A 66,992-nucleotide genomic window follows, 5' to 3' on the forward strand; every position below is an offset into this window, starting at 1 on the left:
CATAGATGCCTGCAAGCAAACCGTTTATGGAGACATTTTGGAAACAGTAACTTAAAGGCACATTTACCCAATTGTTTTCTCTTTGGTGAATGTGCCTTTCTCCAAACTTTTATTAGGTTTACTCTGTAGTCATTGTGGAAAAAGACAGAATTTTTTAAAAGCTGACATTGTAGCAGTGCATACCAATAGGGAAGCAGTCACTGTTTCTCAGTTCTGTTCATGGTCCCCTCCGCACAGCAGTGTGTGACGTATGGGGAGTGGGGTACATTAAGAGCTACAGCTGATGAACTATTGCCTGTGCCCAAAAATGCCAGCACAGCTTGGCCATGGAAATGGTGCTGAGTGACCACCGAACAAAATGATGGGGGCGGTGGAATGGCACAATGGTCACCAATGAGGACGCTGTGAAAGGGTGGTAAATTCTGGCTGCTCCTCTCTCTCTCTTCTCCTCTCTCTTCATCTCTCTCTCTCCTCTCTCTTCCTCTCTCTCTCCTCTCTCTCTCTTCCTCTCTCTCTCTCCTCTCTCTCTTTCTCTAACAGCAGAGGAGAGGCGAGGCCATGCTGAATTTTATTCAAGTGTCATAAATAAATTGGAAAAGAAAAAAAGGAGTAGAAAGATAATGGGGAAAATATGCCAAAATCACGAATGGAAGGCGTTCAAAAGAAAAGGTCTATTCTTTGACAAGTGAGGAAGTTTTAACTTCTCTCCACGTCGAGCACTGCTTACTAAGCATTGGCTAACAGAAACGGATGCAGCATTGGTCAAGATGATGTCAGTTGTGAGAGACCGTCTGCACGGACGAGCGCATCAGATACAAGTTATCTCGGAGAGAGACCCAATGATTCCAGCCAGGACAGCATGCAAGCTCAGGCCTAACAGAAAGACCCCCACGTGCAGAGTGGCCATTCCAGGCAGACCTCTGATCTCAGCCTTGAGTGCGCTCAATCCCATTTAGCCATCAGTAGTCTGAGGGGTTTTTTTGTTGTTGCTGTTGTTGGTTTTTAAAGGAAAAGTCTAGTATTTTCATGGACACAGAAGTAAATTTTTGGTGTTCTCAGTATAGAATTTTACTTCTACTTTTAATCCTTTTAAATTCAGTACAACTATGATATTAGGTATTGAGTGAGCTAATTCCTTGTCTAATGAGCGATGTGGCTCCAAACTGAAGTATCATGAGAGGGAGATGGGAACAGATAAAACACATGGGAGCCAATTGAGAGTATTAACTGTCCAAAGCACAGTTGCAGTGGACTCAAAGTCCTTAGCTTTGGGAAGATAGAGAGTATCGGGAATCTAAGTATTAAAGATGACTAACCAGGGCTGGAGAGATGGCTCAGTGGTTAAGAGCACCGTCTGCCCTTTCAAAGGTTCTGAGTTCAAATCCCAGCAACCACATGGTGGCTCACAACCATCTGCAATGAGATCTGATGCCCTCTTCTTGGGTGTCTGAAGACAGCTACAGCGTACTCACATACATAAAATAAATAAATCTCTTTTTTTTAAAGATGACTAAGCGTAGTTTGATTTCCCAAAGAATATAGTCATTATGGCTAACTGCTCCATTAATATCTCCTGCATCTTTTAGGGATAACAGAATCATAACCCCGGCTGATGGGCCTCACTCATTAACCAGCTAACTGGTAAAGACACTGGGGCACTCACAAGTAGCAACAGAGTGGTAAGTGAATGAGTTTTAAAAGCCTCAGAAGAGTAGAAAATTAACTGCAAAATAGATGAGACAATGCTTAAGCAATTAACGACCTTTAAATCATCAACAAAATGCACTACAATGTTTTGTTTTTTTTTTTATTTAGTTTACAGAAGAAATCTATTAAGGACAGGCTGCAGAAAGAAAAGGTTTAGTGCTATTTACATTCATTTTAAAACTCTGTTCTATACAAATTTAATTCTGATCAGTATGAACAATATTTTCGTAGATCTACTGCATATAAAGCCTCTTCCTTCCTCAAAGCATTAACAATGAATAAAGTAACCTGATTGCATTGAAACAAGGATGACCTTAGAGACCATTTACATCTGATGCTGCAGAGGGCCAGGAGCCCTCGTTAAATACAGAACACAACGGAGTCTGCAACTTCATCTTTCAAAAGGCTGGATAAAGTTATTGATATGGAATACTGGTTTATAATGCTACACGCCAATCTATATTTGTGTTCTACAGTTAGATATTTTATTATGTCTTTTTTATTAAATATAATCTACACATATTTGTAATTTCATCCAGGAAGATTTCTTCCCAGTGAAAAAAAAATATAAAATCTTTTTTTTTTTACAGGTTTAGATGAAATTAGCTCATGCTTTAGTGCTGTGCAAATTGTTTATTTATAGCATATCAATCTTTAAATTATTGGTAAAAATAAGAGTGGTGCTATTGATCATGTATGCCTTAAAACTCAGCTTGTGATTTTAATACAATTGCAAGCACTGATTCCGAATGCAAACTACAGAAAGTAACAAAATTAGCATCTGGAGACTTTAAAAGATCCCTCTGCTCTAGTGAATGAGTGCAACCCGGCACGGTTCGATGAGTGATGGCGCAGGCTTCCGATCTTCTGATATCTGCCACTCAGGCTTCCCACCAGTTCTGCACAGTGACGGCCCCTCCACATTAAGGCTTGGGTCATCCTGCCGCCCCTCGGTGTGGGCCGGCAGCAGGGGCACCCTCTACAGAGCGCTGGGAGCAGCAGGCATGGCTTCTCACTTGCTGCAGTGACAACAGTCTTGCCCAGTTTGATATCCTGTGAGGACAGCCACTGCGGCCGACTTTGGTAGAAGTCACCCAGCACGTAAGATTCCTTCCTGTCCCCCTGGCTGACCAGCCTCGTATTTACTCCACCGATGATTGGTGTCCTCCAGGGTGGACTACACACAGGAGAACTGGGCGCCACAGACACGTGCAGATTATGTGATGAGGAAAATAATAATTATTTTTAGTGCAAATTGTACTTGCAGCACTTGCCTTCAGACTTCTGCGGAGGGAGGAGTCTCTGCGGCAGCAGGGCCACCGGTGTCTGCAGAGAGACTTGCTGCGTCCCCTGGGGACCACTGTGCACTTCAGACTGCTCAACACACACACAGATATAAGGAATAAAGGACCACACTGAAAGTGTTCTTGGTTCTTTTTACTTTGTGAGAGGAGATGACAGAGTTCATGAGTGATTCAGTCCCACGGATGTGCTGGCGACTGTCCTACAGGTGTTGGAAGCTGCTGAGTCTCCTCTGTCCCCGCAGTGCCAACAAACTGCCACATCTGTGCTGGCGACGCTACAGGATCACACAGCAGTTGCTCTCACCAGTTTTCTCCCGATTTCTCTGACCTGGGGAAACAGGGCCAGCCTGGGTTAGCCAAGCTGTGCCTGGGCAAAAGGCAGGCATAGTCAAACTGCCTGAGTTTTGCTCAAAGCTTGTTTTAAGGAATCATTTAATTTTTGGCATTTTTCAAAAACGGTCTGATTACTTGCTCTCCAGGCTTAATTCATAAACTCTGAAATTCCCTGTTCATCCAAATGTCCAAGTGGAAGCAGGCATGAGTGCCTATCTCGATGGCTCAAGTGAGGTGTCCTCCGGGGGCTTACCTTGTGAGTTGGGCTCTGGCAGGGTCTCTCTGGCCACCAAATGCATCACTGTTGTTTTGCCAAAAGGAAGTTTTAATGCTATAGAAAAAGAAGAGACGATCTGTTATACACACATCGTTCCGTAAGCTCACTAGCCAGGCTGAAGTGCCTCTGAATGGATCCCGACTGTGGCTCCTGCACGGAGAGACACTCCCTCACCTGAGGGAAGGGTACGGCTACAAGTGACTCTCTGGCTCTGCCATTGGCTGCACTTAGAAATCTGTCTTGTCTGAGAGAACGCAGTGTTACCTCGCTATGACCGCACTGGCCCCAAACCTGCTCTGCTGCCCAGCTTTTCAGGCCATGCTCTATGCAACCTACAGATGCTGGTTGTCAGTGGCGCCACGACTAACCCACAGGTACACTGAGTGCCAGGCAGCACCAGATGCTGCCAACTAGCAGGTGAGGCTGGCATGTCTCGTCTGCACCCAACTCAGCGCACGGCGGCAGCAGAAGGTGGAGGAGAAGCCGGAGACTGGGATATTCCTGCAGCATCCAGAAGACAGGATTTCAACTTTTCCTGTCCACATGACCACCACCTGGGTTTGAGCTCAGAAGCCACCCTGGTGGGAGAAGAGCTGTGCAGAACCCTGCATTTTAGAGGAGTATCAAGTGGGAGCTGGCCCGGTAACTCAGAGGCGAAGTGCACAGCAAGTGCAGGACTCGGGATGCACATCTAGCCATACAAAGGTAAACATGGGCCCTGAGAGTGAAGGGGTGCCCCAGGCGAAGCCGCACTCTCTGGACCACACCTGGAGCACTCCCTGGGCCTCCTTTAGCAGAATGAAATTCCACGAGATTAACACGGTTGTATGTCAAAAGGGGGGACCCAGGAATGTCCAAGGAGACCTAATGACCAAAATTTTAAACCTGAAACTGACCGAACAATAATGGCAGGTGGAATAAATGGGCCTGCAGTCCTGACTTCTCAAGAGGCTGAGGCAGGAGGATTGTTGGAGTTGAATGGTGTTAAGCCAAGTGGCACAACCCACAGTGAGACCAGGTATTAAGGTGGGTGGGGAGAAGAGCAAAGGATGAATAGGCCCAGGCTGCCTACTGTGTCTGCCCAGTGGTTGAAGGCTATCCACAGCCTGTACCTCACTACCTTCCCCTCCGCCACTGCTTGAACATTGCCTTCCACAAGGACATCATTTGTTTCCATGCTGGGCCATTCTTTTATAAGCTGGTGAGATGACTCAGCAGGCAAAGGCTACCTCAGGAAGAAGCCTGATGCCTGAGTTTGATCCTGAACCCCAGGGAAAGCTGGAGAAGAACTGACTACAAAGCTGCCCTCTGTCCTCCATACCTGGGCCTTGTTCCTCGTAGTAATAAAATAGAAATATTAAAATATTGTTGTCAAATATTTTTATTCTATTAAAAACAAAACAAACAACAACAACAAAACAAAACAACAAAACAAAACCCACTGTCTGCCTTTATTTGTAGCTGCAGGCCGTAAATCTACTTGATAGGCTACTGAGCGAGCCCATAGCTCTTCCACAGCCACCATGCACATACTGGAAGGCAGCTGCCATTGCTGTATGCTGCCTCCGAAACACTCCTAACCAAAAAGGAAACCTGCAGTCCAGAAGGCAGACAGCGGAATGTTAGCAGGGTAGCCTAACCTAGCATCCAGCAGCACTGGCCAAGCAAGGGCCACTGGCCCCCACACTACCTGTCTGAGTCATGAGAGCTGGAAGTCCTTTAATTTACTTCCAAAAGAGACTGGCAGCTACACAATTGTCTAGAGATGAGTCATTTTACTGATTATTCTAAAATTTTAATGAGAATGAAGCATCTTGATCTTAACAAAGATTCTGTGACCTTTAACCTGACACTGAAACCGAGGGGCTGGTGGGAATTGCTCAACAGACCGGTGTTCCAAGGGGCAGCAGACTCACTCTCAGAGTCAAGAGAGGAAACCCAGCCAACACTTATTAGCTTGGTTTCTTCTTTTCTTTATTAATTTTAATTCAAGATCTTGTTTGAACCATTAAAAAAAATGGCCCCATGATTAATATATGCACAAACCAGCCAGGGGCTAACAGTCAACTCTCCTCACAGTGACAGAGGGTTGGTCTAATTAGGCAAAACTACAAACAAATTCTACCTTTAAGTGGCAATTATTTCTTGTATTTCTACAAACTACAGCAGTTTTCAGAGCAAACATAACACTGAAACAAACCAGCTCCATGTGAGCCCAGGCTCTGCAGCAGCCCACTAGGACCACACTGCTGGTCACTGAGGTCACCAGCTCTAACCCACAAGTCTTTCCATAGTGGACTCTGTTGTCCCATGCAAGCCCAGAGCAACCTGAAGGAGGATCTGGTCACATTCAATCCGCCTACTCAAGTTTATTGGTGCTGACACATGAACTGCTCAGTGACTACACAGTAACCGACCTACCTACCCAGGGAAGAACAGACTGCAGACCTCACCATTAGACGACCAGACTGAAGCACGATGGCGTGTCCACAGCAGTATTTACTTGGTCCCCACACAATGAGCACTTACTGAGTCCACTGAAAAAGCCCTCTTTTTACAAATGAAAACCTGCAGTCATAAACGTGCCAAGTCTGTGGGATGGATTTTGATGTAAAAGTAGCACACCCACCATACCACCCAGCAGCGCAGGGAACCCATCTGTAACCTGGCAGGCGGAGCCGTCTCCAGGGAGAAGCACACCCAGAGCTGGGGACCTCAGGGTCTCAAGTCACCTTTTTTTAGAAACCACTGTCATTTAAAATAAACAGAGGAATAATGCTGGCAAAGGACATTAATTACCTCCTAGGGTGACGTTTCCATGTAGAAATCTGCCTTGATAAATGAGTCGAAGAATGTTTGGGCTGCTGACCTGCTCTTCTTCCCAGTCTGAAAAAAGGAGAACTGGTTAGGCTCGGGCCCACACAACAGCACTTCTGTACACTCTGTAGAGGCTACCAGGAAGGGTGTGGCCCAGAGTCCCCACCCAAGCACTGCAGCCCTGGCTCCTTCCACCTTCCTCAAGTAGCAACAAAGAGCTGCAGAAGACTGTTTGTCCCTCAAGAGATCAGAGAGTGCCAAGCTGCAGGCTGAAGTTAAGGAAAACACCGAGCCAGAAGTCTAGCCTTGGTAAAGGGAATCTACCATTTGAAAATCAATTTCCATTATCAGTAATTAATGGACACTATAATGTTCCAGTGCTTGTACTGTTCAAATGTGTGCTCAAGGGTAGCAACAAGTTCCTCAAAGACTTCCTTAGGTGCCTGGGCTACATTGCTGTGCTGTTTTTCAGAGGCCAACTGGCAAACATTTCATGGCATTTGAGGCACACGGCTACCAGCTGGAGTATGGGCAGCACAGCAGCTCCTGCAGAAGCCCCGTCTGAGAACAGAGACTGCTGTTTGGACAGAGGGCGCTTTCCTTGGTAGCTCCCATCAGCTTCTTGCTGCAACAACGGAAGCTCTGGGTTCAGTGTGATCTGAAGACTTCCTGCTCACCATTCTAGTAGCTCCTACTCTCAGTAGGAGACGACAGACAAAGTAGTCCAGAAGACTGAGTGATGGAAGAGAAGAGAAGAAAGCCTGTCCTTGGTTGGTTCTGTTTCGTTGAGTGTTCAAAACAATGTATGTGCATGCACCTGATTTATCCGGTCTCAGGAACTCAAGTGAGAGAGGAACTCCCCAGGCCTGTCCCTTCCCGGGGAGTCTTACTGTACTCTTTCCTAGATAAAGATCAGGGGAGCTACTCTGCTTCAGCAAAAATTACTTTGCATGCACTGCCCTTAAAACCATCATTTATATAATTTATAGAATATGTCTGGCCAAACATTCCTTTGCTATAAACACAAGTGACAGTAACTTTAATCCATATAGAAGAGAGGTTAGGACTCTAAGGGGGATTTAAGGCCTGATAAAGCATAGTGAAGCCATGCCTTTCCATTATCTTTCACGGCCTCATGAGATGTGCCCTTCTCCTCTCTAGGCCCCAGAGGGACATGTACAGAACACGGCTTAGGAGGACTCTGGTGTCACTGATGTGATTAGCAGACCAGACAGCCAAGGAGTCCACCTGCCAGCCTGCTCCTTCCTCAGGGCAGGGCACCCAAAGACTTTTCTTCTACTGCTCCAGAATTTACTATTTTTTTCTTACAAGATCCAACAAATACATTTACTGGCTTTTAGTGCAAGATATTATAGTGGTTTAGACCTAGAATATTAATTTAAGTACTTTGTATAAAAGGAGCCCTTTTATGCACTCTAGTATATGCTGAGTAGATCTGGCAAACTCAGGAAAGAGGGACTTAAAGAAGGACTTTTCAAAGCGAGTAACATCTAGCTGATGTGATCAATTTCCAGAACAGGCGGGAGCCTCTTCACCTGCAGTATGTACCATTGGTGCCTCTCCCGTTATCATTACCTGGATTGTTTTAAGGAACTAAAGTAACTTTAAAAGTTCAAATTGCGCCGGGTGGTGGTGGCGCATGCCTTTAATCCCAGCACTTGGGAGGCAGAGGCAGGTGGATTTCTGAGTTCGAGGCCAGCCTGGTCTACAAAGTGAGTTCCAGGACAGTCAGGGCTATACAGAGAAACCCTGTCTCAGGAAAAAGAAAAAAAAAGTTCAAATTGCTTTTGCTAAACATATTATATAGATCTGGCATGGTGGCACATGCTTATAATCTCAGGTTGAGAGAGGAATTCTCCTAATTTGATTTGCCTGATTTGAGAGCAGCCCAAGTAATTTAGTAAGACATTGTCAAAAAATAAATAAAAAACTGGAGCTAGGGACACAGCTTCGTAATGGAGAGCTTTCCTGGCATGCACAAGGCCCTGGCTTCAACCCTCTGCATTGGAAAAAGTTAAAGAGATGGGCTACAGCAGTGTTACCCAGGGGCACATGCCATGGAAACTGTTAGGGGCACACTCTGGAAGCTCAAAGGGAAAACTCAGGACTCCCTCAAGAATCTCACTAGATAGGGAGGCAGCAGAGAAGGGAGGAGCTACCGCATACACTCCCCCAGAGAGCTCACAGTGGTGCAGTAAAAACAGAACTCATGAAGACTTTACTCTTCCTGGCCCTTCTTCGCAGAATGCATGCAGTAAGAACTAACTGCAGGTCAAGTCTGTCTCAAGCTTCATTTCCAATCAGCTATGCACAGAGGAGCCCACAGCGCCTGCTGCCTCTGAGAAGGTTGGCTCTTTCCTTCTGGGTTCACTGACATGGGAGTGGATGTGCACTGAGTACACTCTACCTGCACTAAGGCAAACATGGCCTCTGGATCTCCTGCTCCTTCGATGCTCTGTGGTGAGAAAGGCAAAATCTAGGCAGTGACACAGCAAGCCCAAGTCAAGCACGGGTCTCATGCCCTCTGTACTTTCTCAAAATGTGTGAAACAAGTCAGGGACAAAGAGTCAAGCAGCCGGTACTCACCCATGGGCCAGTTGTCATACACGTGCTTTGCGATGTCAGAGGCAGAGTCGTTTGGGGAGAAGAGGAACTCTTTCGTCTTCCCACTCACCAAGATGAGGCGCAAATTAATCTGGAAGTAGACATGGACACTCTGAATAAATCTCAGCCTGAAAACAGTATGACTGCACAGACTCCACTTACGCCACACTCTGAGTTGCCGCCAGTGCCATTTGGGGTTTTCAGCTAAAATTTTAATTGTTATCTAAGTCATCAGGCAGAGTGAGTATTTATATTGTTTTCTTATTCAGCCTCCAGCTGAAATGCCCCCGCCCGGCCCCACCCACTGCCTTTCCCAGAAACTCCAGCTGGTCCCCTTCCTCTCCATAGTCCCACCCCTTCTACTTTCATGCCTCAGTACTTAACTAAATTCCTTCAGAGTAATTTTTTAATAATGGGAATTGGTATACAACTTTATTTCCTGCTATCTACAATGAGCATGTGCTGCAGATGACTTGTGAGTAGAACATCCAAGTCACAGGGCTGGGGAGACAGCTTCCTGATACAAGTGCTTCTACCGATGCATGAGGACCTGGGTTCAGAGCCTGGGCTGCTGGCCAGCCAGCCTAACCTAACTGAGTCAGAGCTCAGTGAGAGGCTGTGTCAAATTAATAAGGACACTTGACACTGACCTCTGGCCTTGGTATGCACACAGGAGCATGTAGACATACACACATGCACACACACACCCCCAACACACAGAGAGAGATAGAGAGAAAGAGAGAGCCAGTCACTATGCTTTTGAATGTATAACAATGTCAGCAACTAAACTGCAAATTATGGTTACTATTATAGAATATGCTTTAATTCAAAACTCAGTAAGAATGTCAGCCGTGTGGATCCTGTTGCTAAACAGTAAAGCATGCAAGAAGAATCCAACAATCTTGTTCTGCATCCCCCAGATTTTGTATTGCAAGTCAATATATATTCCAACTAAACATATATTCTCAAACATTCACCTTAAATTTTTCATATTCATAATTAACTTTTTATTGCTATTATTAAATTCACGGTATCTACTCATTTCCCTATAAGACAGATATAGGTATGCTTTTCTTTATCTTCAGGTCTCCATTTTAAAGACTTTAGTGGGGCTGGAGAGATGGCTCAGCAGTTAAGAGCACATAACAACGGTTCTTGCAGAGGACCCAGTTTAAATCCTAGTACCTATGCTGGGGGACTCAAAATTGCCCGTAACTCTACTTCTGGGGGCAGGGGCTTGGATGGGTTTTTCTGGACTCTAAGGTACTTGGCGCATTCATATTCATTTATTCATTCCTCCCCCTCTTCCCCTTTCCCCCCACTCACATACTCTCGCTCTTTTAAAAGACCTTACTAAAAAAACGTAGGTCTGGCTGGGCAGTGGTGGTGCACGCCTTTAATCCCAGCACTTGGGAGGCAGAGACAGGCGGATTTCTGAGTTTGAGGCCAGCCTGGTCTACAGAGATCCAGGACAGCCAGGGCTACACAGAGAAATCCTGTTGCAAAAAAACAGAAAAACCAAAAACCAAAAATGAAAACAAAACTTGGGTCTCGTCCCAAGCTGACATTGGATAATCTAGCCTAGTTTTTCACATAGGACCAGAGAATGTTACTGTATCTGGGTGAACTGTGACAAGACCCAGGTTACCTTCTTTTCTCTCGATTTACTAATACGAGAAATTTTTTAAAAATTAAAGCAACCAAAAAACCTTTAGACACCAGAGTCTATAATAAGCACATCTGTACTACTACAGATGTTTTTATGTTTCTCTCTTTATAATAGCCATAGCAACACCCCTTTTGGTTCTATGTCCGTGTTGAAAGTATGCTGAAAACTGTAAAATATCTACCCTTGAGAATGATCACCAACAATCCACAATCAATTGGATTCTTATCAGACACAACAGACTTGGGCTCTGAATTAGAACTTGTACTCTAACTGCATGCATAACTCAACAGAGGAGAAAAGGGAACACTCTCCACTGCAGGTGAAAAGCTTTCAATGTATTCAGTAAGAATTCAGTGCTGCTTTATAAAATGAGATTACATTTAAAAGGGGGGAAAGAAGCTTACTTGCTATAGGAAGAGAGATGGGTCACGGTATTGTGAAGAAGTTCATGTTGAGAATCCTCTTCCCAAACCTAAACCTTTCCCAGTGCATTTCAGGTTGTGGATTGTCAACAAGCCAAATGTAAGTACTGCCTCAAAATGTGAAATACTCTGGCCTCGACCATCCGAGTAAGGGTCCAAGCAGTGCTATGCAGAAACTGTGTTTCCCTGGAGCAGGCTCAGCCAGCAGTCTACAAGGCGTACGCAAACTGCTAGCTCAACCCCAGCACTCTTTCCTGCAACACTGCAAAGATGTTCCTAAGAAGACATTCCTCTTCAGAACTGGAAAAGTGAAAAGCTGTCACCAGCCACAGACACACACTCTGGAGAGGGTGTTAAAATTCGAGAGGGGACACATATTGGAAATCTATGCTTTCCTCTTAATTTTGCTGGGAACTCAAACAGCAATTTAAGTTTTTTTTTGAAGAAAGAGCTATGCATATGGATATAGATATGTAGCATTTTAACACCAGGCTACAAGATATTCCTGGTGTCCTCTGAAGATTCTCCATTGAATATAAATTAAACCTTCTGAGTAAAAAAAAACTATTTCTTTTATTTCTTCTTACAATACCCACATGCATACCCTACTCTACAAATGTCACTAGGCTCCTCCTCTGAGTTCTCAGCACTTCGTTTTTAACACTTTCACCATGGTTAACCAATAAGTTGGTAATACACTTTTTTCACAGTTAAAACAATCAGTGGTCTTTATCTGTTCAGAACACTAGAAACATCTGCCCTTTATGTATGTTTAGTGCTATCTTAAAAGGGTTACTTTTAATGTTTAAATGGGTGGACACACATTTTGACACAGCCCTACTAACCCCCTACCTCTCTACGTCTTCATTATATCCTTAGTATCTATCCTGCCTCAATCCAGAAAACACCTAAAAACTGTAGAGTCTGAAGGTGGCTCCAGACTATAAGGATGGATTTTCAATCTTCTAAATCCTCTGTATGGAGGAGAACACGTGTCAGCTCTAAGGCCAGGGTTTATAGCTCTTCCTGTTAAAAGTTGTTAGGACTGATGGAGGCTGCCTCGAGGAAGTTAGCAACAAAAATCCTAACAGCAAATGTATGCATTGAGTTGATAAAGTAACTCACTGCCTGAAGCACCTGCTGTGCCTGGCACATGGTGGATGTCTAGCCAGTTGGTTGGTCAGTATCTGAGCTCTGGTTTTAAGAATCCTCATGGAGATGCAAACTGGAAAGTTCATCAGAGGCAAGGTGTGAAGTCATGCCCCAGAATTACTGATACGACACTGGCCTGTGCAGCAGGTAGCACAGCAGGAAATGATGACTTCTGGGCAGTGCTTTGGATGCGAGCATAGTCATCAGAGTTCCCAACATACCATGGTTACTACATGCTGTCACTGAGTGGACATTCTGCAAAGTAAAGCCACTTCTACAGCTACTGTGCAGCCATTTGGCCTAGCTTTCAAATGACTATAGAGCCTCATATGCAGCCAAATCGTAAGGGGTTAACACCAATGAAGGAAAATATTGAATTCCAATCACTCAGACAAAAACCTAGCTACACGAGCTGGCCAGTAGTTAATCGTCCCTGTATTGTAGTAAGAATCTAGTCAGAAACAAACAACCCACACAGGGTCCTCCACACAGCAGTGAGGTAAAGACTCTTTTCTAAAGCTTAACCATGATACCCTTTGTGCACTCATGGAAGAGGGACATGGTATGAATGGAGCAGAATGTACCAGAATTCCCAGGAGGTGGCAGATGAACTACATGCTGAGGCAAGGCAAAGCAAGGCAAGATGACTGTGACCACTGGTTCACGGTCATAGAACTAAATACACATCTATGTGTGACCCTGCGGCATAAGCAGGTCTGGACAGCACGATCTTCCCAACATCTAATTCCAGTCGTGATGCTGTTGTTATGTAAGATGCCAACATTAGGGAAACCTGAGATTTCGGTAATTTCTTAAGTGTGTATATGAACTTTAAACTATTTCAAAATAAAAAGGTTCTTCTTCAGCTAGGCATGATGGTGGGGCCTAAAGCTAGTTCTACCTACCATTGGGAGCGTGAGGCAGGAGCATGGGGACCAGCCTGGGTGATATGGGAAACACTTTGTCTCAAAAAAAAAAAACAACCAACCAACCAAAGAAAAAACCACCAAACAAAGTACCCAGCTTCTTAAAAACATACATGGAATTTAACATGGATCTATTTTGACTATTTTTCTCATTTCCATTTGATGATAACAATATTTTAAAAATATATATATTATATTAAAATAAATACTTAATTTAGAAAAAAAAAAAGATACAAGCCCATACCAGTCCTTTGTGCTAGGACAGCACAGGAAATTGAAAATGGATATGTGGCTTTCCTTTTTCTAGAATGGAAGGCTAATAAATGGAAGGTTTTGAGTTTTGTTAATAGTACTATAAAAGAAACAAAGAATGAGAATATAAGATTGATTTTATAGTGCGAAAATATGAGAACCAGTAGCTTAACAAACTCATTTATTTATCCATTCACTCAAATATCTGAAAGATACTATGCATTGTGTCTGCATTATGAAAAACATAGTATTATAAATCATTTAAAAACTTATTATTTTATTCTACTTTTAACTAGATGCACTTGAGTGTCTGTGTGATATGTACAGATTAGTCTTGGAGCCCATGGAGCCCAGTGACATCAGGTATCCTGGAGCTGGAGTTACAGGTAGTTGTGACTCACATGACGCACATGACGTGTGTGCTAGGTAGGGACCCAGCTGAGGCCCTCTTCACAAATGGTACAAGTGCTTAAATACTGGGCCAGCTCTCCAGTCCCTGTCTTGGAGACATGAAACATGTAAACAAGCGACTGTGGGAAGCAAGGCTGTCCAGGATATAAAATTAGAAATGCTCAATAAATATCTGCTGAACGAGTTTTAATAAAATCCAAAGAGCACAGTACAGAGAATGGAGATTAAAAGCCCACAGTGTGCACCTTACTGAGACAGCCAGAATTTCACATTGTTTAGCTACTCTACCTTGCCCACTGCCAACGTAGTGAGAGACCACAACCCCACTACACAGTTGTAGGAGTGGGCTGGAGGTGTGCCTCCCAGTGCTCAGTCCCCATGTCCCTGCCTTTTATTTTCCAGAATCATTTTGTCTGTTCAAAGCACTGGCATCTTCACTCAGTTCCTTGAAACCACCAAGGTCCCACTTTGCTTCAAAGCCTGCTCCTTTACCTGGAATGCTTGGCATTCCACCCCACGCGTGCACCTACATCTCAGTGGGCAGCTCTGCCTGACTCCACTGGCTATGACCACCCTGTCCCTGTATGCTTGACAGGGGAGGCCTAACCCAGCCTCTAAGCCTCATCACTGCAGATGAAATATCAAGACTACACTCTGGAAGAGAATTGGAAAAGAATCTCAAGGAAGAACTGGAGAAGCCAAGAAAGTGTTTATGTTCCCCATTGAAAGGAGCAGTAAATATGTGTGCATTTTATTTACTAACAACAACTATAAAAAACGTTTAACCTCCACAAAAATACCTGAGCTCCTGCCTATGAGCTCGCTCACCTTCAGTGGACTAAGGACCTGAGTGATGACTAAGCAGGCTGACACTCTACATTCTGTACGTGATACAGATTCTCATCATACACTGCATAGCTAACCCTGCTTGTCGGAAAATCATTCAGTCATTCCAGAAACACCTGTGTTCTCCTAAGTGGAGATAAAAGATCAGAAAGGCCTCTAACAAAACCCTCTAGACCAGTGGTTCCCAACCTGTGGGGCTATAACCCCTTTGGGAAATCATATATCAGATATCTTGCATATCAGCTACTTACATTTCAATTCATAACAGCAGCAAAATTACAGTTGTGAAGTAGTAATGAAATAATTTCATGGTTGGCGGTCATCACAGCATTAGGACGGTTGAGAACCGCTGCTCTAGAAGGTTTTACATTTCTCCATTTACTTGGAATGTGTATTTCCAAAACCACATTCCAAACAGTATTTTATATTTTCTGAGTTGTTCAACTAATTATTGATTTAAAAGATCCCAATCACTATACAAACAAGAAACTATGAAGCTCTGAAGATGAATGGATGGTAATGATGGCTAGCTTATGTGCTTTCGCATATAGATTTTTCTATCACCAGAATAAAGAAAACAGGGATTTTATAAGTACAGTTTAGAATCAATATATGCAGTACAAAATATAGTTTCTAATGCATCACATAGTAAGTGCTAATCAGTTAACATAAATTATTGATATAATACTATAATCAGCCTAGTAAGTCACTAAACATTACTACAAAATACTCTCCATTTAAGTACTTTACAATGCATTTTTATTTTGAAATAAGTTTGCGTAACTTTGGCAAAATTAAAATTCTGTGAGAAGATTGATACTGTATATGCTGGGGGAGGGGAAGGGCTGGTGGTCAGAGGACAACCTGGCTACTTCTCAGGTGCCATCTGCCTCCTTTTTTAGGTAGGATCTCACTGGCCTGGTGCAGGTGTGTGCCAACAGCCCGACTTTTCCACTTATGACTCCTCTGACAAGTATTTTACTGACTATCTTTTCCTATCCACTATGCTTGGAAATTCTTACAAATTTCTATAAAAATGTAAAATGTAAAGTTTCAATTATAAACTTAAAAAACATGTCTCTGAAATCAAGTTTTGCTTCTGCATTGCGTTAGGCCTGACTATAGGCTACTCATTTAAGATCTGCATACAGGACACCAGCTAGCTGCTTCAGATGGACTTACTATGCAAGGCTCTTACGTACTGCCAACTGAGGAACAGATGTGGCTGACACTAACGTACCTGCCCTGGGAGGGACACTGGCTTTCCATCTAGGGAGGATTCTTACATCGCAGCCTCACTAAGGAAGGGCTGTTCATCCAGGACAGCTGGCCCTGACAGGCAGGCACTACAGGTCCTAAGTAAACACAGGAGATGGGGAGCCGGCTACAGCACAGCAGAAGCCGCCCCTGGGGAAGAGTGGCTTTCTCCAGTTATACACTCTCATGCACTTCAGAAAAGTGACAGCTCTCTTTCTGCTGCCCACCTCCTCTTAGAAACACAGCAGTCCAATTTGTTGGCATAAGTCAGCCTGAAATCCCAGGAAAGGAAATCAGAGGCTTCAACCAGCACAGGTTTTCCTTATGCATTCTCCAAATGATTCCAGCAGGCTGCATTCTAACACCTTCACGTCGTCCAGCTCCAATCACCTAGGTACACAGATAAATCCAGGAATGACACCTGACAGAGCTTTCGGGTGTCACACTTGAATTTGTCTTGGCCTTGTTCCTTTCCTGGGATCTTCTGTACTATCCCGTTTGAGGTGTTTGCCCTTCTGTGAATGTCCCTTCCCACTTACATCATTGCCAAGTTCTCGGTACTGCATCAAATCCCAGGCCTTTCATGACCCCCTCAATTATTTAGCATGGATGGAGTCTCAGAATTTCTCAAGCTCAGACAGAAAGGGACAGACTACTGCAGTCCCAAGAGGCCAGCAAAGCAGAATACAGACACCGGGTTTTTCTCCTAGACCAGGGCTTGCTCCTTCTCAACTAAGGCAAAGCCCCTCTTCCCCACTCCCCTAGGGCTTTCTAAATGCCATACCCAGTCCCTTCAGTTCCAACAGAAGGGCTTGCTTTCCTTTTCTCTCTCTCTCAGGATAGAAAACAAGTTCTGACACAAAATACTCTTTAATCTGCAATATGCAAACTAAAAACTATTCCTGCTTTTCTGAACCTTAAAAATAATCATTAACAATGTATTTGATATCAATAAATGGTTAAATTATTAAATTCTGTCTTATGTGTTTTACTACAATTTAAAAATTAACTATAAAGCTCTGATCAAGTTTCTGTACTGCCTCTCAGAATCTTTCATAGGTCAAAATCTCCCAGGAGGGAGGTCCTTAGGGCACTGAAGACTGATATTTTCAAAGATACATGAAGGTGTAGTAAAGCACTAGGCTGGATGAGAAAGAAAGAAAGAAAGAAAGAAAGAAAGAAAGAAAGAAAGAAAGAAAGAAAGAAAGAAAGAAAGGAAGGAAGGAAGGAAGACAAGACCCACAAAAACAATCAGAACTCCACACAGTACCTTGGCACCTCAGGAGGCAGTGGGGCACAAATAGGCCATTAAAATGGAAATTTACTGATTTTCAAATTTGTTGCCTATGACATTAATATGAAAAATAATTTTTGCTTTTTTACATAAGCAATTGGCTTATAGTACAGCACTGCACCTTTAAAACATACTCAAATAAGCAGACCACAGCAGCCACTGTAACCCCAGGAGGCTGAAGAAGTCAGAGTGGCTGTAGAGTGAAACCTTTCTAAAACCATTGAGTTAAAAATCACTGTACTTAAACCAACCTAGACCTGTGATTAGAGGATGCCAAGGCAAGTTTCATATAATCATTATTCAATATATGTGTCCTATGTATATTATTTTATGGTACATAAAAATCATTATTTTATTTCTAAATTATACACCCCCTTTACTTCACACCAACCCTGTATTATTGGTAGTGGAAGGACTTCAACAGTGATCCAGACCTGCCCTCTGGGAACCACTGGTTCTCCTTTTCGTCGGTGAAGGCACAGGTTAAAAACAAAAATACCTTCTTTCTTAGCAGTGGCTATAGCATTAAGTCTGAACTGTTTCCTCATATTTTCCTAACAGTGCACAGGAAAGGTAAGTCACCTATTTGAAACAGTCACCCATGATACAATAATTAGTCCAAAGACAATCCCATGTGATGGCAGTCCCACCGATTACAATGGAGTTGAAGGTCTCATCACTCATGCAGCGAGGTACTGCCACCAGAAAGTCAGAGCATATGCAGCAGCATGCAAATTCCTCCTGACTTGGTGACACCGCCATAAACAAGCCACTGCGTGTCAGTAACACACAAGTGTAGCATATACAATTATTAACTGCGTATAATGCTTGATAATGACCTTCAACTACTATGTACTGGCTTGTGTGTTCAATAAACAGTAACTTTTATCACAGTTTCAGACAGTCCTAATGCTTCTACAAAGAACATTCTGCAGTGTGGACACGATAAGTGGGAGAGTACTTGCCTGGGAAGTGGGCCCTCAGCTTAATCGCCAGCACTTGTACACACCGTGCCCCTACTCTGAGCAGCATCTGCCTTAAATACCTAAAATACCTCAATTTAGACAGGAGGCTAATAATATGATCCTATATAGATAGCACTAATTACTATGACAAGAAATGGTTTGCCTACATTTGCTTTCCAATCAACTGATGATTCATGAGGGGTCATCTCATAGCTAGATTTAGTCAAGAAACAACATAAAGAGGCACCTCATCTCCAAATCTTTCTGTAGTCACACAAAATTATATGTGATCATTACACTTGGTGCCCAGAAATTAGTTTTTAAGATTGTATGTTGGTTAGTTTTATGTCAACATGATAGAAGCTAGTCATTGGAGAGGAGGGAGCTTTAATCGAGAAAATATCTCTAAAGATCAGGCTGTAGGCAAGACGTTTTCTTTCTTTCTTTCTTCCAATATTTACTTATTTTATGTATGTGAGTGCTCTTGTCTTCGCTCACACCAGGAGAGGGCATCAGATCCCATTACAGATGGTTGTGAGCCACCATGAGGGTGTTGAACTCAGGACCTCTGGAAGAACAGTCTTAACTCTTAACTGCTAAACTATCTCTCCAGACCTGCAAGGCATTTCATTCATTAGTAATTCACAGGGGAGGACCCAGCCCATTATGGGTGAGGCCACCCTGGGCAGGTGGTTCTGGTTCCATAAGAAAACGGGCTGAGGAAGCCAGGAGGAGCAAGCCAATAAGCCACACACACCTATCCATGGCTTCTGCATCAGCTCTAGCCTCCAGGTTCCTGCCCTGATATGGAAGCATATGCCAAATAAACCCTTTCTCTTCAATTTGTTTTTGTCATGGTACTTTATCACAGCAGCAGTAACCCCGACTAAGGCAATTTTCAAACAAATTCACACTGGAGAATTTTTAAACCTGTGGTAATATATAGAATAGACTGGGCTGATAGACCAACAGTGGACAGAATCTGAGAGAGAACAGGTAACCAGAGAGGAGAAAATAGGGCAGGCTAAGTGACGGCTCTAAGCTTTGGTGCTGAGATGTAAGAGGAAGCCAGGAGAATTGCACAGAAATGAGGACCAGAAAAGGGATACTGTCTAGAAAAAGATACGTTTAGCTTTTAGCACATCAGTTTTGAAAAAAATCAGTCTTAAAAATGTATTTCTGGTAGCACCAAATACAATTATCACATATACCACTGATTTCAGAGATGAGGTGCCTTTGACTATATTATTTCATGACTATTATATTAGATCAAAAACAGGGGAAGCTATACATTTGAAAATAATCCATACAGTCACTGCCTAATAAAAAAAAAAAGGCGTTTTTGTTTTTGTTTTTTGAGACAGGGTTTCTCTGTGTAGCTCTGGCTGTCTTGGAACTCAAGAGACCCACCTGCCTCTACCTCCTGAGCGCCTGAATTAAAGGCGTGCACTACCACAGCTTCTGACTGGAAGGACAAATCAATAATAGAGCAGGGTGTGCCAGATTATAGCCAGGATTTCTGCAATAGTTCAGTGACATGTGTAACTAGAAAGTTGTCTGTCAAGAAACCATGTTTCTACTGCTTTTACTGTTAAGCATAAATAAGTAATAACAAACTCACTATTCCACACACTCTGACACAGACCATAGTGATAATAATAGAAGACAGTTGCTCTGAGAAGTTAAGAAGGTTTAAAAATCATTCTTTACAATATGTCTGTCAACTCATTACTCCAGAGTGCTAGCAAGCACTTCTGTTTATGAAGAAGTGGTTCTGTCTGGCTATGAAGAAAGCGATTGTTCCATGCTGCCTGCACTCTGCAGGCCTATTCAGCTTGCACAGACAATTTGCATCAACCTGTGACTAGTGATACTGTCACTTAGTGGTGCCCAGATAGCTATGATCTCATGGGCTCTTAATATTGAGGTTCTCATTTATCAATTAATGTCTCTGGAACACTCATGAACTCTGAATTTAATACAATGGCATTTTATTTATTGTCATTAATTAAAATTTAAAATCCAAATATACTCAGGGTTGGTATAACAAATTATTCAGCAGGAGGGCTCATAAGGACACAAACAAGGACAGAAACAATTGAGTAATGGACGCATCAATGTCACTATGTAATGTTAAATACAATCTTTGGGAAAACACAGCACAAAACTGTATCTATGTGAGCTTTCTGAGCTAACCATGCTCCCCAGCGCCAACACTGATGCACTGAGCAGAGGTGGCTGCTTCAGACTATCAATTAAAGATCTCTGAATCATAAGTTATACTTCCTACAGACAAATCCAGCAGCATCAAAAACATTCATCCTAAGGCAAAGCTGAATGGAGGCAGCAGATGGTTTCCGAGAAGGGAAGTCTAGAGAACACAGGAAGAGTCCATTAGACTCTGTAAAAGTCACATTTTCTATAATGAAGGCTAAAGTGAATGATGAAGACGGCTCTCCAAGTGAAAAGGAACAGGGTCTCTGATTGGAGACCACAGGGGGTGTGGTGGTGGGGGGGATGATGTGTCAACCTCTTGCTGACTAACCCCTTAAGTTGCAGACATGGAGGCCAGCACTTCAAGCTTAACTGCTCCCTGTAAGAGAACTGTGGGGCAGTGGTTTGCCCTCTGACTAAGCAGGAACAAACAGCAGCCCAGTTGAAGTATGTCCCCAAACCCCACCCTGACCCAGGAAGTACAAACTATGCATACATTCTGAGGTCAGAGTGAGCCTCAAACTAAGGATGCCGCCCACCTCCTTCTGCCTTGTCTTCAGAGTAATAGGATCTTTCTGAGGGTGCAATAACACACATGGATCACACTGCTATCTTCAAATCTCATCTCTACATGAATAATTTATCTCACACTGCTCCAAGGTCTCCAGAAAGCATGACGTATCAGTACTGATACTGAAATGATCAGTACATTTTGTAAATGATACCAAGTAGGAAAGGTGTTTGCTTATAAAAAGGAATAGCTTTAACATTTTTATTTCAAAGGAAATTGGTTATTACCTAGCTCTTAGGATACTCAAACAAAGATCAAAGAAGAGAAGAATTAAAAGATGTTGCAACATGGAGGTGTGCAGTAGAACTGGCCCAGGGGAGGTCACAAGAGAAATAGAGTTGATTAGCTAGTCATGAACAGTCCTCCATGAACAGGACCAACTATAGACCAAAACAGTCAGAAAGAAATTACATCTGTATTAAACACTCAAGACATCTTCCTTGACATTCCTCCCAAAGCAACAGGGTACTTGGCACTGGCTGTTCTAAGTATCCACAGGTGGTCCCAGTGCATGGAGAAGGTGCTAGGTTACACACAGGTACCACTCCATTTCAGAGGATTCCTTAGCTTTTCCAGTGTCCCACAGGGGTCCGGAAACTTCCCCACTACAAAGTGAAGGACAGCTGTAATTGTTCTTTAAACTACAATTATAAACTGAGATTCTATTACCTTTCAGATATTTTAATGATCTGAAAGGTAATTACCTGATGATTTTTTTCCATTGTAATAAACTAAATTTATGAGCATGGCAGATCTTAAATTCTAGTAAGCACTGAAAAAAACATTGAAAAGATCAATAGTTGTACCAGCTAGTTTTATATCAACTTGACACAAACTTGAGTCAGAGAGGGGGGAGTCTCAATTGAGAAAATGTCTCTTTAAGATCAGGCTGTAGTTATAGGACATTTTCTTAATTAGTTATCAATGGGAGATACCACCAGAATGGCTACAATCACAAGTAAGAGTTGGTACAGATGTGGAAATCATAACTCTCAAGTGTGGCTGAACGCCAGGGGGTGGCCACTCTGCAAACACCTGCACAGCCATCCTGCTTTAGGTGACTTAGCACCTCCAGTCTCTGTGCTGTCCACTCTCCCGACTGCGGTAACAGAGCAGAGACGACTTTTACTTGTTTGGGATTTCTTATCTAATGATTCAGGGTAAAATGACAAGACAGGTTAGATTTCTTGAAATGTAAAACTAAAAACAATTAATGGGGGAGGGAGATATGCATAGGTTTAAGAGTATGTGTTGTAACTGCAAGTGACAGTGACAGACAAGACTCCATCTTGTACTTGGAACAAAGGTGGAAACTTCCTGTAAAGAAAACAACTTAAAAAACTGGTGTTAAGTGTCTGATAACTTTCCATGGGGTAAAGACATTTTTCTGGGAAGAATATACTCCTATCATCATAATCTAGGGCTTTTCCTATGGAATACTTAGATTACTACAGTGTCCCCAGGATCCAGGATAAGGATAAGGATGGATTCCTGCCTGCTCAAAACCAGCTGGTGTTGTACAGCTGTGACGCCGACGACTCCCTCCCTAAGAGAGCCGGGCTCCTCAGCACCTGCCATGAACCTGAACATCTTCCCCGATACAGACAAGGTGTGATTATCAGCTGCCAGGAACCTGTCAGAATAAAGCCTCGTCTTTTTAACCTCCTACAGGGTACTGCTCTGAATTTAACTGGTGTCCTCCAGATTTCACATTCTAGATTTAGAGAAATCACAGAAAGACATTAGAGAAAACCCTTATGTGAGGGAACATGATGCACTGTAGAAAGAGAACACAGCTTGGTGTCGTGGTGTCTTCAAACAGTGACATAGCAATTACAATTTCCTTACAATTAGTAAAAATATTTTCTGAAGATACACCCTATCAAATAAGCTGTAAAGAAAAAAATTGAAATGTATTTTTCCTGTTCTTCATATTTTATTTCCTGGCTTTGCCTCAACACCAAACTCCCATTTCTTCAGTCAAAGGGGAAGAAGAAATAAAATCCTGTGCAGGCACGCTCTACAACTGAAGAGAGACATGATGTTCAGTGAGGTAAAGGCATGTGTGGGATCAGAGAATCTGAGCATTAAAGAAGTGCATTGTCTCTGTTGGCTGCTGTCAGTACGACAGGGTTAGCTGAGCCTCCCAGTGCACTTCTTCCCACTGGGCAGACAGAGGAAAAAGAACAATTTTAATGGAAGACGACTGGTTATCAATCTCTCAAATGCTGTAATCCTCTTTTAGAGTTCCTCACATTGTGGTAACCAATCATAACATTACTTTGTTGCTCCTTCATAACTATAATTTTGCTACCATTATGGACCATAATTTAAATATCTGATATGCCGAATATTTGATATGCAAAACCCACGAAAAGGGCTAGCAACCCACAGGTTGAGAACCACTGAGCAAAGCAATGTACTGTCACAGTCTCGACACTGACACTATATGCTAGCCATGTGCATTGGAAACACTTTACATAACTCACTACTGTAAAGATTAAAAAGCAATAAAAACTTACTGTAAACTCTACATCGTCCACGTGCTGTGAATCTAGATTTGTATGTGAAAGAGTAATTAGTGTCAATGAAAATGGCTTCTCCCTTTATGTCCTCTTATGACAGACCCTCAAGGTCTAGCACAGATTTAAACCTGTAAATCCTTTGTGCAAATTTAGTATGCTGTACATAACCCTCACCACTACACTGCAAACTCCTGGAGAGCAGGATCATAATGCCCAAGCAGTTTACAGGTCTTTGCTCTCTTCCACTCTTCTCCCTACCATTTTCCACAGTATCTGTGGTAGCACAAGCAATAAATATCCTCATGAAAACTCATCCAAGTACTGCAGCAGCTGATCATTCTCCCTAACGTGCGTCAATAAAACCACCCGGGGCCATTTAGAGGAAGGGAAATGCCATGATTACCATGGCAGAGCAGGCCTCCCAGAGTCTCAGTGGCTGTGTTCCCATGGTAAACACATAAGGTTCTCTTCAGGATCTACCAGCACTCTACATTTCCACGGTCTCAACGCTAGTCCCTTAGACCATGTCAGTGTGAAGACGCTTCCATGAAGCATATACGGTTAGAAAAGCCTCACCTGCCCAACACGGCCTTCACACAAAGGGTATTACTTATCAACAGATTATGAGTATTATTTGCAGATTATTTTAACCTCTTATGGGGCACTACTCTAAATTCAATGTTATTCCCCAGATTTCATATATAGGATTCAAGGAATTAAAAAAAAAACATATTAGAGAGAACCCTGGGATTCGGGAGCACATTATAGAAAGAGTACAGTTCAGTGTTTCTTTAAACAGTGACATGCCAATTACAAATTACTGACAAATAATTAGTGACAATGTTTTCGGAAGGCACACCTTATCAAATTAGCTGTAAAGAAAACCCCGAATTTTAGGATCTATTTAGGAACTTACCAGATTTCAAACATTCAGTACACTGCTTCAGAAATTATGCTAGTAATGTCTGAAGTATTTTAATTGGTGCTGTTAACAGCAGGAATGATAACACTGCTAGTATACAAGGTAAAGATTGCTACCCTTGTTTTTGGCTAGCAAATTCCAGCTCCACTATCCACTGCAGCTCTAGGTCTATAGGGCTAAAGATAAGCCTAAACTTCTGATCCTCCTGCCCCCATGTCCTAAGTCCTCAATGACAGGTGTCTAGCACTATTACCCAGTGTGTAGGTGCTGGGACTCAAAGTCAGGGCTTCACTCAGCTAGGCAAACACTGCCAACTAACCGCATAAGCAGCCCTACAGCCCTCTTTCTTTATCCACATCCTTAAGCAAAGACCAGTGTCTCAACCTCAGTCTAAAGCTGTTTACTGGGAAACCCTTCACTGTGGGGTTGTTTCAAGCACTGTAGGATATACACCACTTTCAGCTGGATGATGCTCCACCCCAACCTCTCAGAGCCCCGGTAATAAAGATCTCTTTCCAGATACTGCCAAGTCTCTAGGAGCAAAACTGCTTGGTGACAGGCTCAGGCACGGTGCTGGCCATCAGGAACACATCTGTCGATGATCTGGAGCAACAGAACACGTTCAACGTTTTAAAATTACTCAGAGGGGGAAGTATTTCAAACTGATGATAAATGGCTAAGTACAAAGTCTCAATAGTATCTAAACACAATAAACTATATTATCAAGTTTTCTTGCATGTATATACAGATTATAAGATCACGATTCTATAACACCACAAAAACTTTTATTTGCCCTAGTGTAGTCCTTTGGGGGTAGAAGTACACAACTGCAGGAGAGGGAAGTGTCACATCATAATTTTAGAAGTGTTTTCAAGCCTGGCTTAGGGCTACTTGCCTTTCTTGCCCTCATCATCTCCTTTCTCCAGAGCACCTACATAAAAATTACCATATTTGCCCTTTACTCTTAAGCCTAGAGTGCTATGACATTTTAACACTATTTTCAAACTTTATTTTTAATTTTTTTGTGTGTGCTTTCACGGTAAGTCTAATTTGAAAGGCTATTGCTTACTTAAATTGTAGATACAGGGAAAACAAAACCAAAACAAATGAACCCCAAATGGCAGACAGCACTCTAGGCAGGGTTCTCCAGAGAAAAAAAAATCTAGAGGAAGCCAAGAATCAGCCATCAAAAAAGCACTCTAATCAGCTGGCCACACTGAGGGCTACAGCAACAACAGCCACAGGAGAAGCCAGGACAGACCTTCTCCCATAGAGCTGGGTGCTTGGTACTGACAAGAGAAGCAAGATGCCATTTCAGACTTCTGCTGCTGTGTCAATAGGACAACCTGGAAACTCAGACCAATTGACCCAAGACTGTGCAAGGAACCTGACAAACAATACGGTGAGACTGTGGAAGAGAAACCCAAATCAGATCTACACAGCATCTCAGCAAAAGTTAAAAATTAAAACAAAACCCAAAAACCCCAACAGTGCAAAAGAGCATATAAATGAGTTAATTCATGTATTAAATTATGAGATTAAAAAAAAGACATATGGTGTCAACTTGACAGAGCACTGTACTGCAATAAAAATAAAACATATGAAGTCAAGCCATCCTTCTGATGGGTGCCAATCTGTCACACTGTTTGGAGCTCCACCATGTAAATGACACACAAGTACACAAGGTTAAGTGAGTACCCGGACATGCGAGCCCCACAGTAAAAGGGGCTTACACACTGTCAGCGTTCCTTTCTGGTTCCTTTTCCTGGGTGGCAGTGGCTGACTGCTGGTTCTAGAGACTGAGTGATGAGAACGGTCAGCAGACAAACGACCGAATGCAGCCAGAAAATCCACTCACTGTGCAGTCAACACAGAGGCCTAACTAATGGGTGGCCATGCGCTGTAGGTGAAGAAGCAAGCTTTTAAAATTCTGGACATAAGAATTAGCAATCAGAGGTGGGCAGTGCTGGCATACACCTTTAGTTCCATCTCTCAGGAAGCAGAGGCAGGAGGATCTCTGAGTTCAAGGCCAGCCTGTTTGGTCTACAGAGCAAGTTCTAGGACAGCAAGGGCTACACAAAGAAACCCTGTCTTGAAAAACAAAACAAAACCAAGCAAAGAAACAAAAAATTAGTGATCAGATTACTTTATGAGTTACTCCAACGGAGGGGAGAATTTTTTTTTTTTTTTTTTTTTTTTTTTTTTTTTACTGTTCATGAGATAAAACTATTATCAAATTGACCTGATACTAAGGAAAAACAATGTTAAAATGGTCAAAATTTTAAATTATAATTTGAATTTCAGAGGCCAGGGTTGTATCCTTAAGAGTGCTTGTCAGTACATGCAAGGCAATGAACTCAGTATCAAAAAAGATGATTAAATAAAAATTGAATTGTTTTGCTTTTAATTTTTTAGTTTTGTTTTTTGTTTTTTTGTTTTTTGTTTTTTCTTGTTTTGTTTTTTCGAGACAGGGTTTCTCTGTGTAGCCCTGGCTGTCCTGGAACTTACTCTGTAGACAAGACTGGCCTCGAACTCAGAAATCTGCCTGCTTCTGCCTCCCAAGGGCTGGGATGAAAGGCGTGCGCCACCACCGCCAAGCTAATGTTTTTAACCCTAACTAATAATAACTATAGATACTGAATACTAGAACTTCCTAAAGAAATAGCTAACCTTTAAGTAAAGTGTATTTTACATACATGGAAGAGAAAGAAGAAAGGCACCTTGAGATTTACCCAAGGTGAAATTAAGTATCTTAAACTATGATTAACATTATGTGAAACAACTGAAACCTATACACGAGGAAATATATAATAGAAAGGAGATTGGCTTAATTTTGTTTAAAAATATATTAATGCAATAAATAGAAGATAGGAAAGGAGGAAAATATTCATAGAGGTAAAATGGGCAGAAAGAAGGCATTCATTAATCTCCCTTAGCACTGAGCAGAAAGCTGCCGCATGAGGACTGCAGGCTAGCCTTCCTCGGGGCACAGTCAGGCCCAAGAAGGTAGAGAGGAAACAAACAGGCTGGTGCTTAAAGTCAGTTTCCCATCCCCATCACTTGGGTTCCCAGGGAGGCTGTGTTTCTGCAGACTGGCCAGATGCAGGGCAATCTTGGCTGTCCCTATTCTAAGAGCTCACAGGTGATCAGTGCTTGTCCACCCCTGTGCTAGGCACTAGCCAGCCAGGTGACTTGCATGTAGTTCTTTCCCTAATAAGGTTAAGCAATTGTGCTTTAAAGAGTACTTCTATCCTAGAAAATGCTCATTTCTTAATAGTTACCTTAAAATACAAAGCAGAAAATTGGTGATCGGATTTGTGAGCTCAAATTTCTGCTTTATCCTTTTATACATTTTCCCCAAATTTGTGCAAGGATCCTGATGTCCTTTTATGTCCACAGCTTATGACACAATTAAGTCAGCCCATATCATAATGATCTACTGTACCCAACATATGGCCTCACACACTCATGCTCAATAAATACAACACACATCTTGTATTGCCATACACAACCTTGCATTCTAGGGCATCAGAAAATTAAACAGAAAGGCACCATCTGATTTAGAAGCATGGGTCCATTTAAGGTAGATGAACTAGTAGTATAAAGAAAACAAACTCTACAAAGGAGCTCCTCAACGGTTACAGGTACTAAGTTCTTGGAAGCTGAATCCTTGGGCCTGCTTTCTCATTGAGGAGCACAGCTACTGACATGGATCTTCTCAAAAGAACAGCTTCCAACAGAATCACTCCTACGTGGTGCAACTAGAACTCCACTGCTCTCATCCTTTTATGTCTTCCCATATTTTTTGCTATATAGAATGGTTGAAGTAAGCGAACATCCAAGATGATGAAACGGAGCTAGAGAGATGATGGCTCTGTGATTAAGAGTGCTGGCTGCATAACCACGAGGACCTGAGTTCAGATCCTGACACACATCACAAGCCAAGCCTGGTCCCTTGGCATGTTTACCTCCCCAGTGACACTGTGCTGTGAGGAGCAGTAGGAGGATCACTGGGGCTTTTTGGCTATCGGGATAGCCAAAAACAAGGAGACTGCCTCAAAGAAGCAGGGCAGAGTGTCAGGCGTATTTGAACACACACACACTCACACATACACTAAATTATAAAGTCTACCATCTTTGTAAACCACTAAAGATTTCTAGAAAATTAGGGGCATTGGAAACACTGTTCCAGAATAAATTGGTGTGAACTCAAAGTACAGAACCACATTCTATGTCAGCAAATTATATACATGGCATCCAAAGGGAGAAGCTGTTATAGAGGAAAAAGAGGATTCCACTAGTGACAGTTGTCATATATAAAGAATGACTAAGTCACTAACCCTTACAGCATTCTTTTTCAAAAGAGGCTCATCAGAAAATACTTAATGCCAGGCTGGAAAACAGAGTTCAGCACTCTGCCAATTCCTACTGACTTACTTCTAGAATAGTTTCCAGAAAAACAACACAATAAAACAAACCACTGCATTAAGGATTGGATCTTGAAGCCTTTCTGGTCAGTGTAAATAAGCTGTCACAACGGCCACGACCATAGTGTATGCTGTGTGGCAAGGCCAAGGGTAAATGCAATGCCAATTTACAAGCAATCATTAATGACCTACTCTGTGCTATTAAAATCATCTCCCAAAGTCATTATGGTTTTGGAAAGATTACATTTTATTTACGTTTTTGCATGTGTCAGGGCACAGATAGAAGTTAGGGGAATAACTTTTACAAGTTGGCCTTCTCTCCCTGGCATGCATTCAAATCACAGCACCAAAATAAATACCTTACTTATTTAAAAAATCTAATTACCTGAAAAACAAAACGCAGTATAACATTCAAAAACAGTATCACATTTTCTTCAAAATAATATAAGTATTTCCCCCACAGTACTAATCATCCATTTGGGACTTCTTTGGAGCACCTAACATAGACTCACTGGGAACACTGAATGCTTAGAAGCCTGTTAACATGGCATTCATTGTGGCTGTGCGGCAGGAAAGGAAAGACTCAAGCCAGGCGACCGTGCACCAGTCCTCCAATGGCAATTATAGCCTCTGGAGGAGGAACCGTGGAGAGGGGCTGGGCAGCCTTTGCTCAGTCAGGCATCTCTGAGATCAGAAGTGAAAAGCAGATGCAAACGCACAGAACCATATTGCAGGCTGTGAAGCCCATGTACAAAGACTTCAAGCTAGAAAAGGAAGGTACTTGGTACATTTGGGAAAGCAAAGACAAATAGTAGCAATGTAAATTATGGGAATTCACAGATTTTTTTTTTTTTTTTAAACAGAGAAGCAAATTACTGTTGGTAAGAACCAAATTCTGAATAAACACTAAAAACCAACTATAAGCCAAAGGCAAACATATTTAGATAAAATATAAAAAGTTGGGCTGATGATATGGCTCAGCGGGTAAGAACACTGACTGCTCTTCCAAAGGTCCTGAGTTCAAATCCCAGCAACCACATGGTGGCTCAAAACCATCCATAAAGAGATCTGACGCCCTCTTCTGTAGTGTCTGAAGACAGCTACAGTATACTTACATATAATAAATAAATCTAAAAAATACATATAAAAAGTTATAGTCAGTAATTTAAGTTGCTATTTTTAATTCAGTCTGCTTAATTCAGTTTCAATGAGAATAAAGGAGCCTTCAGTCAACACACAATGCTCCTGTGCTGGGGGAGGTGAACTGGAGCCACCTTCTGAAACCCGAGGAAAGCATGCATAAGAAAAGACGTCACAGAATTAGTGACATTTCTCTGATTATCTAATGAAATGAGGTTCGCAATTATAAAAGCAGCCATGTGTTCAAGATTGACTTCTATTTTGAGTAACTAGGCCTGCTCTAAGAGAAAATCGTATCTTTGAGGTCCCATTTATGATGTTTCTAAAAGTAGGATGTGTAATTTTGCTACACGTTTTGTGACCTATTTCCTCAAATATTATAAGCAATGAAGTTTTTCAGCAGTTACATACTTTGGTGCTTACCTAAATGCCTGTTAGCTTACAGATTTTATCAAGAAAAACAACTACATTTTACCAGACAGCAAACTTTATCTAGAAAAGAAATTCATGGCAGCAATATAAAAGTGCTAAAGACAAAACACACACTCCTGTTGTTTGGGTACACAGCAAGTGCACAATGAAAGATGATAATTTCATTTCTACGGCGCCAGACCAAATACTACACATGGGGAGAGGAGAGGAGACCAATAGCCAGTCAAACTCGGGCGAGCACATCCTCTCTGAGGCAGTACAATGGGTTCAAGAACGATACACTTGCATTCTACCCTTGTGTCATCAGGACCAGCAGCAATGGCTTGAAGTTGGTGACAGAGCTTGAGTGGGCTGCTGTCTACAAATACAGCTTTATGAGAGACAGTGTAGTACTACTGGGTGACACTGGTCATGTATACTAGCGATCAGCCAAAGTCCCAAGACTGAGTAATACAGTTTTTACCAGAATACATTTTATTATCTAATTTTAATGTCTACTGCAGAAAAGTCACAAAATAAAAAGGAAGCAACGCTGCCGCGCCTTGGGAGCTGTCCTGCCTGCTGTAGAGAGCCAGCCCACACTGGCACATAGAAAAGGCTCAGGAAGGCATCTGCCTCTGCATAGAAATGTTATTAAAAGAAAATCAATTTCTTCCTCTTCCATTAAATACATGCTGAATAAATATTTAAAGAATATTATTATTAGTTCCCAGATGACATGGTGTGGCCTGTCCTGGAGAACAGGAGCAATTGCAATGTCACTGCAGTGTAACTAAGAACCCAACAGCTTTATCAACTGTGTCACACTGCACAAGGCCCTCAGGAAAAGGGCTCCTCAAGAGAGTGTCTGAAGAGGAGCTGCTGCGAAGGAAGGCGAAGAGGGAAATGTTCCTGATGAATCTACTGTAGACTTCCAAGAGCCTAGAGACTGAATGCTATAAAATGAAAAACACAAGCTCTTGAAATAGCCATGAACTATACCAATTTACTATAGGGTGAAGATGGTAACATGAAAAATACCCAAGTTCATGCATTCTGACATTGAATTTGTTAGTGTCCTGAAAAAAAAAAAAGTAAATTTGAGAGTGCCAGAAGCCAAAGAATATACACAATACACAACTGAAAACAAAACCCCTGACTTTATTTTTAACCCCTAGGCTGCTGTGTTTTCTCAGCCTGCAAGACCTCTACACCCACAAGCAGGTTTCAGATGGGTTTCTCAGACGACTAAACAACTCTTGGCTCAGCAGGTCCACAGGGAGAACTATGAAGGACGTCTCCAAGTCCCGTCTCTGCCACGAAGGGACTGAATTTACTGCATTTTGGAGGCCGCATGAAGCTCAATATCTCTTAGAATGTGGATGACTCGGCACCATCCCATAGGTAGCAGTTTTTGTGCAGAACCATCACAAACATCATGTATTACACACTATGACTCCAGTCCTTACCAGACAGACACTCAGGGTATTTCTACTACACTTTCAGTATGCTGTGCTGGGAACTCTGCCAGCTTTTTGGATTTTTTTCCCCCTCCTGTCAGCAGGGTTGACTTAGAATGAATGATACATAAATGAAATATGAATGAAAGCATTTGAACTGTGGGGCGTTCTGTAGACACTGCAACAGTGTTTGTATCAGCAACAATTTTAGTGTTATTACTATGCTACTTTATGTGTAGTCCCTGTTTCCTCTCAAAGCTATTTTGCCTTGATGATGCTGTCTAGGTTAGAAAGATATACACAGCCTGTGGGGTACTTATTTGGGAAGTAACCATTCTCACAGAAGCTGTCTTTCGAGACTATAACTGCAAAGGTCTTGTGATGGGCTGGGTTTTAAATTATTGTGTAAAATACTAGCAAATATGTCAAAAAAAAAAAAAAGCACACTCCATACTGACCTCTGAAAACCTCTAGGAGTATACTTTATAACTGTGTGGTTTTGCTGTTAGAGAGCAGAGATTGCTGTAAAATGGAATCATCTATCTTGTCTGCTAAGATGCAGAACTCAAGTTTTATTGGCTGCATGCTGTGGTTCCCCCAAAACAAAAGTTCCACCAATGCTGCAGTTATTTTTAAAAGTAATCTGTATTCCAATTCTTACAGCAGAGCATGGTTATAGATGCTTTTTTAAAAGTCACATCACCAGAAAATCAATACTAGAATCAAGCTTTTTTTTTTTTTTGTTTTTTGTTTTTTCAAGACAGGGTTTCTCTGTGTAGCCCTGGCTGGCCTCAAACTCAGAAATCCGCCTGCCTCTGCCTCCCAAGTGCTGGGATTAAAGGCATGTGTCACCACGCCCAGCTTAGAATCAAGTTTGGTAAATGGAATAATATTTAAAAACAAATCCACATGTACTTGTACGCACAAATGTATGAATTTTTATGTATTCAATCCCTTCTCCAATTCCAAACCAAATCAGGTTGAGCTGGGTAGACAGCAACCAGACAAAGAAAGGTATTTTCTCTGCCTCTCAAAGAGCCACAATTCTATCTGATGCAAGAATATGACAGACCTGGCAACCAGTGAGAGATAGATGGCATAACTACTTGTTCTACCATGAACTGGTAACAAAGTCTTCTTTAATGATTTGATCCAGCTGCCAGTCTGGCAGATCAATGTGGCTTACTGAGAAACTGTACCTTAGGTCCTCACTGCAGGTCCCTAGTACACCATTTATTATGTGCAAATGCACTGCCCAGAAGCTGCACTTCACCATCATCTAGCTCCAGCAAGAAAGGAAAATAAGAAAACTACCCCAGATCACCACTCACAAGATTTCTTATTCACGATCGAGACATCCAAATTTAAACTAAGGAGGAAAGGATACTATCACACACATCCTTTCAGTCAGGAAGAGAAAGCTGATATCTGTAAAGCCTTCAAACCACAGGAATTCAGAGACACTTCACATCAATTATTTAAGAAACAGCTAATCTCTTATAAAGCAAAGGAAAAGGAGGTTCAGGTCACTTGACCAGAGTATAAACACTGTTTGCTTCCTTCCTTTCCCTGCCAATAAAAAAGGAAGAGAGAAGCCTAATGAGTCCTCACAGAAAGCCGCAATCATTTTAAGGCTATTTCTCTGACCAAGAGCTATTTCTAAACAATGATGCACTTTTTGTAACTGTTAATTTTACCATATTTTAAAAGTGTTTATTTCATACAACATGTATGTTACAAATGTGTTTTGTGGTCAACACTAACAGCTAGTATGTTAATAGTTTGCATATTCACACAGCAAGACTTACATAAAACCCAAGAACTCAAAAATTCTCCTGAAATGCTCTTCCCCCTTTCTCAATGTTCACAAAACAAAAGCCATTTAAAACATTCTTGCTGGGCATTGGTGGCCCACGCCTTTAATCCCAGCACTTGGGAGGCAGAGGCAGGCAGATTTCTGAGTCCAAGGCCAGCCTGCTCTACAGAGAGTTCCAGGACAGCCAGGGCTACACAGAGAAACCTTGTCTCGAAAAAACCAAAAAAAAAAAAAAACCAAAACAAAACATTCTTAAGTGTTCCATTCGTAAAAGTCTTTGTTTCAAAATGATACAAGAAAGTGTAATAGTGACACTATAAGCTTTGTGTTTGAAATCTTGATAATATTAATACTGATGAATTTTAAGGCATGATTAGAGAATTATGGATGCTTTGAAAATAAGTATATAACATACGTTATATATAATAATTAAGTTATATAATCACATATTGTCATTTTTCTTTTTATGTTCATTTTTCAAAACTATTCTACCATCAAAACGGCCACCATTTTTTGTAAGGAAAGAAAAGGTTAGAAAAGAACCATATTGGCAAATTAGAAACAATTCAGAGAGAATCGAAGGATGTGGCCTTTAACTCAGAATTAATAATCAACCTCCTTAATGTCAAGTAATGGACAGCAAGAGCTGAGACCTGTCACAGGGGTAACTCAAGGACAATAAGCACTTTTGCGATCCCCAATCCAAAACTTTTCTATAGGAAGCTACAAGGATAAATCCCTTGAGAGCCCTTCAAAGTTTTGTCTACACTGTTTGGCTAAAGGCTAACAAGGTCTCTTAACTCACAGCACTAACACAGGCTACTTTCTTGCTTTGGGGGAAAGCTTTTCTAATGAAGGTCCCAGCGACAGCCTGGCCAAATGCTAAAGGCCCTGAGCTGAGCCTGTAGCTGCTGAGCCTGTAGCTGCTGCACCTGTGTTAGATGAGTGCTGCCTCTGCTTCTGCTGTCTTGCTCTCCTTCTTCCAGACAGGGCGTCACTATGTCCTGCAGCCCTCAGCCCTCCCTGCTCAGATGTCAGACTGAGGTCACAGTGTACAACAAACACCCCAACCAGCCTCTATGTTCCTCCTACTAAATAGTGCAGTACACCTTTGTTGAGTCCTAACAGGCACTGGAAACCATACTTGGGTTTAAATCCTGGCTTCATCAGGTAGCAGCAAATTGCTTTAAAGTCCCATTTTGGCTTCCTTACCTGTAAACAGGGCAACACCTACCTCAGAGAATTACAGGAAACTTTTATGAAATTACCGTGTATAAAGCACTTAGACTAGTGCTCAGCAAACCCATCAATAAGCCCTGCTCACTGAACTGTATTTAACTGCTGAAAGTTACACAAGGCAAGAAGACTTAGGTACGAAAAGGATCTGTATTGAAAGGAAACGTTTACCATTTCCTTAACCTATTAACAAGACATGTATTTGATTACACCAGCTACATCAGAGAGAAAGAGTCTCTCTTACTCCATTAAACTGACCAAACTGACCATAGAGAACAATGGAACATCTAACTGTGACACAGAAAAGAAACACACACGCACGCACGCACACACACACACACACACACAGATAGCTATACTATTTCATAATAATCACAGTTGTTGGGAGTAAATTATCAAATTGTAGCCATTCTACCATAGTTCATTGGTAAATCTAACTAATCTTTCTAGGTCAGATGGCTCACTGGCTGCTCTTGCAAAGAACCCAAGTTCAGTTCCCAGCACCCATAAAATAGCTTTCTATGGCCTGTAATTTCAGTTCTAGGGGACCCAATGCCCTCTTCTGGTCTCCATAGGCATCTGTACTAATCATACCTAATTCAGATACATACATATAATTAAAAATAATATTTAAAACATTTAAAAAATAATTACTAAAGTAAAATTACAAAATGTTTGTAATCAATTTAACAACCATATCAGATATTGTAGAATCCCCTAAAATAAAAACTTTAAAAGCAAAAAATAGCCAAGCATGGTAGCTTATTCTTGTAACTCCAGCACCTGGGGGCAAAGAGAAAAACTCAAGAGACCTAAAGATTTTCATATCATGAATGAATGTACACTGCCTGCAAAGAGCTAGAACACTAAACTGTATCTCCTAGTCTTCAAAATCCATCACTAGTCATGTATACACACACACACACACACACACACACACACACACACACACACACACACACAGAGTTTAAATGGAAGAGAAGGAAAGCATTAACAGCATTCCAATCTAAGAAACAGAATTTCATAAACAATACTCTCCTTAAAATGTTTTGTTTTATAATCATTCTATTGTCTTTCTAATTAGTTACAAATTAGAATAAGACAGTAAGACAATTAGTTTAGAAATTTAAATGCACACAGATAAAAGGACAGACTGTATGTAGCTAAAACTGGGGGGGAATGGTACAAGGCTTTGGGAAAGCTGGAAAAATGGCTCGAGGGTATAGTGCTTGCCATGCAAACTTGAGTTCAGCTCCTCCACACTTGTATAAAAGCTGTGCACAGTAGAATAAACTAACTCCATCACTGGGAGGAACAGATGGGTAGCTCCCTAGAGCTCACTGGCCAACCAGTGTAACCAATGGATGAGCCTCAAGTTCAGTGAAAGGCCCTGTCTGATCTCGAAAGTAACATAGACAGACTTAGGAAGACCTCCACACCTTTGGCCTCCACATGTGCATGCTTGCACACCTGTAAACATAAACACATACAAACACTAAAGTCACAGAGGTCCATTCACTTCCTTGAAAAGGCAGTATATTACTACCCTGTCTGACAAAGTAGCCACCAGCTACATGTATCTATTTCTACTTCAGTTAAATATGGTCCTCTGGCATACTAGAAGTTCTCAACAGTGACAGGTGACTAGTGGCTAGCTTACTGCACAGAGCTACAGGGCTAGTCAACATTTTTGAGTATTCTCTGTGCTAGGTACTGGTAATCAAGGCACAGGCAAGGATATAGAAAAATAAGCTGTCTCTGTCCTTAAAGAGTAACTTTGTTCAGTGAGGAAACAGAATGGTTACAATCGCAGTATTTATGCGAGCAAAAGATTCAGTGGTGCCTATTCTGGATTGTAGACCAATGAGCAACATTCCTATCCTTTATCAACCTGCGGACAACTTTGTTCATGCAGCCTTGCACAGCAAGTAATGCTGTAACTGTTCCCTACACATCCCTGAACAATCAGAACCAAAGATGCCAACATATGGACAGAATGTTAGTACTGTCCCTCTGGTGCTTAATACCAAAGGGAAAAGCCATTCTGCCACACTGGTGTTTTTCTTGTCTCTCCAAAGAGACACCTTTGAAAGACTGTCTCTGTTGGCATACTAAGTGCTGTACCAAGTGATGCCTGATGACACTAGACAGCACCGAGACACTAACACTGCATAGGAGAAGAAGCACATTTTAGGCTGAAAGGGAAGACCAGACAGCAAGGAAGAAAGAGAAGTAAGACAGGAAAAGGGCAAGATTTGTGGACAAGCAGGGCTACTGTAGGATATGAGACAGGACAGTAACCCAAACTACGAAGCCTGAATGCTTCCCTGGCTGGGAGCCTAGTCCCATTAGCCAGTGAATGAAGACCTGGTCACTGTCAAGCAAAACAGCCAGATAATGAGAGGTTTTCAAAAAAGCAAATCTGGAGAAAGGATGCAAGGCAGTAACAGAAGTCTCATGGAGGGCTGAAGGTGGGAAGGACAACGTAAGGGAACCGATTTAAGAGACTTGCAGGAAAATAATTGGCTCCAACTATCGACAGACTCTAACCAGCACAGTGGCATCTAAAAATGTTTGCTGCCCAAATTAATGAGGAAGAAAATGAGATCACTTTAAATTAGTAGTAAACAAAGCCAGAAGCACAACTTTCCACTGGGGAGGGGGGGGACACACCACTATAACACACTATGACCATCTCTGTCTCGGTAATCTGGCTCTTTGAAGACAGAGAAGGCACGGGCAAGGGCATGGGAAGATGCCATCCTCCTTGGACAATTGCTAATGACTAGAAAAGGTGCCAGCCAGTGAAAGCTTAATCCATCTTACGGGCACACAAAGACAGACCCTGGGATTCGGCACTACCAAACTACCCAGGACCTAAGGAACCCAGGTAAAAGGAACCCTCAAAGTAGCAAGCCCGACACACCCACTCAACCTCTGTCCTCAAGACGTGTGCTGAATCACAGCACAGTGAGAATCAGGAAAGCCCAAAGAGGCCAAACACAAAGCTAAAAAGGGTTCTCACCTGGCCTCACTATTCTTGAAATCTAGAACTTACCCACAAGAAGCATCTTGGTAAACACATCAAACTTCAACTCAGACCTTGAGAGGGCCACACACCAGATGGGAAGCTATCAAAATACACTGAATCTTGCCACATGTTGTATCTCAATCGCAGATGAGTCCATGTGAGAAAGTGCCTTTAACGGCTAAGTTCCTACTTGGAGAAACTGTCCTTCAGCTCTACAACTTTTTTCATCATAATCCAAGGAAAAACAATCAGATAATAAAAAACAAGAAAATAAAAACATCTCGTCACAATGAGTAATGCACCCAAGAAAACACACAGTGAGACACTGAACATATACGCACTTTAGGACTTCAAAGATAAAACTCAGTAACTGGATATTGGAAAGAAAAGATAAATGAATCAGAAGACAGGTTAGCAGAAAATATCTAAACTGACACAGGGGTGGGAGACCAATGGGAACCATGAAATGTCCCAACATCAGTATAAGGCAAATCTAAAAGGAAACGAAGACAACTGAACGCATGTAGTATATGTGTATTTACACAGGGATGCTTGTGAAGCCCGCGCTCAGCTGAGGAGGGAGGATCATGAGGTTAAGAGTAGCTAAAGCCACAAAGAAGACTGTCTCAAAAACAGAGTGAGAGCACACACTAGGAAAAATTTCAAGTGACAAAAGGTGGCGAGACAAAGGCAAATTCAAGGAAGGCATCTACAAACTACAAAATAACTACCAGGAAAGGCTCTACACAAATCATAAAGCCTAAAAAACAAAGACAAATTATAATCCTAAAGGCAGCAAAGAGAGACACTGGTCATAAAAAGGTCGACAGGCACAAAGGCTGACTGTAGGTTCAGGGAGGGAGGCTGCCTGCACTGAGAACTAACTACCCTGAGGGTGCTCACGCTACAGAGCCTAAATTTAAAGAAGGAACATGCACATGTTTTCACGACACAGAGAATTCATTACACTAAAAACAACACTGAGAGGAGTTTGTTAAGTGAAAGGGAAATCACCCAGATTCAAACATTGTGGGGATATAGATCCCAGAGTGTAACTGTTAGGATAATCTAAGTACTGACTTCCTTTGTTTGTTTGTTTTTGGTTTGTTTGTTTGTTTTGTTTTTGAGACAGGATTTCTCTGTGTAGCTCTGGCTGTCCTGGAACTTACTCTGTAGACCAGGCTGGCCTCGAACTCAGAAATTCGCCTACCTCTGCCTCCCAAGTGCTAGGATTAAAGGCACGTGGCACCAATGCCCGGCAGTACTGACTTTCTAAACAACAGCATTACTGCTATTACCACTGTTACTATTATTATCAACAACAATGATATCTTTGGTTTAAAATATACCAAAGAGCTAAAGAGGAATAGATAGGACTAAGACATAGTAAATCCCTTCCTTTTTCCTGAGAGTGAAGACAGTAACTTTACCCTAGGCCCAAGCAAAGCAAAGAGAAAGGTCATCTCTGGGGTAAGCAGTAAAGACCAGTAGGAAGACTGATAACAAACCCACTAAGGAGTGGAGTAAATATGCTTTCTAACAGGAAGCAAGAAACAGGAAGGACTGATGGTGGGGTGGAAAAGAGACCTAGAGAAGGCATGTATCATCAGTTATCATGCTGTAAGAGCAGAGCCCACTGGATGATACTCAGACTCATTTCAGGGCCAAAGAAACATCATAGCTCCCACAGGACGTGGAACACTCAGGAATGCATTCTCAGGCAACGACCCAGTCTCACATGCACAAGGCAGACTTCAGAGAAGGAGAGATCACACAGTCAGCACAAACTTGGAAATTGTACTTCTTTCAACTGAATGTTAGGGGGGAAGGTCAACAGCAAGCTACAGGAACAGCTCAGTGCTGAGTTCCTAGCATGCCTGAGTTCCAACTCCAGAATCACAAAAGCACACAGCAAGTCAATACAGATAGACCAGACTGATCGTGACTAGTAAGTTTGACTTAGTTGATAGAGATGGTACATCACACCCAGGTTTCAAAAACTATACAGTAGGTAGGTCTCAACAAACAAACCATCCATGACGTCATGGCCCCAAGACATCCAGGCCCCAGGTAATAGCAGCATGAAACACACTGTCAATAACAGAACACAGGTAGAAAATCCCCACTGCTTAAATGGTGTAGAACCCATTTCTAAGTAACCCATGGGTCAACAGAAACAGCACAGTGGAAATCTTAAAGCACTGTGAATTATTTTCGAATTTTAAAAATGTTTTGAATTAAGTGATAATAAAAAGAACATAAATTAGACTTGCATGGCCTAGTTAAATTTTTATGTAGAGGGAGTTTTCCTCCACAAATGAACAAGTGTACTAAAGTGGGAGGCTGGCAGTAGACGGAAGATTTAAGAACAGCAAGTAAACCCTGTTAAAGTAGAAGGGAAGATAAAACAGAAACTCAAAGGAGATGAATCTGAAACTGGATGCCTGCAATCACCAAGATAAGGAGACACAGGTTACTAATAAGCAGGTAAGTTTTAAAAGCAGGGGCCACTAACATGACCAGATGATAAAATTAAAGTCGAGGTGAATTCAGGTAACCTGTCAAAACCCTGAAAAAGCAAAACCTGACATAGTAAGAATGCAGATAATCCTGCAGGTGCCGAGGAAATGTCACCAATAATCTGAGAAAAATAAATAAATAAATGAATAAATAAATAAAACCCAGCTAGCTGGTCCTGTGGTGCTGCTAGTGAATTCCTTGGAACATTTATGGATGAAATGAAATCAATTCTTAACAAAAAATTCTGCAATGTTTTCCAGATCATTTTATGAGGTCAATGTACTCTTGACACCTAGATCTGCCAAAGATTTTTACAAGAAATTAAAATTGTTAATCAGCCTTTTCCATGAACAAAATCACAAGCATCTGATGTGAGGGATAAGCTAGCATACTAAAAAATGTGGGCCTGGAGAGATGGCTCAGAGCACTTTGCTGCTCTTGCAGAGACCCGGGTTCAATTCCCACCACCTACATTACCATTCATAACTATCAGTAAATCAGTTCCAGGTGATCCAACGTCTTCTTGTGACCTCCTCAGATATCAAGCAGGCACATGGTTGGTGCACACACACATACAGACAAAACACACATATAAGAAGTAAATCTGTAAATAAAGTATTTTTTTAAAAAAAGAAAATGCAGCTATTTGTGGTAGCACATGCTTCTAATCCCAGCACTAAGGAGGCTGAGCCAGGAGGATGGAGATCCAGGATAGCCTGGGCTATCCAGATACAAGGGAGACCTGGACCCGATCTCAAAACAAAAGCCAAAGGGAAGGGAAAAGACAGGAGAGAGGGCGTAGTAAAATAGCCACATTCAACTGGTAAGTCAAGGGTTTTGCTTTGTTTTTTAATTATGAAATTGGTACCTTCCCATCTATGACTTCAATAACTGACCTATTTTTTGGCACAACAACTACATTCCTAAGAACTTTATTTTAAGGAGTACTCACAAGGCATGTTTGAGAATAGCCATGAAACTACTGTTTCCCACAGCTTTTAAATACCTGCTGTGGTCTGAGTGTATCCTGAAGAGTCAGGTGTTGGGAACTCAATCCCCAATGTGGCACTGGTGAGGTGGGGACTTAAGGAAGCTAAGGCTTAGGCCTCTCCCCACACCTCCCAGTCTCCTGTGCTTTCTAGACTTACAGCAGCAAGGAATGAAACAGAATGATGTCTGCAAATGTGCAAATAGTTAAGTAACTGACATCCACTAGAATCAGTTTAATGATTCTATTACAATGTGGTTTTATCCTTATTTGTATAGATGATGTGACTGCATAAAAAAAATCAAGTATTTCTAAAGCAAAATTTTACTTTTCTATTAAAGAAAATTAAACATATTGCAAGAATATTTTGTCTAAACATAGTAACGTGTTGTTGAGATATAATGTTGACCTTCAACAGTTTTCTCTACTACAAAGAACATTTTCTCCTCAAAAGCTAGTCATTACAAAAAGTAGATCCAGTCATGGAATACCGCCCAGAGGAGAGAGACCACTAAAACTGCTAGCAGGTTTGACTAGGCTGATAGTCTACATGGTAGATAAGCAGCTTCAGCATGGGGATAGAAGCAGAAGGCTTGGCAGGAGCACTCAGCATCCAGGGCAACCTATGTGCTACATAAGCAAGTACAGGGAAGGTCTACAGTGTAACAAATGTGAACTGAAGAAGACTCAAGGAGGGGCTGGAGAGATGGCTCAGTGGTTAAGAGCATTGACTGCTCTTCCACAGGTCCTGAGTTCAAATTCCAGCAACCACATGGTGGCTCACAACCATCCGTAATGAGATCTGACACCCTCTTCTGGTGTGTCTGAAGACAGCTACACTGTACTTAGATACAATAATAAAGAAATCTTGGGCCTGAGAGAGCGGGGCAACCAGAGCGAGCAGAGGTCCTGAATTCAATTCCCAGCAACCACAAGATGGTTCACCACCATCTGTACAGCTACAGTGTACTCATAAACATTAAATAAATAAATCTTAAAAAAAATGACGACTCAAGGTGCCCATATACGTAATGGAAGCCCCCAGCCCAGCAGTTAGTGATGCAGCAGGCTTCTCTAAAACCATGCCAACCTCAAAGTCAAACAGGCCACAAAGCTGCGTAACGTGGGTCTCATCTCAACTCTGATCAGCAGTGACTCAAGGAAAGGTCGGGGAAGGACGCTGAAGCACCAGTAGGAAAATGTGCCCAAGGACCTCAGCAGCGTCTGTCTGCTTGGGTGGGGAGCACAGAATGCCCATCACAAAGCTGCTGGATCCAGATCCCCTTCATGACTCTGCGCTCCAAGCTGTGAGACCGCAAGTTTCTCATTCTCTCTGAACCTGGGTGTACAGAGTTCTAAGCAACCAAAGATAGACCAAGGCCATAAACTAAAGACAACATTACAGGGCATTTGACTTTCTGAAGACAGACTCCTGAACAACCTGCTGAGACATCCTTTGCTCTTCCTTAATGGGAATTATACTACAGAAAGCTTGATTTTTACATCCCCAGCAAACTTCAGTCAGCAACGATACGCAGAGAAGGGCAGGCGAGCATTTTGACTCCAAACCCCAGCTAGAACACCCAGGAAGCTTGGTTACTCACTACACTGGCTTCTGTACTATGCCATTCCTGCAGACTTGCAACATGTGTACATCCATCCGTAAGTCACACTACTCACTTCACAGAACTAAACAAATAGAGTAAAATGCTTGAGTTACTTTATTTATGAACTATGAATCTATTTTAATCTTGCAATCACTAAAAATATTAGCATATTAATAAGAGTGTTGTTTCTGAACATACCTTTCTAGTTCTTAAAATAAGCTTACCAGCAGGGAAGGTTAAGTTTATTTTGACATTGATCTTTCTTTCATTATTGTTATTTTATTTGTTCTGTTTTTTGAAACAAGGTCTCATAGACAGGCTAGGTTAAAACCTATGGTGATCATCCTGCTTCAGCTTCCCTCTGGCTAGCATTATTGATGGGGTTTTAAGAGCTTTCCTAAGGCAAAATGAAAAGCCTAGCTCACAAAGAGGCCCAGATTCAGAGTAGGATATATCTATCTATCACCTACTAGCTTACCAGGTCATGATACTTTGCATTCCACTACCAACTAATGTTTATGTTAGAAGTCAGCTATCTAATGAAACTGTGAATTTATAAAATTGTGAATTAAATGAAATTTAACTTTTCTGAAAGTCATTTTTTTAATTTTTGCAAACTAATTTTGTCTTTTGCTTCTGATGAGTCAAATTCACTGGTTTGTTTTTTTTTTTTTTTTTTTTTTTCAGAGAAGCCCTTTCAACAGATAGGCAATATTTAAACGTGCTCTTGGAATGGTCTCTGCACAGCACTGGATTCTTCTGAGCAGCAGGTACTTTCTCACTTGGGATTTAAAGTCTTTGAGAATAAAGCTCTGCCCATCATCTCAATACTAAGTCAACAGCAGTTCTATTAACTGGATGGCACAACAGATCAGCCACAAAACCTCTGAGCATTTGTGCTCAAGGTTCTGCTACCTCATCCCAGAATTCTAACGCCTTCCTCAGCAAACTCCATTCACAGATAATCTAGACAGCAGAAAGGGGGTGAAGTGGGCGGAGTAGGAAAGCTCACCCATCCTGTGGGGCCAGAAAATACACAGACACAAGCAAGTTCTAATATTTCTATTCTCAGACTCTGACTGACTTGCCTCACTTCATTTTATAAACCAGTCATCCAAAAAGGGCAGAAACCTCAGGGCCTGGCATTTACATACAGAAATGTGCAATTACAGTCTTTTCAGTAAACTCAGAATGGAGTCGAAGGCATTCAAAATGTTGGCCCTAAGCCATCAAAACTCAGCTAGAGAGGCTGGTGGACCACATTATAATCACAGTACTCGGACTGAGGCAGGAGGATTATTAGTGTGAAGCTAGCCTGGGCAACATAGCCAGTACTTAAAAAGACAGAAACAAGGAAAGTTAAACTAAGCACACTACACCCTATTTTAACAAAGTAGCAACTCAAAACAATCACACTGGGTTGTTTCAAAACACAACCTTCAAGAACTAGGAAAGAGTTCAAAATAACCCAGGGTTTCTGCCCAGGCTATAATGAAGAAAGGAACTTAAAAGTCAAAGAGTTTTCCATGTCATGAAGACTAGCAGAGTCAGCACCATTTAAGACTAATAGAAGGGCATTCCAGCTTTAATATTTAACAGCACATTTTCCATACTCAAATAGTGAAAGCAGGCAGCATAAACCTCCTGCCTACTAGCATGTGTGGGACACTTTTCCTTTCCTCTAAATAACACACATAGTACCACTTCATGAGTCAAAATGTCTCTCAGCAGTTATAAAACACCAATTCTGATTTTAAAACCATGGAGGACATAGCAGATCTAGGACACTTGTCCTCACATCTCACAAGTGTAAGACCATCACCCAAGCACTGAAGAAAAGGATTCAGAGAAAGGCAAGTCGACTTGGGCCTAAAACAAACTAAAATCCATTTCAGCTCAAACTCTGGCCATCATGCACAGTCAAATTAAACCACCCAGAGACTCACTCAACAGAGAGATGGTGCTGACTGCGCTATTATCAGGTCACACAGCCAGGCACGCAGGACTTCAGCTCCTGAGCTTGAAGGACTCTCCCGACTTCAACAGGGAAAAAAACAGTGTGTGGGGCAGGAGGAAGAAAACGATAAAGGAATTGTAAGCAAGGAAGGGGTCCCCATTTCGTCTCAGGACACTTTCCCCATAGTGACAGTTCTGTTTTCTGGATCCTGTTCTGACAAGGCTCCTCCTCACACGTCATTTTATGTTAACTTAGGAAACCGATCAAAGTTCACACGGAAAGGAAATTTATTTTAGTTATTTCCTGCCCACTAGAGGGCTCCAAAAATATTTCTTTCATGACTAGAAGAAATAAACCAAGCATTACAATTGAAGCATTCTATGAACCATATGAAATGTACTGACAAAAACCAATTGCCAGCATACCATTTGCCCCCAGACTACACACTGTTGATCAGCACCTGCTTCTTCAACCGAACAAGCGAGCATCAGCTGCTTCAGAGAACAGCACACCTCACTGTCTCATACAGCCTCTCTGCACATAGTCTCTAGCTTTCTGTTTTTGAGACAGGGTCTCACTGTACAGCTCTGGCTAGCCTAAAACTTACTTTGTAGACCAGGTCAGCCCTGAACTCACAAGATCCGCCTGCCTCTGCCTCCAGAGCACTGGGATTAAAGGTGTGCACCACCACCACACCCCTCACAGGTAGTTAGCAGACCCGTTTTTTGGTGTAATGGATGTCCTAAAGCTGTAAAGTGCAATTCTCGTCCAAAGTCCTAAGTTGTTTCCCAAACGAAGAAACACTGGCGTGAACACATCCCACGTGCTGAGGCCATTTCCAATGCACAGTGAGGTCATCGTCCTCATCACCATCTTTGCCTGTCTTCCCCGCCCCCCAAGTCCTATCACCCACATGTCACTACACAGACACAAACAATGGCTATGGCCCAAGGAAGACTACAAATTGTGAACTCAGTTTTAAAAACGTAAAGGAAACTTTTAAAATATGATTATAATGAAATTCTGCTCCAATATTTTCAGTTTTTTTCAGACACAGGTTGCTACACTGAGATATTAGTAAATGTATTTCCAACTCAATCCCTATTAACAAGGAAGAAAAATCAGCATCAGGAGGTTTTAAATACACTTAGGTTCCTAAACGTGTGTGTGTGTGTGTGCGTGTACACTGCAGAATGGTGAAAAGAAGGCTCCTTGCAAATTATTGTATAGAAGATGCAACAAATGCATTAACCACAGACACACTTTATCCTTCTAAATTTGAATAAAGTATTTTCTTTACAGTAAAACAAAAATGTATTTACTGTTTAAAAATAAATTTTAGTAAATACTACTCACAAAATTAAAACTAGTGTTAAAATACTGGTCACAAAATGAGCCACAATTATAGCCATAAAAAGACTTTATCCAAATGGCAATTGAGTTATCAATTATCATTCGTCTGGAAGGAATTACTGCAAATGAAACCGGGCAGGGGTTCTAACATCAGTGCCCCACCCCACCTCCTGGGCAGGATGTTTCCAGGGCTGACAAGCACCATTAAGATGTAAAGGAGCAGAAGGTTTGTTTCTAAATAGCACAGGGGAGAGCTGTCAACACTCGAAAGGTTCATATTACAGCACTGAACAGAAAGGCGATTCTGCACTTGCAAGTTCAGGCCTGTGACAGTTCATATCCTAATCAATTTAGAGCCAGGCTGCAAGGAGATGTTACTTGGTGGGAACATCTGTGCTCCTGAAGAGATGGCTTTCAAAATCATAAAATGGTAAATCGTGCTCCCTTCAAGTCACCAATGCAAACTCAAATTGTCAGGTTTTGGTATGAGGAGTTTAGCTATGAACAATTTCTAAGAAGGCAGTACTTACTTAACATTTAATGTGTGTGTGTGTGTGTGTGTATGTGCGCACGCGTGTGTGCATTTTGAGGATTCTACACTCTTATCAAACAAAGATCCTTCTGATGGAAAATTGAAATTTAAGTAATGGAAAATGGTTGTTTAAAGGATTTTCTCAACAATCATATTGTCCAGAAAGGTGACCACGAGATAGGAAACCCACTTAGAACTTGGAAGTCTACACAGGCTACCTCTGAGGAGCATCACAAGGCATTCTACGTTTATTACATAATATTGCTTTGCCCTTGCATATCACCTTTAATCAGGGACCTCAAAGCACCACTGGGTCATCAGGGCCTGAACACACAATCTCAGACAGACAAGCAGTGATAGTTTGTAACCGCAACTATCAATAGAACCTTGCCCCTACCTCAGTCCCCCAATCCCAACACAGCTTCCAATCTTCAGAGATGGCACTCCCCAAAAATCACCTCAATGTGCAGCTGATGCTGTACATTCCACGTTTTCTGTATCACTGGGCCCAAAGAAAGTAGTGGCCCTGCTTTAACTGCACACATCTGTTTCATTACAACTTCTCTAACAGAATAGAAGGCACTCAGGTGGGTGTAGCCTTCACTGTGCTGATGATATAAAATGGAGGCTTTACAAAGAGCAAATCTCTGCCGGAGGCTATGAGCCCACAGATCACTCATCAAACAGAGGAAGAAACATTTGCAGTTCTGTGTAGAGACCTCTCCAGGCAACTTCGAGAATAGTGTAAAGGGAACCTTGGCAGCCACTCAGGCAGGCAGGAGACTGTTCCCCCTGAACACATCAAGAAGGAAGAACAGCTAAAAGGACAGAGCCTGAGTTTAAAGACTCCGGAAGCAAAGGCTGCAAGCGCGGTGGCCACCCGGGAGGCAGGCCCAGTGGTTCCTTTGCATTTGAACAGCATATTAAGTGGAAAATCAAACAAACAAAATGCCTTTAAACCAAGGTCAAAATACACAATTTAGGGTCATTTTTCTTTTAAAAATATGTAAAACAGGTCATCTCTCCATAGAAATATTTGACATTTTAAAAATGCAACCATTAGCAAAGTTCAATCTTGGTTCTGCACTGTAATACATACACATTCAAATGTCAACTTGACATAAGTGGGCATGATTACATTAACTTCGATTCTTTCAGAAGGATTATTCATCTCCCAGTTACTTGCATTATGTCTGCCTTCAGGACTGCAAAGTGTCACTTCACGCGCCCACAAACCCACCCCTCAGCACTGTAAGGCTACACAGTAACTGTCAGTCAACACACTCGCAACCCTAACATTTAGAAACCAAAGGAAAAAGCCTCAATAAACAATAGCAGTTTTTGTTTCCAGTTCTCAACGCCCAGTGATCCAGGCTCAATAAACATGCTTAACTGGCTTAAAACAAACAATAGACAAACAAAAACCTAAAATGCAAAACTGTTAATTACTTGGTACCAAGAAACCTTGGAATATCTATATTTTAAAAAGGACGCTTTACGCCATAAACCTAGAATTGAAAAACATTTAAATAGCTCCGGTTGTCATAGCTGTTCGTTCAGCTAGACGTTTCGAAGGGCTCACAGCAAGACTTTTTCCAAAGAGGTGCGCCGCTGCCCCTGAAATGTATCAAGTGTGCACCTACGTCTGAACGATCTTGTCTGTCACTGAGCCAGACAGCCTCTTCCTACCCTAGGTATCCAGCTCGCCGCCCGTCCCCGGCCGTGTCCACACAGCCCTTGACGTTTTCCCGAAGCGTTTAAATCCAAGCCTTGAAAGCCTTCTAGCAATCGGGAAGGAATTTCCTCCGCTTCCACTGCATTTCCCTGCCTCCGGCGACTTAGGAAACACAACCGAACCAGTGACTCCCAGTGGTTTTAAAAAAAAGAAGAAGAAAAAAAGAAAGAAAAAGCTGCAAAACCACACCAAAAACCAGTGCTTCCTAAAAGAAAAGGGGGGAGGGGGGCAGAAGAGCCAACTTCTCCAAAGCCAAGTAGATTGGCTTTTCCAGAAGTGCCCCCCATTTCTCACCCCCGCCGGGCCCCAGAAACCTTCGCCCCGACGCCAGCGTCGTCTTCCGATTAAATAAGATTGGAAACCACACTACAATCCGAACGTCGGAACTTATCGTTCACTTACCATATCCGCCGGGACATGACTGGACATCTTGCCTTTTGAGAGTGGGCCAGAGGTTTACGCAGAAAACAAAACAAAAAGCAAGAGCAGAAGTGCTGGAACTACGGAAAAAATAAAAAAGAACCTTCACAATTCTGATCGGTTTGTGCTGAGCTTTTCCCAAAAATGAAAAAAAAAATAAAAATTAAAAAAAAAAGTAGAAGTTACGTGGGAGCACAAGAGCTTCTGGGGCGAGAGGCGCGAGGGGAGCCGATCGTCAGCAGCAGTAGCAGCTCCAGGACCCGCCGCGCCAGGTGGACAGAGCCGAGTGACACACGGACATGGAGCGGGGTGGGAGGGGGTTAAATGCGCCGTCCTCTTTCCCCGGCCCAGGCGGTGATTCACACGCGCTCGCGACTCAGGTCCTCATTAAAGCCCCGGCGACGAAGTGTACAGATAACTATGTGGCTACACATCGAGCGCCGAGCTGAAAGCGGCCGGGGCCGCCGAGAAGCTCAGCGCGCGCCGCGGGGCCGCACAGCCGGGCTGCGCGCAGCCGCGCTCAAGGGCATCGACCTCGCCAGCCGCCGAGCCGAGCCGAGCCGAACTGGGCCGAGCCGAACCGAGCGCAGCGCCGGGGGGGCTCAGGCCGCGGGCGCCTCAGCGCAGCCGCGCCGGTCGGGCCGCATCGCGTCTGGGCTCCGGCCGCCTCCGCCTCGCTGCCTGCCTTCCGCAGCGTCTTCCGGGGGCTCCTCCCTTAGCTTGGGAACAGCTCCCCCTCAGAGCCCTGACTCTCCGCCTCCTCCTCCACTTCTCAATCCCACACGCCCCGGCCGCCTCCTGTCATCGCCTCAGCCCAACATGGCGGCGGTGGCCCCTGCTGGTGCCCGAGAGCCGACTTGGGAATAGCGCCCCCCACCTCCCCCGCCCCCGTCTGCGCTTGTTCCGTTCGTCACAACGGAGCCCTCTCGGAGCATCATGGGAAATGTAGTTTGTGCAGGTGAGGGGAAGGGGCCTCCGGGGCGTCCTTGCCCGCATCGATGCCACGCCCCCGCATAGCAACAGTTGCTAGGAAAGGATAGCGCCCTTGTCTCGGTTCAGTTTAGAGGCTCTTGCTCTGGAGTCAGTCCCTACCTGTGTCCAGAAATGCCATGATCACGCGGATTGTTGGAGGAAAACAACTTGCACGGAGAAATTCCCTCGCGCACTGTGTAGACACAGTTAAAATAGGACACACCGTGGTGCAGAAGCATGTGTTTTAATCATTGCAAGTTCTCCACATCCTGCAATCTCAAACCATTTTATTGAGTGAGTTAATCTTTAGGTCTCCTCAACATGACAGTTTGAAGATCAGAAACAATCATTGATTTCCAATAAGGCCGTGGAAGTTCAACAGAAACAAGACTCTTGTGAAGCAGAGGCAATGTCTGAACACACGTTTCCTGAAGTCCTAGGGCCATAAAGCTGCAATCCGCTTAATTGAAATGACCAGAAACTATATAGTGGTAGTGGAGACTACATGTAGATTCACCACTTCCCAGCCTAGCCCCTGTTTGACCCGGTGACGTAATTGTATTGTGAATTTAAAACAGCATAATATAATGCCGATGCTAGAATATTTAGGTGAAAAAATAATGTCTACCACGGATCTAGGATCAGAATACAGAAACCACAAGTATTCAGTTGAGCCTTATTCATATCTCAGACCTTTCGGAAGGGCAGTCTCCACACGATACTATTACACCCACCTACAGTTGTGACCTCACCTAAAGGCAGCCTTGCCTACCTTCCAGGGCTAAAGTCTGGGTGCTGTTAAGGATGATTTCATGCATGGCACATACATCGTTTTGTAAATAACAGCACATCTTCTGACGTGAACGGTGGCTACTCATCCTCTTTCTCTCTCGACGCACAGGTGCACCACAGGCTCTGCGGCCACTGAGAGTTCAGACGTGAGCTATGCAGTCCCTGTTGTCTAGGAGCCTGCGTCATTCCCCAGAACCATCTCCCCAGTCACGTGTTCCCTCATCGGACGGGAACTCACGGGACACTTCAGAGGACCTACTTGTCTCTTGAGTGGCGGCCTGGCTGAAGGCATTCCATACACTCCTAGGAGCCTACATCACAGACCCAACTCCCTAAGAATCCAAACGTAGAGGAAAACAGAGGCCCAGGCTCACCCCAATGTGGCTTCCCTATTTCAGCATCTGTGGGTTCCATGGTTTTCTACTCTTAATGTAGTTTCTCTCCGTGTGTGTTTAATAAGCACAGAACCCTTCCCCACCATGAACCCTTCTGGAAATCCAAACAACTGAAGCTTTTCAGTCCACCAACAGATTCTGAAGGAGTACTGCATTACCATTTAAAGATGTTTACCACGTTAATTCCCCATGCCACACCTACTCTCAGCCCCCTTTCCCATGCCACGCCTACTCTCCTCAGCCTCCTTCCCCCTCCCCACCACCCACCATGGCTCTGACAGACCTAAGTGCTGTTGAAAGGCAAGAAGCAGAAGTTGGCAGAACGAAGGAAAGCTGTCCGCCAGCCCCATTGCCAGGGATGTAATGACCCCTACTTTGAGCCCAAAATCACACAGCATGTCTTCTACGGGATGCTGTCTGCCACTGCCCCTTCTGTATAAGGCCGCGCCTTTTAAAAGTAAGCTTGCTGCACCTGGTTGCATTTCTAACTACTCAAATAAGACAGGCTGAGATGTTATTATCCACAAAACTCGTTGGAACCCTCTCCTGACATAATTCAGGCATGAAGGAGCACTGCAGAACACAAACGGATTTCTCTGCCGTGCTGCCTTTACTGTGGAGCGTGAAGTGAGGGGCTGCAGAGAGGAGCCTGCCGGGGCACAGCAGGGAAGGGTGACACCATCCGTCCTCGAATCTATTGTCAGCATCACCCGGGAGGCAGTGGATGACACAGCAGTTTTGATATGGAAAAACTAACCTCACAAGAAATCAAAGAGCTAACTCTGCCGCGAAGGCGTCTTTGCTGATCCCCTCTGCCTCTCTGACGCTCTTCCGCACTTCCGGGGAACTTCATCTAAATCTCTAAGGGCCTTTCTAAGAATGGATGATGACACCGCGGGCCCCTCAGCCATAGCTGCTGCTAAGTTCGTAGAGCTGAGAGGGGTTTTCTGAGGCAGAGTCAGGGGGTCACTGGGATGAAGAAAATTATTAGAGAATTAGGTTATGGCAATGGTCACGGCTAGGTATGGCGTGGGAAGCCCGCAATCCCGGCCTTTGTAACAAGACCCTGTCTCAAACAAGGCAAAACAAAAATGTGCAAAACTGTGAATATTCTAGAAACTACTGATTGTGCACTTTAGAAGTTCTTTTTCAAGCTTTAAAGCAAGCGCGCGCGCGTGTGTGTGTGTGTGTGTGTGTGTGTGTGTGTGTGTGTGATGTGCGTGTGGCTACCTGCAGAGGCCATTTATGGGCATCAGGGTCTCAGGAAATGGATTTATAGGCAGTTGTGTGCCACCGTATGTAGGTGCTGGGAACTAAGTCTAGGCTCTTGGCAAGAGCAGCCAGTGTTCTAACCACTGAGACATTTCTCTAGTCCTAGAAGGGCTTTTTGGCAGTGGTGTTTTGTTATGTTTTGTTTTTTGTTTTGTTTTTTTGTTTTCTTGTTTGTTTTTGTTTGTGAGACCGTGTTTCTCTGTGTAACCCTGAATGTCCTGGAACTCACTTTGTAGACCAGGCTGGCCAGAATCTCAGAGACCTGCCTGTCTCTGCCTCCTGAGTGCTGGGATTAAAGGTGTGCGCCACCACCACCCTGGCGGGTTATTTTTTAATAGCAGCAAAATACATATAAATTAAATTTACCATCGTAACCTTTTTTAGTTGTTCAGTTCTGTGACATAAGTCCGTGCACTCAGAAGAGCCCTCCTTCCCTCTGCTCTCTCATTCTTCAGCTTTGTATTCATTAAACAACTCCCCTCCCCAACTCTCCTCCCCTACTCCTCACTTTCTGTTTAGACAGTTGTTTTCAATTCTATTCAGTACCTCAGGTGAAGGGAAAGAACACTTGTCTCTTTTTTTGGCTTTTTTGAGACAGGGTTTCTCTGTATAGCCCTGGCTCTCCTGGAACTCACTTTGTAGACCAGGCTGGCCTCGAACTCAGAAATCCGCCTGCCTCTGCCTTCCAAGTGCTGGGATTAAAGGCGTGTGCCACCATGCCCGGCTAGAACACTTGTCTTTTTGTGTATGGCCTGTTCCCTTTGGTATAACGTCTTCAAGGTTCATCCCTGTTGAAGCCTGTGACATTTTTTTCCCTTCATTTTTGGAGAGTAAGTAATAGACCATCATTTGCATATCTGTGGAAAGACCTTCTCACTACTGAGAACTGGCTGGATATAGAAATGATATCCCAATAAAATAAGAAATATATTTATATATTTTGATATATGTATATATAAAGTATATAAAAATCTCAACATGTAAATCATATCTCAATAAACGTTTCCAAGAGGTCACAGCGGCCGTGTAGAGTCTAAAGCTTGTCTCTTCTCACACTTATCCTTTAAGTGCTGCCCAAGCAAACTGGATGAAAGTGAGGCCAGAGAACAGGATGGAGAATGAAGCCTCACATGCAGGCTACAAAATTAACAGAGGAGAAAAACCTGCTGGCCAAGGCTGACTAGAAATGGCAGGAGCCACCGGTACAGTGACAGAGATACTCCAGATTGTCCGAAGGTGACCTGTGGCTCGTGATACAGGTCATGTGATAAGCTGCACACACCCCTGGGTGGGGATTGAAGATCACTAACCAGAAATGTGATGCATGAAGCAACAGGCAGAGTTGGGTGAACAGAGCATGCGTGGAAAAGCCTGAGCTATGCAAATGGCCCCCCAAAGCCTCTGGAAAGTAAAAGCTCTAACGTCTTGTACAGCACAGCTGCTGTGTTTCTAGATGTCCAGGCTCTGCCCTGCTTCATTAGACACATTGCAATGTGTCCAATAATCCCTCCCATTCAGCTCCCACCAGTTCATCTCTCTGGTCAACTCCTTGTTCTAATATACCAGGACCTAGAACCCTTCTGGATGTGCCCACCAAACCCAGATACCCACCCGGATCTAAAGAATTACTCGGCTTATACTGCAGAGATGCTTCCGTCAACAAGGCAGCTTTTTTATGTGCCACCAACACTCACATAAAAAAGCCGCCTGCTCATGTGACCCTGGGACAGAGGAAGGAAAAGAGACAGAGGCTCAGACTCTCAAGCCAGCTATGGTAGCCAACGGGAGATCTCTGGACTCATGAGAGATTCTGTCTCAAAAACTAGGTGGAGAGATAAGGAGATACCTCTGTGGGTCAAAGCATTCCCCACAAAGGCTGAAGATGTGAGTTCAGATCCTCAGAACCCAAGGAAAAGCCAGATAGAGTGGTTTAAGCCTCTGTAGGAGACTCAGTGGAAGGTTGGATGGTCACTAGCTGCCTAGCCTGGTTTATATAAGAAGATTTAAAACAGTGGTTCTCAACCTTCCTAATGCTGTGGCCCTTTAATATAGTTCCTCAAGTCGCAGTGACCCTCCAATTATTTTTGTTGCTTCTCATAACCATAATTTTGTAACTGTTGTGAATCGTAATGAATCGTCTGTGTTTTCTGGTGGTCTTGGGTGACCCCTGTGAAAGGGTCATCCAATCCACAAAGGAGCCACAAGCTGCAGATTGAGAGCCATTCTTCTGGAAAGGTGGAAGATGAGCACTAGCCAGGAAAGGTCTGATTGCTACGTGCAGGCCATGGCATACATATAGGCCCCAGACCACAAGAACAGGCATGTGCACTCTCACATATCACATACATGCATGCACACACATGCACACAAGCATGCACACACTCTTCATATCACACAAATGTACCCAAATTCACATCATACATGCATACTAATATGCTTTCCCATTATACAAAAGTACAGTCACAGATGCACACACAGACACACAGACATACACTGAGACACCCAGCTGCACACGCATATATACACACTCATATGCTTTCACATTTCATACACATACACACACACATGCACACACACAAATCACACACATGCACTCAAGCACGCACACACTCTTCATATCACACAAATGTACCCAAACTCATGTCTCACATGCATACACATATAAACACACATATACGATTTCACATCGCGCACACACAGACACACACACAGACACACACTTACACACACATATATGCACACTCATATGCTTTCAGATCTCATACACATTCACATCACACAGACAGACACACGCACAGAATTTAAATTTGAAAAAAGGTGAAGGATAGTTAAGGAAAACCCTTGCTGTTGCCCCGTGGCATCCACAAACAAGTGCTTCTTATACAGATAAAAAAAATAAAATAAAATCAAGAAGAAAAAAATCCATGTCCTTCTGTGAGCTATGCCTTCATGTAGTCACCTCACTATGCCATTTGTTCTTTTACAAAATGACCAGCTAGGAAGGCAATGGCACAAAGAGCAGAGAAAGGCTTCCTCAGTGCCTGGGGATAAGGGGACCCAATGGAAATATCACACACCATGGGTTTGAGAGGATCTGAGCTTGTAAAATGGTCTTGGTCACCTCCATCTGAGTTTGCTTAAGTATATCCAGTCTACAGGTGCCCAGAACCCAGGCTCAGACTGAGACACGGGGACCAAGGAAGTCTCCAGTCATGCCTAGCCTTCTTAAGTCTCCTTATTGACTCAAGCCAATGTAAGAGGCGCTTCAAATATTTAAGTGTAAAATCCTATCATGCTTATGCAATAACCTAAGATTAGACATCTAGGCAAAAGGTTCTCTGTGAGTTTGGAAGCCTTTTCTCATGCTATTATGAAAACCCAATCCCTACCCCCATCAAAACCTTTTGATGTCTCCCATTACTCTCTGAGAATAAACCCAAGCCGCTCACCCGATTCACCGAGTCCCCGGTGATTCCTTCCTCTAGCATCCCCTAACACTGGTGCAACTCCAACTCCCAACAGCCACTGGGGCAAGGGAGTGTTTCAGCCACTTCTCCTTGGACCCCTTACCCTTGAGTACTCTGCACATACGTTCCCTTCCTGACCAGCCTATCTGATACTTTGTCCTTCTCATGCCTGAATGTCATGTACTTCAAGGATTCTCTGCCTCACTCCCTTTCCGCTCTCAGGCGCCCACGGCTTATTCCCACGATGGCGTTCATTCCCTCACGACAGGACGCTTTAATTTTCGCCTAATCTATATCTCTTACTAGACTCTCAACCAAGGAGGGTGGGGAGAATCTTGGGGCAGGTCTTGGTTTGGTGTCAGGGCGAGGTCAATGTCTTGGTAGTGAGATACAGCGAGGAAGGGAGAACAAAGAGCAGCGGGCCTTGGTTCTTCCTTGGACCACTGGGATGTGGCCACAGGTATCTTTACAAACACACATAATGGGTGGTCCAAGAACCAGGAGACACTCCAAGGGGATGGCTTGTGATTTGTCCTGTGCCAATGTCCCACAATGCACTTCTTCCTGGCGAGCCGATACTTTTGCCTACACTGTGGGATCATTAAAGGAACAGGACGGTGGAAGGAAGTTGACAGATGACGTCATCTCTATCTCCTTTTTTTTTTTCTTCTTCTTCTTCTTCTTTTTTTGGGGGCGGGGGGCGGGAGAGGGAGGAGGGTTCGGGACAAGGTTTCTCTATATAGCCCTGGCTGTCCTGGAACTTACTCTGTAGACCAGGCTGATCTCAAACTCAGAAATCCGTCTCGGAACTGCTGGGATTAAAGGCATGCGCCACCACTGCCGGGCTATCTCCTTCTTCTTTTTTTTTTTTTTTTTACCAAATGAGGAAATGAAGACTTCTTTAGAAGCAGCCACATTCTCTCTCAGATGGTCTGAGAAACAAAGACAGAAGGACCCCTGTGGTGTTGTGGAATCTTTGAGTTGCTGCACAGCTTTATAAGAAACCATGACAAATATGCTCCCAAGTATAGGACTTACCACTGAAGCGGCATCATAAGACACAATGATCGGTATTTCTGGTGTTCATTGTCATAACACTCCGCCCACAATTATAGGGCTATTTCATGAAAAAAAAAAAGAAAAAGTGTTGATGCCAAATGTAGTAAAATTCTATTCAAGAAATTCTCAAGTTCTGTGTAAGCAGTGTATCCCGCTCAGCACAGGCAAACAAAGTCTCCTTAATACTCTAATGTTATCACTGTGTTTCTCTTGTGGCCCAATAAACTCTAGCCCAGCTGTGGCATGTAGTTTTGTGAGTGTTTTAACTTCATTTTTTATTGATAGAATTATCATCCATCATTATTCTGCCTGTTCAGATTTTGATGTTCTGCATTCACCAAGCCCCCCCCCCCCCCGAGTTCTAAGTGTGGCGACAGTCTTCTATAACTCCAGTGCCCCCAAGTTTTAAGTATAGTGATATCCTTCTATAACCGCAGTGCTATGGGAGGGTTACAGGTTTGAGGTTAGCTTGGACTCAAGTGAATAGATACATAAAACTACTGAAATTGTATTAATATTTAAAAGAGCTGCATTGAGAATCAATGATATGTTTCTCCAACCCTCCAGCCTGTTCTTGGAGGTTTTTCCATTGACAAGAGACCATGACAGTTGGAAAATGGCTACAGCCACAGCGTGGCCTATCTGTCATGGCTGAGTCAGTTCTCGAGTCAGTCCTGTTGGGCAAGAGTGCACAAGTGTGGATCTCACACGACCAGGTGTCCTAAACTGAATAACACAGTTAGCGCGCACCTTCTCCAGCACACCGACAGAAACTTCAGGAAGGAACCGGTCCTCAGTGGCTCACCAGGGAGTCACAGAAAGAACCAATCACCTTCTCACTTGGCATCTGGTCTGGCTGCCGGGAGCCTGCCCATCAGATTACAGGGTCATCTTTCTTGCAAGATTAAAAGATGATTAATTGATCAGGATGCCAACCTTTGGCTTGATGCCACAGAGAAGAAAGGACCTGAAGTGAACTTAGACAGACAGACAGACAGATAGACAAACAGAGAGACTATCCTGAGTAAGAGTGTAGATCCAACCTTCAAAACCTGACCGACATTTACCAGATGTGGAAGCTAGGTAACTTACTAGTTTTCTTCATCTATTAATATTTTTTAAAAGAAAATCAGAAAAGTAAAAGTAGAAAAGCATATTTTTGGACCTTGACGTTGAAGCACGTATTTTGGACTGGAGGGATGGCTCTGGTTATCGGCACTGGCTACCTTTTCAGGGGACCCAGGTTCCACTTCTAACGCTCACACGGTGGCTCACAGCTGCACAAACACTAATTCTAGGGGATCTGATGCCCTGCATACGCAGACCATGGAGGCAAAATACTGCTATGCATAAAATAATAAATTCTTTTCGAAAAACATACAGATATGCCCGGCAGTGGTGGTGCACACCTTTAATCCCAGCACTTGGGAGGCAGAGGCAGGCAGATCTCTGAGTTCGAGGCCAGCCTGGTCTATTCAGATATTTTTCTAGCATATCCTAAGCATCTAGTAAGTGACTGTTAGAATTGTCTTAATGAAGCAAGACACTGCTTTTTCCATGGGCTAAGACCACAGTTGAGCCAGTCTCTCACAGTGTGTTTTCACCTGCTCCTTCAGGTTCAGCACTGATCTGCCCACAGTGTCTCTCTTTCCTTACGGAGACCAATGGGAACGCATTATGGGAAGATTAGCTCAAGGGCTAAAACAGTCAAACAAAGAAGGCTGGGAACAGACCCTCAAAGCGAAAGCTCCGTGGATGCCCACTTCACAGAGAAAGGTGTTGAGTGAGAGATTGTTCAGATTCGGACCCATATGATTAGCTGTCAGCATCTACCCTTGCTCTATTTCATAGGAAGCCATCCCCTCTTCCTTCCAAGTCTCCTCCTCTACCCACTTTAGCTATCCACCCCGTCTTCAGAAACTTGTCCCAACAAACGGCCTTCCTCTCCCTTACGGCTGCCCACTGTCCTTGTCTCATGACTCTTTCACTGGGAGTTAACTGTGTACTGCATCATTGCACCAAGGAAACGGCAGAGGAAAGGGAACATTGTACGCCAAAAAAGCCGGCAAGCTGGCTGCCTCACACACACCAGAATGGAGTTTCCTTAGAATGGAAACCCATTGCAACTGCTTTGCCTGAGAAACCAGGCTAACTTATTTCTGGATGCTCTCCTCCACCTTCCTTCCCTTAACATCACAAATCTCTCAAATTCAGTCACCCTCCATAGCCAAGGCTTCCATGTTCATGGAGCCAACGGACTGACTGACTGTGCGTCGAAAGTGTTTGCAGAAGAAGGCAAAGCTTCATTTGCACAGAATAGGTGCGTGCTTTTTTTCCTTGCCACGACAAGATGTACTTGTCATGGCCAACGACTTGGCATTACTTGGGCAGTAGTTCTATCAGGTTAGGTATTCAAGATGAATGACAGATGACTTAAGGTACAGGGGAAGATGCGTGTAGCTTGCCAGGAAATACCACGGCACGTCATATGGGCACTTGAGTATCTGAGGCATCTGGGCTGATGCCAGGACCATTCACAAGGACATCCTCGCATTCTGCAGGCACTCAAAGCTGCTGCATAGGGGGCACACAGGAGGAATTTCTTCCTACTCTCCTGTGTGTGTGTGTTTGTGTATGTGAGTGTATGTGTTTACGTGTGTGTATGTGTGTGTATGCATGTGTGTATGTATGTGTGTTTGTGTGTGTGTTCCATAGAGTTTATTCAGGATTACAAGCATGAATGCTGGAATCCACGTGCATGGTGTCCTGGAAGAAGCATAGCAGCCCAGGTCAAAGCCAGGCTTTGGGGTGCCACCTACTTTAAGGGGCATCTGTTTTCTCATATCCTGTACACTTCACCCCTGCTCGTGAGCGAAGACTTTCAGCTGCCAAATACCAGGGACACCTTTAATAGTTTGTCACCCTGGATCACTGCCCTGATTTACTGACACCATGGGCCACTCCCTCACCTGTGACTGGGCTCCGGAGTCAGAATGGATTCCAGCTTTAGCGCTCACTGGCACCATGGGCACACTTACTGACTCTAGGCTAAGTGTGAATCACCTAAGTGTAAACATGGCCAACCACAGAATTTGTCTTCTAGGGTTGTTTTGAGGACTAAAGGAAGTGGCTTGGATATCATTTAGCAGGAGAGATAATGTGTTAAATCATCGTGATGGGTACATTTTTAAAAAATGCCTGTAGTTTCCATGAGGGTTCCCTTTTCTGGTTTTTGGACCACCTCTTTGCCTTCATTAACGTCTTCTCCTTTATCCTCATTAATGTCTATGCTGTACCTGACCCTGGAATGTTGATATTCTCCATCCTCATGCCTAAACGTGGTCTCTCTTCCTTGCCTTTCTCTTCTCTCTCTCCCTCCCTCCCTCCCTCCCCCCTCCCTCCCTCCCATCCTCCCTCCCCCCTCCCTCCCTCCCTCTTCTTCTGTCAGTCTGCACATCCTCCACCCCACAGACAGCCAATGTCTCACTACTCGGGCATAGACTGCTCCCCTGGGCTCCAGCCAGACACCCTGGCTTCCTACTAGACCTTTTATGGGGTTGTCTGGCTGGACTCCCAAAGCCAACACTTTGCAAACCAAAGCATCTCACACTTGTCCCAAGCCTTTCCTCTCCAACTTGTTCATCTTTCTTTTCCTTAACATTTCCCCATGGCTCAACTCCAACACCCACATCCTACCGAATCTACCTCTTAATAGACCCTACGCTGACCGGTCAGTCACATTTCATACCCATGCTCTGGTTGGTTGGTTTTTTTAACCTTATTTTTCCACCACTTTTCCTGAGGTCAGTTGGCATCTATGATGCCCTCCTGTGTACCCAGGCTTATTGGGTAAAGTCTGGGGGTCGGAGGTCCCAAGCACCATGTAGAACAGTCACCAATCTGTGAGGAAATGTTGCAAATAATGCAGTGTAATTATCACAGAGGAAAAAAAATCCAGTTTACACGTTTACTCTTTATTGTAAAAGAATGTTCTTCCTTTTTTTTTGACATATGGGTGTCTATGTTTATGTGTATATACGAATGTAAGTGTGTGTGTGTGTGTGCACACCTGTGTGGGAGCCACAGGACAACTTTGGATGTGGTTTCCCAAGAAGAACGCCAATTTACTTGAAGCTTTTTTGTTGTCGCTGTTTTGAGGCAGGATCTCTTCTCTCTCTCTCTCTCTCTCTCTCTCTCTCTCTCTCTCTCTCTCTCTCTCTCTCTCTCTCTCTGTAAGTAGGCTCAGCTTGCTGGCCTGTGAGCCTCAAGGATCAGATCCTCCTGCAAGGCAAGAGTTGAATTGCACCATATCCACAACCCTCCCTTCCTGTAGTTTTAATGATAAAACAGCTGCATTTAGAGCTTGGCCTGTCTCCTGTCCATCACTGATGGGAGAAGGGATCATAAGTCCCCACCCCTCACCTCCCAGGGGAGCAAGTAGTGCCAGTTAGTGGTTTTCAGAGAAAGGGGAGCCTTTTTCTTCAGTTGTAGCTACTGGTTAGTTGCTCATGTTGCAGTAAATAACGTCTTACCCACGTTTAAGCAAGAAATCCTGATTAAACTTTGTGGGACACACACACATGCAGAGAGAGAGAGAGATACACACACAAGCACACATGCATACATACACAAGCACACATACATACACATACAAATACACATACATGCATACACAAACACACACATATATATACACACAAACACACACACATACACAAATACTCATGCATACACTTAAACAGACATACAGTCACAAACAAAACCACACACAAACACATATACATACACACACACAAACACATACACATAAACATAAAAGTAGGAAGAGACTCGGGCAAAAAAGAAAAAGTTCAGTGAGAGGACAATGGAACAATGAATCTGATTAAAATAAACTCTCTATCTATCTATCTATCTATCTATCTATCTATGTGGCATTATTACAGACTATCTTTAACTTATATGTAAAGTATTCATATTACACAGATTACAAGTATATTGTTTGACGGTTGCTCATCAGCCTGTGGGCCAAATGATCTATATATAGTACCCCAGTGCCAGCTCAGGGTTGCTTCCTCTCTCTCTTGATCTGACTCCAGAAGAGTGAGACCTTTCACATCTGCAAAGTCCACAGCCCATCGCACACACTGTACTGATAGCTGGTCCTACCCGGGGCCTGGATGTCTGTAGGCAGCCTGGTGGTCTGTGTGGGCCTCAGACCCGTGAGGACAGCCTGGCAGTGGTCTGATGAAGAAGGCTATTCAGTTTGTTTTTAATCTGAAAGTACATTGATTCAGCAACAATGAAACACTTTAGCACTGTAACACAGAGGGGGGAAAAACAGCCAGATTCTCAGAGCTTCCAAACGCAAATCATAAACTTTGCAGGAAAGTGGATAGGCTTAGATATAATATCAACGAAACTCAGTTAATCTCAGAAAGAAAAGAACTGAATGTCGTCTCTCATATTCAGCTCTTAGCCTATAGGGTAGCCATGTGAAAGCATCTAAAAACCCACTTTTGCTGTGTGGGAGGGAGGGGAATGGCTGTTAAGGAACGGTAACTGCTTAGGAGGTACAAACAAACAAATCGGATTGTGAAATGGGCAAAAAAAAAAAAAAAAAAAAGACCAAAAAACAAAAAATGAGAAAGTGTTAACAATTGTTTATTGTATTTTATTGTGTTTTTATCTCTTGAGAGTCTCCTACCATCTTCCCCACGGGGAAGTCGGTTCTTTATTGCATTCATTGCATTGTCTTAGGTTGGCAGGGAAACAAAGTTGGGGAGGGATGGGGCTGTAGGGGTAAGGGAGTGGAGGTGCTGGGGTGGGGATGGGGTTGGAATGGGGTGTGGGTGGGAGGTAGCTGTTTTCTGACTCAAGATCAAAGCTGACCTCTGCCCCTGAGTAGGCAAGGCCTGGCAGTTTCAAGGTTTCCGCAGGGACTTGTGGGTAGCTTTCTCTTCAAATGCTACCCTCTGTGTTGTTGTCTGGACTTCACTTGCCTAAACCCGATGGCACACCCAAGTGACATTAGAGTGCAGTGAGCAGTACTTCAGCGAGCTACTCAGGGAAGAGATGGCAACACTGTGACTGTCGTTTATTTGTTATTGGTTTTCAGTTTCATTGAGGGGGGGGGGGAGGGGCTGGGGCCTGTGCATATGTGCAAGTGAGCATGTGAGCCTGCCCTACCTGGAGAAATTGGACTTCCCCGGAATTGCAATTACAGGCATTTGTGAGCCACCAGATATGGGTTCTGGGAGCCAAATTAGGCTCTATGCTACAGCAGTAGGCTGCCTTAGTTGAGGGATCATCTCTCTAGCCCCTGTTGTGTTCGATCTTCTTCTTCTTCTTCTTCTTCTTCTTCTTCTTCTTCTTCTTCTTCTTCTTCTTCTTCTTCTTCTTCTTCTTCTTCTTCTTCTCCTCCTTCTCCTCCTCCTCCTCCTTCTTTTTCTTCTCCTCCTCCTTCTCCTCCTTCTCCTTCTTCTTCTCCTCCTCCTTCTCCTTATTATTATTATTATTATTATTATTATTATTATTATTATTATTATATCTGTATGGGGGTTTTCCCCACATGCATATCTGTGCACCACATGTGTGCCTGGTGCCTTGTGGGGCTCTAGGAATCAGACTTAAGTCCTCTGCAAGTGCACCCAGTGCTCTAAACTATGGGACCGTCTCTCCAATTTCCCTTGTTGTTTTAAAAGCCACGAGGCACCCTTCACAATGCAGGAAAGGCGTGCTCTGTTGTGTTTGAACAGACCACAAATCATAAACACTCAGATTTACCTTGAAACGGAAACACAGATTCAAAACCAGTCTCAAACTTTGAGAGTTAAGTAAGGGGTTTCCCTAGACCCCATACAGAGACATTGTTTTATATCTATAAAACATAGAGCAAATTGCACAAGGATGCATTAGGTAACATTGGATATTGACTGGGAGATTTAGCCCCAGCAATATCTATCTATCTATCTATCTTTCTTTCTATCTATCTATCTATCTATCTATCTATCTATCTATCTATCTCTGCTGATAGTTAACCTTTAACAAATTATTTTCCTATAGCTCTTAGTGAGCTCAGAGCACACTTTACCCCAGAAACTTCTGGGTGCAGCATTTGAATCCACTGACAGAAACGGAAGAGCCAGGAACAATATACCCAGGCATGAAATTTCAGAGGAATAAGCCAACCAATGAGAACATCAGCTGATGCAAGCATGAGTCAAAAGGGCACATTGGTCTCCCCTGCCTGTCTTGTCTCTCCTCTTAGGACCCAGGGCAGATGCTGGTCCTCTCCATCCATCTGGTCTTCAGTTCTGATGTTGCAGCTTAGTCCTGAACTACTTGGTTACTTTGATGAAAAAGAATTACATCCATTCCACAGTGCTGGGAATGTGGACAAACGCTTGAGCTCTGTGCATACTCTCTCACTCTTCCTCTAGCCCCAGAGGCAGTAGCAGAGGGAAAAACTTAAAACCCCTGGGTCTCGACCCCTTTGACCCGTTCACAGGAGGAACTGTATTAAAGGGTCTCAGCATTAGGAAGGCTGAGAACCACTGTCCTAGAATGTACCCTGGGAGTCTTCTGAATTCTACCACAGATCTACCATTTTATGTGTTGGGGAGTTTGGTGGGGTGAGGTCGGAGCAGTAAGGACAAATTGAGAGGAAGAAAAAAAGGAGTAGAAAGAAAAAGGAGGGGATGGTGGTGACATTGGCTAGACCCAAGTGACTGTCTGCCACACAGTAAGTAACTGGGGCTTTACCAACTGTTTCATGCAATGAGTTCAGCAACACCATTCTGTCAGAAGCTGGGAGCTCTTGCAAAAACAGTTTCCTCTGAGATTAAGGCATTCCATCCTGCAGGGAGCCCCTTAAACAGGAAGGTAAACAAACTCAAAATAGCTTCAGGAAGTCCCTGAAACCGATCATATTCACTAGGTCCCTCTCCTCCAGAGTAAGCAATAAAAGCTGAGAGTCCCTCCCATTCAGAAGGAAGCTGAGCTGCAAAGAAGACACTGAGACCTCATTAGCTGCCTGGAAGACGTGGAAACCATCCTCAAGCTGCCTGGAAGAGGTTTAGATCAGAGCCACCCGGACAGGACTCTCTCCAGCCTGCTGAGCTATCTGCAGGCTGTGCCGTGGGCTCCAGGTTCCCAGCTTTGGGAGCTGTCACCCATGCTGGGTGGGCCATGGTGTCTTTGAGTCATTTCTGCTCCTGTAAGAGACCCTTCACCCATACACCTGTAAATAACCCAGTAAAACTCATTGGCTCACCACGTTGGATTTGGGTGGTATCTACTTTGGTCTGTTGTGTGTTCCCTTTGTAAGGTGAGTAGATGTGGTGCGTTGTGTCTCCCAAGGAGACATTTTGTCATGTGTGTGTGTGTGTGTGTGTGTGTGTGAGAGAGAGAGAGAGAGAGAGAGAGAGAGAGAGAGAGAGAGTCTGTTCGTCTGTCTATTGGGGATGATGGCTAGCAACTCCCTTACAGTCCCTGAAGTCCACACTCAGCATCTGTTTCTCTCTGAGCAGCTTGAAGAAGGGGGACAGTTAGGCCAAGTAACATCTAAGCAGGGCGTGGTGGTGCATGCCTGTAATCCCAGTTCTTGGGAGGGTGAAGCAGGGGAATCTATGGGTTCAAGGATAGCTTGAAACTCCGCGGTTTGCTGCAGGACAGTCTAAGACAAAATGAGACACTGGCTCGAAGGGAAAGGTAGAAAACCTGTTTTAGAAATGCCAGATGGTAATTTGCCCTGACTCAGCACTACAGGGTACTACGGAGCTAAAAACCCCAGAACACAAGCTTCCCATTCGGTACCTCAGGCCTGTAAGTGTGTTTCTCTTCCACACACAGACAAAACGGACAAGATGTTTCCGGATCCAGAAATAGGTTACCAGCAGAGTGAAAGGCTGGCCTTTGGGTTTCTTTTCTTTTAAGGGCCTGACATTCCTCAAATCCACTCTTGGGCTTATCTTCTTCCTAGAAAGCTATTCCTATCTTTATGTAAATATGGTTTTAGGTGGCTCTGCATCATGAGCTAGTTTTAAAAAGTCAGTGCTTATTGCTTTAAAATGAAGCACATCCCCAATATTCGTTTAGGATAAGACAATGGCAGGGTTAGGTGCATCTCCTGGGCAGACCCCGTGACCTTTTACCCTTTCTTCTCTTGCCCGGCTCTGTCCCTAGAAATGGGCAAGTAGTGCCACGCTACTTTTTGCCTTTAAAAGTGTTCGAATGGAGTGCCTGCCCCACTTCACACTCAGGTTTCCATCCAGGCAGCTCACGGAGGCAAATGAATGGTGAGTTTTGTTGTTGTTGTTGTTATTGGACACCTGCCTGTGCTTTAGCTCCTACCTGGTGGTTTTACTAGGCTCACACTGCATAGTAATTAAATTAACAGGCTAACCTACTATAAATAAGGTCACTCCTTTTGAAGGGACCAATTTACAGCTCCAAAAATACTTTGGGGGAGGGTTCCTGTTGTTATTGTTGGAGACATTCCTCTTAGCCAAAAAAAAAAAAAAAAAAAAAAAAAAATTAGACGCCATTTATACTTGGGTACAGGAGGCATGCGTTTGTCTTGTTTTCCTTGGGAAATCAGACGTGCGAAGCCTCGGGTTGACACACAGTGACAGCGACGAGGCCAAGGACAAAATGAAACCTCTTAATTATAAACCACAGCGAGTTCATTGTCAAGGGTGTGCTGCAATGCCCCCAACAGCTGTTGGGTGAACTTCTGTGCTCTGTGAAACATTGGACCGCCTCTGAGCCTGCCCCATGTTCCTGCTTATTTATAGTAGCGTAGACCGGGGTTGCTTTCATTCTTGTAAAAACTTCTTTGCTGACTGCAAGATATGACAGAGCTTTTGTATCAAGGATAGAGACCTACGAGTTTTGGAAAGGGTCGAGTTTTATG

The 66,992-nt window shown here is 43.3% G+C and overlaps 1 protein-coding gene across 6 annotated transcripts; it reads right to left on the minus strand.

The window, feature by feature from the left end:
* Positions 1–1,782: 1,782 nt before the first annotated feature.
* Ubl3 (ubiquitin-like 3) lies at positions 1,783–50,031 on the minus strand. 6 transcript variants are annotated; one of them, NM_001359199.1, is made up of 7 exons: positions 49,790–49,940; positions 49,309–49,739; positions 49,105–49,202; positions 9,046–9,154; positions 6,421–6,507; positions 3,598–3,675; positions 1,783–3,339 (listed from the first exon to the last, which is right to left on the minus strand). In NM_001359199.1, the coding sequence occupies exons 3-7, from the start codon at positions 49,129–49,131 to the stop codon at positions 3,287–3,289; spliced, it is 354 nt and encodes a 117-aa protein (NP_001346128.1). In that variant the 5' UTR covers positions 49,132–49,202; positions 49,309–49,739; positions 49,790–49,940; the 3' UTR covers positions 1,783–3,286. The 6 variants fall into 6 exon arrangements, with proteins under 6 accessions (NP_001346128.1, NP_036038.1, NP_001346129.1 ...); XM_006504832.4 differs by having other exon boundaries at positions 1,791–3,339; positions 49,309–50,031; NM_011908.2 differs by having other exon boundaries at positions 49,105–49,940.
* Between the last annotated feature and the right edge of the window lie 16,961 nt (positions 50,032–66,992).

This window comes from Mus musculus, chromosome 5 (assembly GCF_000001635.26).
Source record: "Mus musculus strain C57BL/6J chromosome 5, GRCm38.p6 C57BL/6J".
Lineage (NCBI taxonomy): Eukaryota > Metazoa > Chordata > Mammalia > Rodentia > Muridae > Mus > Mus musculus.

Excerpts from the sequence above, each read along its gene's own strand:
- Ubl3 (NM_001359199.1), bottom strand. The coding sequence starts at position 49,131 with ATGTCCAGTCATGTCCCGGCGGATATG. Across the intron at positions 9,155-49,104 it reads GTCATGTCCCGGCGGATATG|ATTAATTTGCGCCTCATCTT; the intron begins GTAAGTGAACGA and ends GTCTACTTCCAG. Across the intron at positions 6,508-9,045 it reads GTATGACAACTGGCCCATGG|ACTGGGAAGAAGAGCAGGTC; the intron begins GTGAGTACCGGC and ends TCCTTTTTTCAG.